The sequence below is a fragment of the Capsicum annuum genome, chromosome 12, assembly GCF_002878395.1.
Source record: "Capsicum annuum cultivar UCD-10X-F1 chromosome 12, UCD10Xv1.1, whole genome shotgun sequence".
Taxonomy (NCBI): Eukaryota; Viridiplantae; Streptophyta; class Magnoliopsida; order Solanales; family Solanaceae; genus Capsicum; species Capsicum annuum.
This window is the reverse complement of record NC_061122.1, coordinates 26862069-26934157: the sequence shown is the minus strand read 5'-3', so window position 1 is coordinate 26934157 and position 72089 is coordinate 26862069. Positions and strand designations below refer to the sequence as shown.

General features: G+C 33.7%; 2 protein-coding genes across 2 annotated transcripts; both read right to left on the bottom strand.

The window, feature by feature from the left end:
- Positions 1–26152: 26152 nt before the first annotated feature.
- LOC107850775 (GDSL esterase/lipase At5g33370) lies at positions 26153–29598 on the bottom strand. The gene is made up of 5 exons (XM_016695523.2): positions 29033–29598; positions 27807–27937; positions 27475–27717; positions 26765–27017; positions 26153–26627 (listed from the first exon to the last, which is right to left on the bottom strand). The coding sequence occupies exons 1-5, from the start codon at positions 29271–29273 to the stop codon at positions 26395–26397; spliced, it is 1101 nt and encodes a 366-aa protein (XP_016551009.1). The 5' UTR covers positions 29274–29598; the 3' UTR covers positions 26153–26394.
- Positions 29599–39385: 9787 nt separating this feature from the next.
- On the bottom strand, positions 39386–48421 carry LOC124889575. Its single transcript, XM_047401531.1, has 3 exons — positions 48230–48421; positions 45864–46220; positions 39386–39511 (listed from the first exon to the last, which is right to left on the bottom strand). Exons 1-3 carry the CDS (start codon positions 48419–48421, stop codon positions 39386–39388), a joined length of 675 nt encoding a protein of 224 aa, XP_047257487.1.
- Between the last annotated feature and the right edge of the window lie 23668 nt (positions 48422–72089).

Below are 72089 nucleotides of genomic sequence, written 5' to 3'. Positions count from 1 at the left end.
GGGGATCTAATTTCAAATTCAAGATTCAAGAACGCACCATCAATCTTCACGAATTCAAGAACCAAGGTATGTTAGGTGTTCATCCAGGGGTTTTCTTCCACCCTTGGAATTCAAGAACCTCTTTTAAAACTTCAAGTTTATTTATTTCATGAATTCAATGTTGAGTTTGAACGTATTCATGATTATGATTTTAATTGGGTTTCTAATCCATGATTTATTATGAGATTCATGTAAATTTATTCGACATGTGTGTAGTAATATGTGAATTCATGTTTAAGCCCTTCAATTTGTAGGTTGGGATTTGAAATCATGATGCCTACATGTTGTTTGGTATCATGTGTATAGATTATGTTCCCCAAGTGTTTGATAAATTGCTCACGTGAATTAAATGGGAAAATCATGACACGCTAGTGTATGTACAAGCTTATATCTTACAAGAGTTTGATAAAATATCTCTATGAATGAGTTACAAACATAGTAATGCTTTTCAAGATCATGCTATGCTTTACTTTCCATGTTATCGAGTCCTGGGGGCATCTAATACCTGACAATCTAACTGCTTACCTAGAATTACAATAATTTCAGAACACTCCCAGTGATGCCATGTATTACGTGTTCAGTCTTTGACATAGAGTATAGCTACATATGTTTGAACCTATAATTTCAAAAATGTAATGGCTATAAGATCCAAAAGGTTAAACTAGTCAAATTTATATCTTAGATCCACCTCTTCGTAATAATGCACCATATTGTCGAATTTTGGATCCGTCTCTATAACTAAGAGTCCCCACAAACTAAACAAAATTACTATAATGGTGAGAATGAGTCAAAACTAATATCTCTATTTTCTGTTCTTTGCTGAGCGTTGAAGCTCATAACTATGGATTATGTATTCTAATTTTGATTTGTGAATAATATAATAAAAATAATAATAGTTCCATCTAAAAAGATAATTAGTAGTGGAACTTCAACTGTATAAACATGTTGATTCTTACCAAGGTACTGACCTTGGTAAGAATACAAATAAGGAAATGTAAATTATAACAACCAAGAACTTAAACAGCAATTGCCTTCTCCAAGTATAATGATATGACAATAATATAAAAATAAATTATTGATTGCTCATGTGAAAATATTAACTTCAAATCCAAATGACATTTCAATAACTCAAATTGAAAAGCCACTTCCTCAACACTATAATGACCTCATTAACAAAGTTCAATCCCCGGAAAAGCGAAAACTACAACAACCTACCCAGTCTAATCCTAGAATTGTGGTTTGGGGATAATATCCCGTAATGGGAATAACTACCAACATGCAATGATAATGTCAGAGAAGTACAAGTGTGTGCATGATATGTATGGAATATATCCAAGCATAAACAACAATGCCCCTAATTATTTGATTGAGAGGTCAAGTGGTCATCTTATGCTGAAATACTCTTATCCTATAATTCAGCCATTGGAAATATATTCCATATAGAGAAATAAATAGATAGACTACATATATTCAGTCTGTTCATTATGTTGAATCTATTTCTAGAAAAGGTCAAGTCATTTTTTGCAACCATTAATCCTTCTAATCCTTCAATGGATACTTCTTCTAATGAAGAGAGAGTATTTGGGATGACAGTAGCAGACAGAACTAATATCGTATAGATATGATGAAATGGAAAGCATATTTTTCTAGTTAACATGCATCTTTGAACTTCACAATTGTGAGCGAGGAAACAGATTGGAACTATTAAGTTGATCACCCAGATTCTTTCATAACTTTGCGGAGGTTTGTAGCTCAAAAAAATAATGTGAGCATAAGAATAAGCTAAAGTATATACACACTACTTATTACAAGTATACCTATTACCCGGTTATTTTGGTGCCAAGTTTAAAGGGAGTAAATTTTAGTGAAAAGAAACTATTCTTTCAAAAGGTTGAGAAAGATCATACTAGATTGTATTGCAAAATCAATACAATATGGAGACATGCTCTAGTTTGCAAAGATTAACATTAGAAAATTACTGAAGGTCTGTAACTAGAAGAAGCAACTAACCTAAGCTAATAGAAGTCCTAAAGATGGAGTTAAATATCAAGGAACAATGCTCACACACTGTTCATACAAGGCAAACGTAGGTAATGGAAGGTTACTTTAGTGAATACAAGTGCATCCCGTATTGCGAATCAAACTAATTGGAAAAAATATGAAGCTTACATCACATAAAAACAAAACTACACTTAAAGACCCAATTGGAAAGATCTATACTAATAGGAAACAATAACTGCAACTGCAGGATACAGAACCCCTTCAGCAAGCTCAAGAGGATCCCATTGACAGATTTAGGCAAACAGACAGACCAACAAATAGAACAAGGGGAAAAAGAAGATGCCCTTAAACCAACGCTTAGATAAATAACAACAATTCAACTGAAATCTTTCAACATACTTTATTTATCATCCACATCTCATCATTCATAAAGAAATGGACAAAGCCTATGAAGGAATATAAGTTTTAAATTTCCTGCTTTAGATTCTAAAAATCGAACCAAGAGAAAAATATGACATGCTAATTAACAAACAAGAAATACAAATGAGTCATAAATAAATGCAAGAGAAAAATGTTTCATTAAATATACAACTCTAACATATAAGATCCAAAGAGAGTAATAGACAAGACATTTGACCACAGAAATATTTGTTGATGAATGGTACTAGGAAAAATTTCTAGGAAGAGCCCTTCTCAAAGAGGTGCACTTTTATTGGGATCACGGTGTACCCCCATTTTACAGTAAACTTTAATTCCTCGCTAAAGTAAACCCCTACGAACATACCAGTCATTAAGATCAGACTAGACATTTTTGAATTCAGAAGCAAGTCAGAATTCCAGCTTTCTCTATTTAGTTAGGAAAGCAAGAAGTCATGATATATAGCAATATACATTGACAACTGAGTATGGCATCCAATGCAATGAAACCATCAGTTAATGATGTGTTCACTGCCAAGGTAGATATTTTTCTTTACCTTATAAGACATTGCATATAAAGAGAAAGATAATCAATCCTCTTGGGCAGTCGAGAGTATTATGTAAAAAGGACAAAGGAGCATCATATCCTAAAGGAGAAGGAGGAAAGTAATTAATAATCTAGTGGGAATCCTGATATTGAGTGAACCTCAAAGCTATGCCAGCCTGGAGTTAGTTCTTCCTATGGACAACCATTTTTAAAGACCTAATCTAGGCATTAAAAATATAAAAACATCACACGAAAGAAAGATATATGAACAAGGTAATCAATTCTTTGACTTTCTATTAACAAATTAAAAAGGGAAAAAGGAAATTCTTTTAGTATGACATTTGCTTTTATTCATAAAGGTCAGAAGAAAATAAGAATATATAGATATCATGCTGTAAGACCCTACAAAATTCTAAGCTTTACTCAGTCTCTTAAAGCATGAAAAGAGGTCCCAGACTTAGAAATTTCGGCTAAGTGTCCTTACTTAGAATTATTTTAGCATTCATAATTTGGAAATTTTATTTCATAGTCCTTATGACCTTAAAATGTCAATCTTTAGATTAAATCATGATCAGGGGTGTCAATAGATCACTTTGGGTGAGTTTTGGATTTTTTGGACCTTATTTGAACTATGCTCAGGTGACCAAAATAGTGGGTCAATGTGATCTCGATGCATCGCATCGCTGATCACGTCGACAGATAATTTTCTCCCAGCTTTTAGTGCCATTCCAATGAACCAATGCGAACTCAACACAGAGCGTTTGTCATCGCATTGATGCCATCGACACAGCGCTTTGATCTTCACGTTTCTGGGCAAGCTCTCAGTCATTAAAAGCCTGCGTCTATAGGGGTATTTGATTCATTTTCCCACCCTTATATCAGCCCCAAAACACGTATTTAAGTTATCCAAAAGGCAAAATTCATTCATTCTCTCAAAAAGTTTCTCAAGAACAAACCCTAAGGGATTTAATTTCAAATTCAAGTTTTAAGAACACATCATCAATCTTTACAAATTCAAACACCAAGGTATGTTAGGCGTTTATCCAATGGTTTTCTTCCACCCTTGGAGTTCAAGAACCTCTTTTAAAATATCAAGTTTATTGATTTCATGAATTCCATATTGGGTTTTAATATATTTATGATTATTATGTTAATTGGGTTTCTAATCCATGATTTATTATGAGATTCATGTAAATTTATTTGACATGTGTGTAGTCTTACGTGAATTCATGTTTAAGCTCTTGCATTTGTAGGTTGGTATTTGAAATCATGATTCCTACATGTTGTTTAGTCTCATGTGTATAGATTATGTTCCCCAAGTGTTTGATAAATTGCTCATGTGAATTAAATGGAGAAATCATGACATGCTAGAATATGTACAAGCTTATATCTTACAAGTGTTTGATAAAATGTTGAATGAGAAAATGTTGAATGAGTTATGAACATTGTAATGCTTTTCAAGATCAGGCTATGCATTACTTTCCATATTATCGAGTCCTAGGGGTATCTAATACCTGACAATCTAGCTATTTACCTACAATTATATTAGTTTCAGAATAGTCCCAGTGATGTCACATATAGTAGTGTTCAGCCAGTTATAGAACTCAGTGTATTCAGTCAGTTAATAGAACTCAGCGTACTCAGTTAGACAATAGAACTCAGTGAAGTTAGTTCACTTAGACAATATGATCACTAACAGTTTAGTCTAGCCTAGAGTAGTTGAGAAATCAGTTCAGTGTTTATTCAGTTGGGAGTAGAATTTAGCACCAAGTGAACCCAAGGATGGGGACGCATCTGCCAGTAGAAGGTGTGATCCTTAGAAGTAGTCCTTGCATTCTAGAACTATGTAGCCAGCGTAGAATGAGACATCAACCTGCTAGTTAAGAGTTAATGAAGTATTCTACCTGCCAGTTGAGGGTACGATCGTTCTCGTTGAGAGTACCTGCCAGATAAGGGTGAATCAACACTTGTCTTTACTCGTGGCATGGTACTGATACAATCCAACAAGGGTTACAGGTTAGACCCTAAATCAGTTCAGAGAAGGGGCATATCATTTGGATAATTACCTTCCAGAGTTTCAGTTTTAGTCTCAGTATAGAACTCAGTTCAGTTCTACAGAATTAGGACTATTGGACATAGTCACTCAGCTCAGTATAGAACTCAGTTCATTTCTACAGAATTAGGGCTGTCAGAATCAGTCACCCAGCTATCAGTAATACAATTATTAGTAAACTCAGATATCAGTCATTCTGTTATCAGAATTCAGTATCTAGCGTTACTATGATCTCAGACACAGTATATATAGATAGGTGCACAGTATTGCATAATCAGTGTTTCATCAGTTTCAGTTATACATGTACTCTCATTTAGTTGTGTTCATGTTATTCAGCCAGTTATTGTTCATGCATATGAACCTTTGCATATCAGCCTACCTCACTTAGCATACCAGTACATTCAAAGTACTGATGCATACCTTTATTTTGTGCTATGATGTCTTATATCAATGGTTCAGACGCACGGGATCTTGACTGTACTTACCAGCCCAGACTATCAGTAGCATACCTAGTGGTGAGTCCTCATAATTTGAGAACAAAGTTATCATATCATTTCATTATTTCAGTACTTAGTTCATTTCAGTAGTCGGGGTTAGTTTGGGACTTGTCCCATCAACTTCATATTCAGACAGTCAGAGGCTTTCGGTCTAGACTTTCAGATAATATTCAGTTGTACAAATTATTATTATAGTTGGTATTCTTTATCAGTAATTCAGGTTTGAACCTTATGGCATTTCAACCTATTTTTCTGCATTTATTTTAGCATTATTACTCAGTGCTCACAGCAGATATCGGTCATGGGTTAGCCTGTGCTCCTTCAGGGTTGTAAGCACCATGTAACATCCAAGGTGTAGACTCAGGGTGTTACACATGCTATATTCTTCCTTCATTTTCTTTTTGGTATTCATTTAAGGCCTAAAGAATGCAGATACCATTCAAGTCTAAAATAAACAACGAAGAAACTACTTTCACCCATCTATAGTTCTCAAAATTGGATGAAACCTGAACAGAGCACTCTAAATTGAGAAAGATGCTCCAACATGCTCTAACTCTATCAGCAGGGTGTAATTCCAATCATTGCAGAAAACAAAACCTACACATGTCACCTGTTTTTTCCTACTATGCAATAAAACTAAGAGCACAACAACAAAACATACCAAGTTTAATTCGATAAGTGGAGTCTGGGGAAGGTGGTGTTTACGCAGCCTTACACCCACCTTATGAAGGTATAGAGGCTTTTTTTATAGACCCTCGACAATAAAACTAAGAGCACATTGAATGCAAATTCTAAATTAAATAGGGGTTGTGTAGAATACATACTTCAGCTTGATATATTGAACCTCCTTAACACGGAATTCAGCATTTTCATTTTTCTCCTCCTCCTCTAATATATCCTGGACTTGATAAGCCCATGTATCTTTCAAAGTTTAGTTATTACAGAAGGAAATTAAATCAATGACCCCATCAGAAAGATAAGTCCTCAAGGATACTGAACCAATAATAAAAACCTGGAAAGAGTAAGGGGATAAAAAAGATTAGCAATAAAATGTCCCACATTACCAAGCCATACCATAATGCCTGCATATTATGTTTTCTTTTAGTAATAAAAGTAAGAGGATGAAGTTTTTATATCAACTCTAAGCAATCCTTTTTTACCAAAGAAAGTTTAAATCAATGAAATACAGCCATTTGCATCACAAACATTAATTTAAATTCACTTTATCACCATCAAAACATCTATATCCAGGTCAACCTTAATATAATTATTGACAAAGAAACTGTAAAACAGAAACAATTGTACAGTACCAAATGATACCTTGGTAGCCAGATAAAGGGAGCCAAATTTATTTAATGTAGCCCTCATTAAAGATATAATAGATGTCAATATTGTAATGCCCTGAGTTTGTACCCCGAACGTCACATAATGTTTACGACCCTGAAGGACCACAAGCTAACCCATGACTAGTACCTGCTATAAGCACTAAATAATAATACTAAAATAATGTAGAAGTTAGGCTAAAGTACCATAAGGTTCATAATTTGAGTATTAATAAATTTAGCAACTGATAATAACATCTAAAAATTGAATACTGTCTGAACTAGTTTAGTTTAAAAAGCCTCTACTTAACTGTCTGGATGTGGAGTTGATGGGACAATCCCCCAACTAACTTCGACTAATAGAATACTGAATTTTTTGTAATACTGAAATGAATAATATCCTCGATGGATGAGGACTCACTACTGAATCTACTGCTACTAACTGAATTTGGCTAAGTGTGGTCAGGAACCTAAGCATTCGAACCTATGATATGAGACATCATAGAGCAAGAAAAGAGTATGCGATCAGTATATAGAATATACTGTATGCTAGATGAGGTAAGGCTAAAATGCATGGGTTCATACGCATGCACTATAACTGACTAGTGATATGAATATAATTGAATAAGAGTACATGGATAACTAAATCTACTGTAAACACTGATTATGCCATACTATGCATATACACATATACCAAGTCTGAGATTTATACTAACACTGAGTTCTGAGTTTTGATAACTTAGTAACTGATATCTGAGATTACTGATAACTGGGTAACTGTTACGAATAGTCTTGATTTTGTAAAGCTGAACTTAGTTCTATACTGAAGACTAAAATTGAAATTGTAGGAGGTAATCATCTAACCGACATGCTCTTTTCTAAAATTATTGGGGTCCAACCGGTAACCCCAGTTAGAAGGGTGTCAGTGTCGTGCCATGGGTATAGACATTGGCTATGAGGATCCACTGAAATGTCATCCCGAAGGACTAAGGGCCACCCTCTAATAGAAGGTTCCCTAATGAGAACGATATTGCCCTTAACTGGAAGGTAAACACCTTATCAACCCTCAACTAGCAGGTTGATATCTCAACCTACACTGGCTACTTAGTTCTAGAACACAAGGACTGCTACTAAGAATCACACCCTCTACTAACAGGTGATCCCCCATCCTCGGGTTCGCTTAGTGCTGAATCCTACTCCCAACTGAATAGCAGTGCTGAATCCTACTCCCAACTGAATAGCACTGATTATTGAACTGGACTTAGTTTCACTGAGTTCTGTAACTGACTGAGTACTACTGTTCATGACATTACTGAGACTATATTGTAACTACTATGATCTAAGTAAACAACTAGATTTTTCAAGTATTGAATACCCCAGTACTCGATAGCATCTATGTAGAAACATGGCACAATCTTGAAATCATACTAACTAGTCACTTAGTCATGATTCATTCATTGAGACATTTTGTCAAACACTTTCAAGGCATGAGCTTTTACATGAATGGGAACACATGCTAACATGTCATGATTGCACTATTCAATTCACATAGGCATTCTAATTGACACTTGGGGAGCATGATTATTTCACATAATAATAAACATATATAAATATCATGGCTTCAACATTCAACTTGTAAATTAAAGGATTTAACATCAGAATCATATAATTCATCACACATGCTATCTCAATTTCATGAAACATGTAATTAATCATTGATTGAAACCCAAACAACATCATGAACATACATACAATCTAATTCAAGCATGGAAATCATAAATCTAAAAACTTATATTTTAAAAAAGGTTCTTGGAGTCCATGGGGGGAAAGGGAACATGGATGAACACCTAACATACCTGGGAAGATGAATTCTTAAAGTTTCTTGGTGGAATTCTTAAGGATTACTCTTGATTCTTAGAGGCAAATTGAGAGAATGCTCTGGATTTTCGGGGAAATTGAATAGAATAATAACTTAACTAAGTTATTAGGAGTTAAATCACGTGTTTAGACTGATTAGGGCCATGGAAAAAGACCAAATTACCCCATAAAATAATTAAATTTCCATCACTAAAAATCCCTATTTTGGATTTCACCGGGACGCGGTGGTATCGCGGTGAAACATTGGATTTTTGTCGGCAAGTGTAGTCCAAGGACGAGTGTAAAAATGCACTTTGGCGCAACATGGAGGTATTGCGAAGCCTCACTGAAAAGTGATAATTGCAAAATGGCACTCTAGCGCAACTCGCCGTTATCGCATTGACACACTGGAAATGCCATTTGGGAGCTGAAATTTCACCGCAATACGATGGAATCATGGTGTCTCACTGGAAACTGACAAATGCTATTTGGCCTATCTCCGTGATGCGGTGCTGCTCAATTTGACATACTATTTCACTAAAAGTGCCATAAATTTTCATCGGGATATCGAATTTGGGCGAAATTTATATCGTTGGAAAGCTGACTGAATTTCCTATACTTTAGTAAGTCTTAAAATGGAAAATTCTAAGTATTTTGAAAGTTTTATACAGAAATTCTTGTGTACTGAGAGCTAAACTAAGCTAGGAAAATACAGAGTATTACAATATCTCCCCTTTGGAAACATTCGTCCTCTAATGAGACTGATTAACCAAAGAAATACTAATAGACTAAGTTTACATACTCAACATGCATAACTAAAGCATGAGTACATGACTTAACTGATTCATGAATGCTTGACTATCATGAAGATGATATGCAATGGTAACTGATACCAAGTAGCTCTAATTCTGAGTTTGCGAAAAAGAAGTGAGAATAATTGGTCCGCATATCTGCTTCTACTTCCCAAATAGCTCCCTCAATGGGCTGGTTCCTCCAAAGAACTTTGACCAAGGGAACTTCTTTGTTCCTTAGTATATGAATCTGATGATCAAGGATTTATACTGGGACCTCTTCAAAAGAGAGATCATTTTGAATGTCTACGCCTTCGAAGGGGACTACAACTGTTGGGTCACCAATGGATTTCTTTACTAAAGAGACGTGGAATACTAGGTGTACTGAAGCTAAGTCTGAAGGCAACACTAGCTCATAAACTAACTTTTCGAAACGACTGAGAATTCTATAAGGACCGATATATTGGGGACTGAGCTTTCCCTTCTTGCAGAACCTCTTCACTCCCATTATGGGAGAGATTTTTAAGTACACAAAATTGCCGATCTCAAACTCAAGATCTTTTCTCCTCACATTTGCATACGATTTCTGTTGGCTCTGGGTTGCCCTAAGCCTTTCTCTGATCAACTAAAACTTCTCTAAGGCATCAAACACTAAATCAGGCCCTACTATAATGGCCTCACCTACCATAAACCAATCAATTAGAGATCTACATCTCCTACCATAAAGAGCCTCAAACGAAGCCAACTGAATACTAGAATGATAGCTATTATTATATACGAATTTGGTCAAAGAAAAGTGGTCATCCTAACTACCTTTAAAATCAATAATGGATGCTCTTAACATATCTTCTAGAGTCTGAATGGTCCTTTCTGCTTGACCATATGTTTGAGGGTAAAAAGTTGTACTGAGGTAAACTTGGGTACAAAGACCCTTTTGGAATGCATTCCAAAAATGAGTTAAACTGGGTACCTCTATATGAAATAATGGATATTGGGATTCCGTTTAACCTAACCTCTCTTATATAGAGTTTGGCATAGTCCTCGGCCGAATAGAAAGCATAGACTGACAAGAAATGAGTAGATTTGGTCATCCTATCTATGAAAACCCAAATCAAATTATTCTGATGATGAGTACGAGGCAAACCCATCACAAAGTCCATGTTCACTTCTTCTATTTCCATGTGGAAATATTGAACTCCTGGATGGACCCCCTAGGCTTCTTGTACTCAATCTTAACCTGCTGACACGTAGAGCACTTAGCTACAAAATCTGAGATATCCCTCTTTATCCCACTCCACTAATAGATCTCCCACAAATCGCGGTACATCTTAGTGTCCCTTGGATGAATAGAGTAGCTCACACCATGCACTTATGCAAGAATGTACTGCCTTAACTCATCAAAACATGGCACACACAGTCTACCCTGGCAACGTAATATACCATCTCTTTCTTGGGAGAAAAACTCTACTTTCTGATCTTTGATTGACTCTTTCACTTCAGAAACTAGAGATAATTCTAAACTATTTTGCACCCACACACTAAACTAACTTTTTTTTACCATTCTCAGCACTACCCATAGACAACCTACTGAGAGTATCTGCCATTATATTGGCCTTTTCATATCATAATCTTTCAACAACTCTAACCACCTTCTCTGATGTAGATTTAAATCTTTCTAAGAGAACACATACTATAACCTTTTGTGATATGTGAACATATCAACATTCACCCTATACAAATAATGCCTCCAAATCCTTAAGGAAAGCACAACAGCAAGATCATGGGTAGGGTAATTTCTTTCACGGGGCTTAAGTTGTCTAGAGGCATAGGTTATGACTTTACCTCTCTACATTAGGACACAACCCAACCTAACTCTGAATGCGTCACAGTACACAACAAACCCATCTAAACCATCTGGTAATATCAAAACTAGGGTTGTAGTGAGTCGATTCTTCAACTCCTGAAAACTCTTCTCACAAGAATCTGACTACTAAAACTTGACTTTTTTCTGAGTTAATCTAGACACAAGGGATACAATAGATGAAAACCCTTTAAAAACCATTGGTAATAGCCAGCTAAATCCTAGAAATTCCTGATATTTGACGAATAAGTGGGTCTAAGACAGTTTCTCACTGCCTCGATCTTTTGAGGATCAACTCTAATGCCATCACCATAAATAATATAACCAAGGAATGCTACTGGCCTTTGCCAAAATTCCCACTAACTAAATTTGGCAGACAACTGATGGGCTATGAGAGTTTGAAGTACGATTCTGAGGTGATATACATGATCATTCTCGCTACGAGAATAGACAAGAATGTCATTGATGCAGACTATAATGAACATGTCCAAGTACTACTTAAACACGTGATTCATTAAGTCCATGAAGGCTGTTAGAGCATTTGTGAGACCAAAGGACATGACTAGAAACTCAAAGTGACCATATCGGGTTCAGAAAGCTATTTTTGGAATGTCACATCATCTGACTTTAAGTTGATGATACCCTGATCTAAGGTCTTTCTTAGAAAAGTAAATGGTGCCCAGAAGTTGGTCAAATAAGTCATCGATTCAAGGAAGTGGGTATTTGTTCTTGACTATAACTTTGTTCAACTGACGATCGTCTATACACATTCTGAGTGAACCATCTTTCTTATGCATGAATAAGACTAGTGAGCCCCATGAGAAAATGCTGGGTCTAATAAACCCTTTATCTAAAAGGTCTTTTAACCATTCTTTTGACTCTTATAGTTCAGCGGGAGCCATTCTGTATAGAGAAATATATATAGGCTGAGTGTCAGGAAGAAGGTCTGTTCTGAAGTTGATTTTTCTTTCAGGAAGAACTCTAGGAAGATCCTCAGGAAACACATCTGAGAATTTATTTACTACTGGAACTGACTCAAGACTGGGAATCTCTGAACTAGAGTCTTTGACCACAAGATGATAGACATATACCTTGGATATCATTTTTCTCACTCTAAGGTATGAAATCAACTGACCCTTAAGCACTGTAGTACTACCCCTCTATTTAAGGACTGGTTCATTTAGAAACTGAAAATGAACAACTTTGATTCAAAAGTCAATTGAGGCATAGCATGAATGAAGCCATTTTATGCCAAGAATAACGTCGAAATCCATCATCTCTAACTCTACTAAGTCTGCTAAAGTGATTTTCTAAAATATCATAACTGGATAGTTCCTGTATATCCACCGGGCTATAATAGACTGACCCACTGGGGTAGATATTGAGAAAAGTTCTATCAAGATTTCTGGTCTGACCTTAAAGTTGACTGCTATGTAAGGAGTTACAAAAGATAGAGAAGATGTTGGATCTAATAAGGAATAAATATGTAAATGAAAGATCTGTAATGTACCAGTGAACAAATTAGGAGAACTTTCCTGATCTTGTCTGGACTGAAGTGAATAGAGCCTGTTTGGACGTTGCCCACTGGTGGCACTAGAAGTGGCACCCTACTGATTCGGGCGACCGGACTGAGCTGAGGGATAATTGTACTAACCCTATGAACCTAACTGAGGACAATTTCTAATTCTATGGCCTGGCTTATGTAATACCCCGTAAAAGTCCTAGTCTAATTTATTCCTATATAGCATAAAAAGAGGTCCCAGACTTAGAAAAATTCAACCAAGTATTGACACTTAGTTTCTTTTATGGGCTTAGTATTTCAATGACTTTATTTTTTATCTTTTTCGACCTTGGATTGTTGATTTTCCAATTTATTCATGATTAGGGTTGTTAATAGGTCATATCGGGTGAGTTTTGGAATCTTTGGACTAGCGTAAGGGTGACTTTAGATGTCCAAAACAGTAAGGTCTTATGATAAGCTCGCGATGCGAGATCTAGTCCCCATTTTTTAGAGTCGCGTTGCAAGGTCTATTCCCTATTTATGGGAGTCACAATGCGAGGTCTATTCCCCATTTCTGGAAGTTGTGCCTCAAGGGTCATTTAGACAGGAAACTACTTTCACCCATCTATAGTTCTCAAAATTGGATGAAACCTGAACAGAGCTCTCTAAATGGAGAAAGATGCACCAACATGCTTTAACTCTATTAGCAGGGTGTAATTCTAATCATTGCAGTAGAGAAAACCTACATATATCACCTGTGTTTTCCTACTATGCAACAAAACTAAGAGCACAACAACAAAACATACCAAGTTTAATTCGATAAGTGGGGTCTGGGGAGGGTGGTGTTTACGCAGCCTTACACCCACCTTATGAAGGTATGGAGGCTTTTTTTGGTAGACCCTCGACAATAAAACTAAGAGCACATTGAATGAAAATTCTAAATTAAATAAGGGTTGTGTTGAAGACATACTTCAGCTTGATATACTGAACATCCTTAACACGAAATTCAGCATTTTCATTTTTCTCCCCCTCCTCTAATATATCCTGGACTTGATAAGCCCATGTATCTTTCAAAGTTTAGTTATTACAGAAGGCAATTAAATCAATAACCCTATCAGAAAGATAAGTCTTCAAGGGTACTGAACCAATAATAAAAACCTAGAAAGAGTAAGGGGATCAAAACGGTTAGCAGTAAAAAGCCCCACATTACCAAGCCACACCATAATGCCTGTACATTATGTTTTCTTTTAGTAATAAAAGTAAGAGGATGAAGTTTGTATGTCAACTCTAAGTAATCCATTTTTATCAAAGAAAGTTTACATCAATGAAAGATAGTCAGTTGCATCACAAACAATAATTTTAAATTCACTTTATCACAATCAAAACATCTATATCCAGGTCAACCTTAATATAATTGTTGACAAAGAAACTGTAAAACAGAAACAATTGTACAATACCAAATGATACCTTGGCATCTAGATAAAGGGAGCCAAATTTAATTAATGTATCCCTCATTAAATATCAATATTGTAACGCCCTGAGTTTGCACCCCGAACGTCACACAGTGTTTATGACCCCGAAGGACAACAAGCTAACCCATGACTGGTACCTACTGTGAGCACTAAATAATAATACAATGACCTTCAATAGTTGATGCCTGAGTGATTAAATGACTAGAATCTAGTAAATGGTTAACTAACGTCTATATACTAAGTAGCTGATTTATGAAAATTGACTAACTGATATCTAAATACTATATAACCGATAACTTAATATTAAGTAACTAACACCTGGATACTGGTTTACTGATATCTAAATACTGATTTGTTGGTATTTGTGTACTGATTATCTGATAACTGTATGCTTGTTAACCAATGTCTGAATACTGATCATGTAAAACTAAATAGTACTTAGTCTAAATAACTATACTGAAATTGTGTGAGGTATCATATAAATGATATGCCCAATCTGAGCTAATCAGGGTCCAACGTGTAACCCCAGTTGGAAGGGAGTCAATACTGTACCACAGGTACTAACACAAGCTATGTGGATCCACTAATTTGTTGTCTCAAAGGACCAGGGTGTCAAGCCTAAACTGATGGGTGACCACTAAGAAAAAGTCAACCCTAAACTGATGGGTGATCCCTCATATCCTACGTTGGCTATATAGTTCTGGAATGTATGGACTGCTACTAACGACTCTGCTTAAATTGATGAGGGGAGCCGCCAACCATGCATTCATACAATGCTAAATTCTACTCCCAATTGAAGTGACAGTGGTACTGAACTGAACTACGTTTAACTGAACATAACAACTAACATTGCTCATCATGATCATAATAATTGAGTAACTGATAACATTCGTGGTTTAAATAAATCATTACTTGAGAATCTGAAATCATGTAAAATATATAGGTATCAGGTGTTCATAACCTACCACCACTGAATAATCATAAAATACAATATCAAACTTGAAATACTGTAATATATGATCATGGTTAAAAGACCCAAAACATTGGCATTTCATCAAACATGTGAAATCATAAACTCAAACATGGGAATGAATTAAACATGAGGAAACAACATGGTTTCATGGCTAAATTCATAATTTGGGGATTAATCCTGAAATCAATTGATCATGACATGGGAATTACAACACTTAAAAAATAATATGACTCATTCTACTTGAAAACACTTGTAAACGTAACTTGTAATTGAATTAACAAGAGATTCATGGAGTTATTTTATCTTAAACATATATAAGCTCAAAGTTTAAACCAAAAGAGGGTTTTTTGGCTACATGGGTTAAAGAAATCCATGGATGAACATCCGACATACCTTAACTGATGAATTCTTGAAGAAATCTTACAGTTGAAGCTTAAATCCTTGTATTCTTGAGAGAAAAAGCTTGAATTATTGTTCTTAGGAAAGGGGAGGAACTTTACAAGAGAAATTTTGAGGAAAATGGGCAAATAATGCCCTTTTTAGTTTTATAAATCGTGCCTTGGATGTTTAGGGTTGAGGAAAAAGGACCAAAGTGCCCCTTGACCCTTAGAAGCTAAAACTATAGGGGAATATGATCTGCATCGCGTCTCTTATTCTTGGGGAGAGAGCTCTGCATTTCTCCCCTTATTCCAGGGGAGAGACCATCGCATCGCAGTATATCATATACCCTTACTATTTCTTAGAAAAATGGGCATACCTTTTTACTCGGGTATCGAATTAAGGAAAAACTGGTATCGTTGGAAAGAAAACTCAAGTATCTATCATTTAGTGGGTATTCATCTGAAAAATACCATATATCTATGGAGTTATACATTTTCAATGTTGACCCTTGTAGAATCGAATGCCAAAATTTGGCCGAATCAAAGACACTTATCTCAACTTTGCTCTAAGTGATTTCTATGAACATTTTTCACCTCTTAAGCACTTCACACACTAGGATATATATCATGACACATTTATTCAAATACCAATCATGAGATTAGAGTTTACACATGTAGGAACGACGGTTCAAAGTCTAGCCCAAAAATGTAGGGTGTTAGATTATCTCTTTCTTGAAATCCTTCGTCCTCAAATGATGAATAGGAGCTACAAGTATGGAATAATGTACACATAAAATTTATGGTAATGAAGGATGTAGCTAAGTTGAAACATTAAAACTTAACTAATTTATGAGCTGACTTGACTCCATTGATTGTAAGGAGCTGATTCATGCTGAGACTTTAAAACTCGAGCTGATTCATGCTGAGAGTTTAAAACTCACTTGAAATGTTCATGATACAATCATACATATCAAACTGCAAAGTGATAAATGATGCAGTGTAAGCACAAATCATAAGATAACGAGACCAAGGTCATACAAGGGATATTACACTGTCTTAGCTGGAACACTTGAAAAACTGAGATCATGCACTAAAAATTTATGAACTGAATCATGACTAAATATTTGAATTGTAGACATGATGCATAGACTGAACTAAATTTACAACTTGCATGGACGTGAATGAATTACCTCATGAATAGGAAAGATAGAAAATTGTAGGAGCTTATGTCTAACTGCTAAACTGAATTGTTGGCTATACAGACTAAATCATACTGAAAGCTCATACTCAACTGGAGTATTTCTTCAAATCTCTTTGCAAGAAGTTCTAGTAACATTATTGAGCAAAGGATCTCGGGCATGATCTAAATGAGATATCTAATTATGGAAATGCAACATGGCTACAACTATATAATCATGGACTATAGGCCTATAAAACATAAGCTGGGATAGAATTACTAGGCCCTAGGCAGCGCAACTGGACAATTCAAACATATCCTTTCTCCTTAAATTTTACTACTTGCATGGGTGCACATAACTATTCCAGCCAAGGCTTGAGTTGAGCTACATCTCATCATTTTCAATCCTAACCCAAAATTACAAGTACTACATATAGCACCGTAACACTAGTCTGAACCATGAATTCAATACCCCGTGTATTTTCACCACTTCTCATCTGAAGAATAATTCTTCTTACCACTTCTACAACTAAATTCATCCTCTTACTAGAAATTCACTAGCACACAATGCATTCATCCACGTATACACCAACATGATATTCAAGCCCATCCTCATAACCACATATGAACTTCTAGGCAAATAACCATAAAAGCATCTTTCTCATATTCTCTAAACCTCTATTATTAACAACTTTCATGCACTACCCCAAGAAAATATACATAGAATTCTCAACTAACCATGACATAAAAAAAAGCTTAACCTCAATTTTCCTTCAACCTTATAGACTTATATTAAACAAGCATACTACAATCTTTTCTATACAAGGAACAGTTACTTTCTCCTATCTAAACAATTACTCATCACCACTATCATTTAATAAGGAGAGGTCACTGAAAGGTGATAACATGAGATCCTGAAACATTAAAGGATATTGTAAGTAACTTGACACTTAACTGAGGCCTGAAGAATAGAGTATCAATGACATGAATTCATCAAAGAGAATTAAACTGAGGACATACATGAAATAATCTGAATTTCACTAGTCATTAAGAGTGCACCATAAGTTATAGGAACTGAGCATACTGCAAAGCATGAGTACATGAGTCATAAGCTGCATGACCTGAGTATGGAGTTCATGATTTTATGGAACATGATTCATACTGCTGAATGAACTGGAACTCCTTATACTAGGAACTAGAAGTGTACATAATTCTCTATGATGTACATAAACATGGACAATGATCATGGAGATGACATGTAGGGCATGAGTAGATGTCGTGATGACTGAAGTACAAAACTTTGTACTGAGATAAGAATGGGTCGGACACCTTCCTCTCTTACTAATGTTCTAGATACACTGACATCACTACTAGAATCTGAAAGCCTGACTTGGTTACTTGATCTATCATCTCCCCCTTAGCTTTAAGCCATCATTCAAAGTCCTGGGATCCTTTTAAATAACTCTAAACTAAACTGCAACCACTTTACTCTAGAGTCTGGGTATAATCATACACACAAAGAATAATCCACCCTGAATGACTATACCCAAAAGTGTAAAACCCACTGCTAATACTTTCTTCTGAGATACAACTCATAACTTTCTATAGCCCCTATAGTCATCATATAATAAGTTAAACCCTTACTAACTTAAATCCTTCATGAGTATCACCATACCATGAGTTCACACCATCTAGAATTCAATTCTTCTTACTATTAGATCAATCGTCCAAGATTTAAACTTAGATTCTAACACGTAACATAGATATTCCTAAGCCTTTAATGAAATATACTACTTCCATCATAGCCTACCAATATCATATCTCTCAACTTATATCTTTCCCTAAACCATGAGAATTTTCACTACACTAACATACCTAACGTCATCATACTAAATTTTGAATCAACAAACTCAAATTCTTGCATACATTTTTTCAAGCCTACTAATTTACCTTTCATAAAACTAGCCCCATGAATACATAATCTACTAATATAGATAACTTTATCCCCACTTTACTATGACTAAACTTTTGGGTTCATGCTTCAAATTCTAGATCATATGCTATCAAATGATTCTGAGATGGGATCTGAAAGCACATATGACTTTGGCTTAGTGCACGATTTTTATGAACATGAATGAAGTCCTTTATAATTTGGAACATAAAGTCACTGATGGGATACTTTCAAGCCTACATACAATCCCACAACTGTCTGTGGGACGTGTTTGTTAAAACTCTGATGGGATTTAAGCTTGGTTATTTCTGTTGCCTCAAGAGTAAGTCAGAGTTGGCATGAATGGATTAATATAAGAATCTGCATAAGTTCTTTAGAGAATATTTTTACTACACGATCTGAGACATAAAATAAGGAAAACCTTTCTTACATATCCTGTAGTCTCTCGAAGAAAACTATAAATGTCTCCATACCGTTCTGCAAGAATCTACTAGACACGACTTTATATACAACCTAGGATATTTGAACTCTGTGCTATGATACCAAATTTTTCACGATCTGAGATTACCCCTAGTCGTAACACGGTGCTTGGAACTACAAGTGATCCCAAGTTAACCTATAAACTGACATACTATTGAGCAGCTGATTTAATATGTATATAACAAAACATAATTTGCTGAGTGGACGCATAATCATGAGAAAATATGTTTGAATGTAATATTGACTAAGTTTACAAAATGATACATCTGAAGAAAGAACTTGATTTACAATATCATGACTCAGATTGACTATCTATGAAGCCTCTACTATACTGATTATAGATAGCTGTAACATGCCTCCAATTACCACAAATCAATACATATAAATAATCAAAGAAAATTACATTAACTACTACTGAATAAGAGTCCCTAAAACAAGAAAACTCATCACTTGCTGGCTGATTATGTCGTGTAGGCTACAACTGGTACCTACATTATGAGATAATATAGCACATAGACATATATATGGATCAGTACTTTTGAAATGTACTAAGTAAGTGGGGGTGCATTCAATAAGTAAAACTAAATAGATATAAAATCTTAAAACATGCATGCTAAGTGCAAATAGACTCACCAGAGATAGAAATCAACTAAAATCTAAAGTAGCTTAAAAATGAGTAACAAATATGATCTGATAACTGGTGAATTACTATACTTAGTTTTTTAAAGCTTTACTTTTGTAGAATAAGTAGAATTGAAGCTGGGAAGCGGTAAAATATGAATATTGTGTGTAAATTTCATGTAAAACTAAAAATGTTGTAAAATTGTATTGAGGATGATGTTCGAATACTGGGTTTGAAACTATGTGGTGGAAACTAACATAACTCAAGGATCTAAATATACAAATCTACTGAGCATAAATGAATACGCATACAAACCAAACATAACATGTACTAAGAGGATCTAATTAACAGAATGATTGATGCCTGAGTGACTGAACGACTGGAATTTAGTAAATGGATAACTAATGTCTGTATACTAAGTAGCTAATATATGAAAATCAACTAACTAATAGCTGAATACTGAATAACTGATAACTGAATACTGTGTAACTGACATCTGGATACTGGTTTACTGATATCTAAATACTAATTAGTTGGTATCTCTATACTGATTATCTGATAACTGTATACTGGTTAACTGATATCTAAATACTGATCATGTAAAACTGAATTGTACTTAGGATGAATAACTGGACTGAAACTGTGGGAGGTATCATGTAACCGACATGCCCTAATCTGAGTTAATCGAGGTCTAACCTGTAACCCCAGTTGGAACGGTGTCAGTACCCTACCACGGGTACTAACATTGGTTGTATGGATCCACTAATTTGTTGTCTCGGAGGACCAGGGTATCAAACCTAAACTGACGGGTAACCTCTGAGAAGAAGTCAAGCCTGAACTGATGGGTGACCTCTCGTATCCTATGCTGGCCACGTAGTTCTGGAATATAGGGACTGCTACTAATGACTGCCTAAACTGATGGGGGATCCTCCATCCCTGCATTCACACAGTGCTAAATCTTACTCTCAACTGAACTGACACTGGTATTGAACTGAACTAAGTTTAACTGAATATAACAACTAATATTGCTCATCATGATCGTAACAACTGAGTAAATGATAACATTCATGGTTTAACTGAATCATTACTTGAGAATCTAAAATCATGTAAAATATATAGGAATCGGGTGTTCATAACCCACAAGCATTGAATGATCATAAAATATGATAACAAACTTGAATTACTATAATATGTGATCATGGTTCAAAGACCCAAAATATGGGCATTTTATCAAACATGTGAAATCATAAACTCAAACGTGGGAATGCCTTAAACATGAGGAAACGACATGGTTTCATGGCTAAATTCATAATTTGGGGATTAATCCTAAAATCAATTGATCATGACATCGGAATTGCAACACTTAAAAAATAATATGACTCATTCCACTTGAAAACACTTGTAAAAATAACTTGTAATTGAATTAACAAGAGATTCAAGGAGTTATTTTATATTAAACATATATAAACTCATATTTTAAATCAAAAGAGAGTTTTTAGGCTCCTTGGGTGAAAGGAATCCATGGATAAACATCCCGCATACCTTGATTGATGAATTCTTGAAGAAATCTTGCAATTGAAGCTTGAATCCTTGTGTTCTTGAGAGAAAAAGCTTGAATTATTATTCTTGAGAAAGGGGAGGGTTTTTATGTGTGAAATTTTAAGGAATATGGGCAAATAATGCCCTTTTTAGTGTTATAAATCGTGCCTTGGATGTTTGGGCTTGTGGGGAAAGAACCAAAGTACCCTTTGACCCTTAAGAAGCTGAAACTGTTAGGGAATAAGCTCCGTGCCACATCCCTTATTCTGGGGGAGAGAGCTTTGCGTTGCGCCCCTTATTCCGGGGGAGAGACCGGCGTGCCACGGCCATATCGTGGACCCTTACTACTTCTTACGAAAATGGACATAACTTTTTGCTTGGGTATCGAATTAAGGCGAAATTGGTATAGTTGGAAAGCTAACTCAATAATCTATTATTTGATGGGTCTTTAGCTAAAAAATTTCACATATATAAAAATTTATACATGTTCAAAGTCAACCCTTGTAGAATCGAATGTCAAAATTTGACTGAATCAAAGACTCTTTGCTCAACTTTTCTCTAAGTGATTTCTATGAATATTTTTCACTTCATAAGCACTTGACACAGTAAGATAAAGATCATTACACAAGTATTCAAATATCAGTCATGGGATTAGAGTTTACAGGCGTAGGAACGATGGTTCAAAGTCTAGCTCGAAAATGCGGGGTGTTACATGATGTATGAGAGAAGAGATGAAGGGCTTATTTGGTCCCATTGGGTGTGCCAGTTTATTTTCAATAAATTTTATGGTGACAGAAAAAATTGCAATCACAAATAAAATCATGAAGAAACAAGATTTTTTATTGATAATGATGTGGCTACAAATCTGTTCTTTCCTTGATTCTTTTCTCTTAATTTTCTCCATAATTCAAGGGTCGTTAGTAGTGTATTTCTTGAAAATAGGATGATCTCTTTATGAATATTCCATGATTTTATGTTATATTGGAGATGCCTCTTTAAGGGAATATTTTTCCTCTAAGTAGGCGTATTTGGGGTTTAGAGTAGAGTAGAGTAGCCACCAAGCTAGGTTTAGGGTAAAGTAGCAAATTCTAACAGAAATTGAACTCTTGTAGAGTCCATAAACCCCTTACTTCAAGGCTTATCAGAGTGTACTTGATGAAACTCAAAGACGAGTCTTGAAGTACCCATAGAGCTTCCATCTTTACGTTTTGCGGCTGCAAATTTGCATATATGATTTATGAGAAAAGAGATGAAGGAGAGATTTGGTCCCACTTGGCGTGCCAATTTATTTTCAACAAATTTTATGGTGACAAAAATAAATTGCAATCACAAATAAAATCATAAAGAAACAAGAATTTTTATTGATAAACAATATAGGTACTCTCTTTATTTTCTCCGTAATTCGAGGACTGTCAGTAGCGTATTTCTCGAACGTAGAATTATTTGAATTTGCTAGTAATTTTCTCTATAACTCGAGAGCTGTTAGTGGCATATTTCTCGAATGTAGAAATATTTGAGTTTGATTTCCATGAAAGGAAGATTTGTGAATCTTCTTAATGTATTTGATTATCAACAAGAGAGTATTTTGATCCCTTTGTGATATTCTATAAATTTATGAAACTGTCTAGAGATATTCGAGATTTATGAATATCTCCTGAATTTGTGGAATATTCGGGATGCCTTTTTAAGGGAATATTTGTCCCTTAAATAGGCATGATTTAGGGTTTGGATAGAGAAGCCTCCAAACTAAATTTAGGATAAAGTAGTCTCCAAAAACTCTAATAGAATCTGAATTCGTTTTGTGATGTCTCACAAAATTTTGATGTCTACATTAGCATATAAGTTCTGCAATGTAATTTTTATTAACATTTGTTCCGAGAAGTGGTATCTTTGAAAATACTCTCTAACTCATGACTATGGTACAATGGTAGTACATTTTATTTTCTCGCAACATCTACTATGACAAAAAGATAAGAACAAATATTTTGAATTGCGCTAACCAATTTTTTTTGATTTTTTGGACTGAATATTTGCCAAGTTAAATGTATGTCTATTCACAATTTTTAAATTTAAAAAACTCAATCCTAAAATTTTAAATTTCATTCCAAAATCTATAATCAAACGGGAGCTTAATAGTATGCGGGTTTAGGTGTGAATCTGTAGAGATACTTTAGTGATATTGACGCCTATTTACCACTTTTAGAAATTAGAAAAGCAATAAACCCGACAAGATCAAATTCCACCTCTAAAGATCATATTACACTTACAAGTACTATATCAACTGTATTTGAAGTTTTGAACAGGTAGATAATTCAAATAATTTTTTCTGTGGTCAAAAACATCTTAAAACCGTGAATAAGTTGAAGATGGGGTGATGAGTTGGAATTCTTTAAGGCGGGTAAGTGGTTCAACAAACAATTGAACTTGAATAATTAATGTCATACGCATTGATCCTTCAGTCCTCAAAGTCGAGCTAAAGTCTAAAAGAGTGAAAGGTGTTACTATTAATAGTTGGCTATACTTGCTCTTTCAATAATTGTACTCCCTTCCTGTGTCTTTCCTAGTATGTTGATTTGACATGTCTCTAAAAAAAATTATAAAGAGAGAAGTATCAATTACTATCTAAAATTGTCACGTTTTATTTATGGTATATCTGAACTTTAAGTCATCTTAAGTACCCTTCTGAATTTGTTGTTTTAGTACGTCGCATGACCTTTTTAGCCTACATGGCAAAATATGTGATTTCAAACTCCATCACGCACATGGAGTTAATTTTCTACCAAATCAGCAATAAAAAACAAAAAAATCCCATTTTTCTTTAATTTTTTCAAGAACTTCCTCCTCTCTCTTCTCTTTCTATTTATTATCCCTCTTCCTCCATCACTTTCAAAATGTGTAAAAAAAAAATTATTTCAATTACTTCTATTTTACCTACTTAAATTTGGGGTGTACATCAATCGGTTCGGTTCGATTTTTATATTATTGGTTCAGCTTATCGATTTTTTATTTTTAAATACGCTAAATCAATAACCAGACCAATAAGATATTTTTTTATCGATTTTTGATTTATCGATTTTTTGTACTTAACTATTTGATTTTCGATTTAACTGATAACAAAATACTTAGAAAATAAAAAAAAACAGTAACGAACATGAAAAGAAACTGAATCTTAGTTGCAACTAAAATCCTAATTATATATTTATATATATGGGGTGTAAAATAATAATTTAGTATAATCTTATTGGATTATTGGTTTACACAATAACCCAATTAAAAAAATTAAAATAACCCAATAATTTTTTTTAAAAAAATCATTAACCCAATAACGATAAATCAATAACATTTTTATCAGTTCGATTTTTGTACATCCCTAACTTAACTTGCGATTTCTTACTTCATTAATTATAATAGGAATCGTATTTGTGCATGTGAGTCTCCTCAAAATCCTAATCGAAACATCAATCGAAAATTATTATGAAATACTAATCGAAAAAAAATTCCATATTTTTAACACAAAAAAAACATAATTTTCTTAGATAATAACTTACTTGATCAACAAAAATTCAACCTTTCACTATTTTGGAGCAAAGGAAACTCAAAAATACAATTTTTTTAGAGTGAAATCAAATAATTAAGGGTAGAAGTAGGTTATTTTTTGATATAGGATAAATATGAGGGAAGTGAATGGTATTTATCCACATGGACAGACACATAAGTAGCTTTTTCCACGTGTACGCGTGTGTTTTGCTCGTTGTGGTCCCTGGGCCAAAAAGGATCACGCGACGTGTTGGTGCATTTTAATATTAAAATTAAATTGCATGATAATTGATAGACATAAAGTGAAGAAAATGGAGTCACTATTTTGACAACTTGTGTAGACGTACTAAAACAACAAGTTCGGGAAGGTACTTAAGACGACTCAAAGTTCAGGTGTACCATGAATAAAACGAGACAACTTCAGGAGATAACTGATACTTCTCTCAATTATAAATACTCCTTCCATCCCAAATTTCCTAATTTGATTTTTTATTTTATTTGTCTTTTTTCATTAATCAAGACAAGACAAAAAATTTTTTCTATGTTTTACCTTTTGCATTAATTACTTTTTCTTCAAATTAAAATGTAAACATCATTTGATAGGGGTACTATGGTAAACTAGGTATGTTATTAATTATTTTTCTTAATAAATGTGTCATCTCAATTTGAGACGGGTAATTTAAGACGGAGGGAGTAAAAGGGTAGTTCACAACTCTTATTAATTACTCCCTCTGTTCACTTTTACCTCTTTATTATTTTCAAAAATAGATTTTCACTTTTACTAATTGCATTTAATATATCAAAAAAAGATAATTTTTTTTTTCAAGATTTAAAGCTAACATTAATTAGTTACTCAAGTCATTTTCCAATACCTAATATTAAATATCAGTTAATAAGGATAGTGTTGTAAAATAATTGTGACAAGTGAAAATGAATGGAGGAAGTAAAAGTCATTTAAATGTTGGAAATTGAATAGTATTTAATAGCAATGATAAAATGGATATAATATTGTAAATTATCTCTTATTTTTTCGGACTAAATAATCAAAGTTGGACAACTATTTTTAGTATATTGAAAAAGTAAAAATGAATGGATGAAGTAATATATAACATTCACCAGAATTATATTCCATGAGTGATGAAACTGTTTCACTTGAGATAAAAAAGAGAACACTTGGTTTACATTTCAATAAAATCACACTTCACCTACAAATTAGATTACTGAATTTTGTGAATTACATAGCACACAGCCAAACTTTTGAAAATTTTAAAAGAGCACATTATGAAGTGCTGCAGACAACTTATTTATAGCCAAAAATATTAGTAACAAACAAAAAGAGGGTACAATGAACATATTATTCTGATCCAGATATGTATGTTATGTCTGTGAATCCATAGCCAGAATTGTACTGAGATTCATTGGTGTCATGTACTGTGACGAGCCGGTCAAGATTTGTTGCGCAATTATCTTATTTGCCTTCTCAGATGGGTGGAACGGATCCCAAAATGCGTAAACATCTCTATTCGGGCACAAGTTAGACAGTGGTGTACATAGGCCAAGACCATTGTATGGCCCTTGCCCACAACATGCAACCTTTGATGTTATAAATCCTGCCAAGAACATAATAAAGGTCTATTATAACAACAAGAGTAGGTTGCTTGGAGAGTAAGAAAAGGTCATTTTATGACAGGACATGTCACATTTAAACTCAAAGCATAGATTGATTTTACGAAATTAAACTGCTTACCATATCTTTGTGGATCAGTGATGAAACTTATGGCCATTTGTCTTGTATTTGCAGCAATGAAAACATTGCCGCCCAGTTCACTGTTAAGCCCCTGCAACATTTGTGTAAGTTGTGGGTTGAACAAGGCTGCAGCTTGTTGCAAGTCGGCTGCACATTCCCCGTTCCTGCTACGTTGGGCAAGTTCTGCTGGGACGCAACCTAAAGGTCCAGTACCAGTCACAATGACTCGACGAGCTCCCAGATTATACAGATTCTGCAATAACATCAGAAAGACAACGGATTAGTTTCTCTAACACTAGAAGTTCTCTAGCTATATTTTCTACGAACCAACAAAACAAATGAAAAGGGGATATTGTGGGTGGGGTAGGGGGTAGGTATTTATTTACCTGTATAAGACTACCTAACATCAATGACATGTGCATTCAATATTATGCTCCCAAAATAGACACTCAGTTACTCCAACTACATAAATGATATCTCAATCTTTGTACTGTCATGTCATTTTAATAACAGCTAGCAAATTCAGTTGACAACCAATTATGTTGGTGAAAAATTATGTTGGTATAAATGTTATATTGAATGGAGGCCGTGATAGGTACAACAGGTTAATGTTATGAAGTTAAACCAAAAGGGAAACCTCTGAAATTATCCCAAACTTTACCCAAACTAGTACTAAGAAACATGTTACATGTATGTTTGGGGACACTTACAATCAAAATTTTACGGTATTCTGATATCAGATAAGGGACATAATCTTGGATAGAATATTGGCGCGATCGTGCAGAATTGGGCACGAGATAGTAGTTGTTGACAAAGTCATTGCCTCCAAGAGTCATAAGAACAAGAGCTTGATTTACAAGTCTCTGAGTACTTGCTTCTCCAATTAGCCCACTCACTCTTCTCTGATATTGTCTGAAGTAATCCAACTGCTGCCCGATTCGAATTATGTTCACCTTCACATTAAACAAACAAATTTAAAAAGTGAATTTAACATGTTATATGTAGAAATAATTTGAGTCTAGACTAGTGGTTTTGTATGTACAAATTGGATGCCAGTGTCATTTAGAATTCCAATTCCAGCTGATGCAAAGTTAGCACCAACAAGAAGCCTTTGTCCAGTAAGCTCTGGACTCAAGTAAGGCAGTGGTGATTCTGAAGAGCCAATTTGCTGACCTGAAAATATAAAATAATCAAAGTTGATTAAACTGTATGTCTACCGTGTAAAAGAAAAAACACTCATGTCAAGCTAATTTTGTAAATGTTATAAATGCAAGCCTTTTGTACAATAGGGTAAAATTGAAAAAAATAAAATAAAATTACAATTAGTGTATATAAAGTAAATCTTTTCACGGCTTAAATTACGTACGTTGACAGCGTAAAAGGGAACTTTTACGCTACCAGGTCACTTGAAAGAAGGATTTACCTTATATACATTTCTAGTGAAAAGAATTAAATGCTATAAATAAGTACTTAAAACATATAATAAGAAGCAATTTGTCTTATTTTCAGGTTAACTTAGTCCTACTTTTATGTGGACAGTTACTGCTAGTATTTTTAGATTAATCTTATAGTGAGAAAATCTTTTACATTATCAGTAAATAGAAGCTAAGCTCCAAAAGAAAATTATACGTAAGCCAACTTAAAAAGTAGGATAAGTAATCCAAAAAATAAGACAGGTCATCTTTTATAATAACTTAAAATTATAACGTTAGTGTTTATAAATTAGATCCTTTATTAATGAGGCAAAACACATGCAATTAGGTGCTAGTTGGATAAAACAGTTTTATGCACCAAACATTCCAAACTCATGTAGTGTCTCAAAAGGCCGCATCATATAAGATAGTGTGATGTAGGTCGTCTATAGCCTGGAGCAAGCATTAGTGACTGATTGCACGACTCAAACTTGTGACTTATAGGTTATATAGTGACAATTTTATAGTTGCTCCATAGCACCTTAATACCAAACTCTAGCACTAACATATATTATTTTTTTAAAGTTACGGGTTCATATCTACTATTTGTTATATATTTAGTGAAGTATTACAGATAAATATATACACCACGTCAAAAGTACTACGCTCAAATGAACCAGATATCATGATTGTAGATCCGCCCTGCATAATACTGAGTACATAGCATCTTATGTTCACACAGGGTCCAGGAAAGAACCGCTACTCTATGAGAGGGTGTAATGTAGGCAACCTACCTTGATGGAAGCATCAATGTTATTTAAAAAATATTAATAAAAAATAAATTTAAAAACTCAGCTGATCAGGTCAGGAATATTGTAGCCATTGGAGAAACGACCAGTAGCTCTTCTAGTTGGATAATCAATGCCATAAGGAGGAGAATCTGCCCTTGCAGTAGTAGCCAAATAATTATTATTTCCACTATCAACAAGTGAATCACCAAACACAAAAAATGCCCTAGCTTCACTTTGGGAAACAGCCACTCCCAAAATCAAGAAAAGACCGAAAATAATGGAAAGACTAGAGCTAGTTGTAGCCATTTTTTCACACAAAACACCTACAAATTCTAAGTGTTTTTATGGAGATGGATATAATTAGTTTGTGTGACTTGCTAGTAAGCAATTAGACAAGCATATATAACATGCAAAGAGTGTGAATATGAGGCTGAATTAAATGGACCAAGTTGGCACACAGTTGGAAAGGAAAAAATGGACCACAAAAAGGACCAATTAAGCAAGAGCAAAAAAAATATAATTAAAAAAAACATTAAGCAAGAGCAAAGATTATAGTGGTAGTTTGAGGTATTCAATTGGACAGTTGAAGTCTCTTTAGGTAGTAATGTATTTATTTCTAATCATATTACTAAAAACTTTTGACATTTTATACTCCATGCTATATATCCATGTAAGTATGATTGATCTTATACACTCAAGAAAACTATACATAAGGTATAGTTAATATTCTCAATGGTGTTAGGTTTCTTGAGAAAAAATCGTGCAAGTTTGGTTCAAGGCAAACAACATCACACTACATTAAAAGTATCTTTAGATCGTTGCAAACCAACAATTGGTTATAGAGTAAATAATTTTTGGTGGAACGAGTATGAAGATGACAGAGTGATAATATGAAGTTAATTTATTTATCACCTTTACCTATCTATGGACCTTTACATAGCTTTGAAGATGCATACACAAAAGAAGTCGCCACCATTGGTGGTCATAGTAGGTGGCATACATTTAATCTGCATATAAGCTCACGAGGTGGAGTTGTCTGGGACGTAATTCAAAGAGGAGATTGTTAATTAGGTACGCGAACAAAATCTCATATTAGTAATTGAAAAGAAAAAAAAAAGATACATATAGGGCGTGTTTGGTACAACGAAAATATTTTTATCTTCTTGAAAAATAAGTGATTTTTTAATTTATTTTCTGATGTTTAATAATAAAGCAAAAGCTCTTATCTCGAAAATATTTATTTAAAATCTAGACAAATACGATAAAGGTGGGGTAGAGGGTAGGAGTGTGGGGTTGATGAAGGTGGGACTAAGGGGAGTTGAGGTCAGCATGAGTGTATTGAAAGATAGGGAGAATAAAAGGTCTTCCTTTACTAAAAAAAAATTTATTTTTCTCAGTTTTTCAAGGAACTTGTTTTGTTTGAGAAAATTATTTAAAAAATTTTGCCCGATCAAATAAGAGAAAATTTAAAACATTTTCCTTCTTATCAAACACACTCATAAGGTATCGTTGATACTCTTAGTAACGTGAATCTTTTTGAAAAAACCGCCTGAATATGATTTAAAGTAGATAATTTCACAATATAATATATTAAAGAATATCTTTGAGTTGTTTAACCCAACATATCTTTAAGCAACGGTAAACTAATTAATGAAATCTTATTTTTGTAAAAGAAAAATCTTAAATATTTTAAAATAAATTTAATTTGTCATAACGATTAATATTTAAGACCGAAGATAGATGTACATGCATTCCCCCCACCCCCACCCCCTTCCATTCCCACCTCCCCCAACCCAACCCACACACACTCTCTTCAATGTTGCACAAAAAATCCTTTTTTTAAAGTTTTAGTTGTTCAATATTTTCTTTCATTTCATGGTTGATAGAGGATGAAAAATTGCTTATTTCTTGCTTTGTGGTGGTTGGTCATACATGTTTGTTTGAACACATTTAGCAACAACAAAAAATAGCTGAAATATGTAGGCTTTTTATTATTTCCAAAAAACAAAGAAAATGTATGTTTTTTTATTAATGTTGGGGGGAGGAAGGGTAGTTCGGATGTACTTAAGGCCTAGTGGCGAAGACAGCTTCCATGTGATCAAATTAAATAAGGCCAACGAATATATCAACTACTTATTTAAATGTACAATATGGAAATAGTAAGCTAATCAAATAATGTAATTTTATGTTGGTACAAATGATTAAACAAATTTGACTTTAAATCTATAGGCAAATAGAGAGTTGCAGCTACTTTGACTACTACATTAATACAGACTATCCTGGCCACCCCCCACCATGACCCAAGAAAAAAAGGGAGTAAAAACCAGGTTCAGTTAGTGAATCAAAGTGCGGAAACCAGAATAGAACAGTAGAGAACAATATCGTGGAAAAACTTTTTTACTCAAGGGAATAAAAAATCACAATTTTTACTTACTTCAAATAACGGTTTCTGATTACAATTCTGTAATCTGAGGGCGAATCCAAGTATACCTCAATTCAACTGTTAACTTTAATTATTCTAACAACAAATCTGCAAGAAGATAAAATTCCTTCTTTTACAAGCCTCTCAAACTCATAATCAAACTGCAGTTTATAGTAGCAACTCAATAATACCCATACTTGCGGTGTACAAATCGAACCGTTAAGTCAAATCGAACCGATGAATTAAACCAAACCGAGGAAAAAAATCGACTTATGGTTTGGTTTGATTGGTTTGGTGTTGACAAAAAAAAACCGATCATTCTTGGTTTGATTTGGTATTAGCAAAAATAAAATCAAACCGAATTCAAACCGAACCAAACTAATATATATAATTTTAATTTTTTATACATAAAAAAATACTACTTATAATCTACTTTCTAATTACTTTTATTATTATTTTATATTCAAAAAATAAATATATATTCTTGGGCATTTAATTATAGTATTTTTCCATTAATAACAAATTAATACAAAGCCCAATATAAATATAAAAATCTAAAACAATTTAATTGTTACACTTTTTACATTTTACTTTCCAAGTTTTCAGAGAGTTCTCATTATTTCCTCATCTTATTTCATCTTACTTTTCTCATTCGTCAAGTTGTGATTTAGGTTTGTTTCTCTTCTTTCTTTTTTTTTTTTTTTTTTATGAAATTATGTTATAATTAATTACTTTATAGAGTTACATTTTTAATAAGTTGTCTCTAATTCTTCGTTTTTTGTATGCTCACATTTTATGTGAAGGAAACTTTCAAACAAGCTACTGTGACCGGTGACTTAGAAATTGAACTACTTGGGTATCCACATAATATTACTTTGAGAGATAGTAGTTTAGACGTCTTAGTAATTTGTCAACTTAATTTTTATTGGAACTACTCTATGACCATTGTTTTTTTTTTTTTTTTTTTTTTTTTTTTTATTAAAAAAATTTAATTTTTTTTTTCAATCACATTATAATTGTAAAAAAATCGAGAAAATCGAAAAATCAAAAAAATCGAAAAAACTCAACTAAAACCGAAATAAAAAAATCGATTGTATATTGGTTTGATTTGGTTTATAGATTTAGAAAACCGACATTATTGGTATGGTTATATTTTAATAAAAAATCGAACCAACCCAACCTATGTACACCCCTACTCATACTACAAACTCAACAAAAACTAAAAACTCTGACCTTTAGCTATCCAAACATCATACAAAACAGCTCATCAATTTACTCGAACTGACGATGAACTCAACAAAGACTAATAACTCTAACCTTAACTACCTAGTATTATTGGTTCACAAATTATTAGTAAATTCTGATTTTAGTCCTTATAATATGTACTGATTCAATATTGCTTCACTTCGGGTAATTAGCTTAGGACGTTATATAAAAACTTCTAACTCCCATTTAGTGCACACTCGATATTGGAATTAACCAAATAAGTAAATAAAGATTACAAAATTAGGTTATCTTTTTAGCGAACAACGTCACTTTCGAGTAATTAAGAAGTTAATTGTAAAAATATAAAGTGAAAGTATGAGTAACGCAGTCTCTTTGTTACTTGAATTGCTACCTAGAATCAATTTGGAATAATAATTCTAGAAAATTACTGATCTTAATTATGAGATACTAACTACAATGGAGAAGTCATGATCATAAGAAATTAATTCATCAAAATTGCAGGAAGCAAATTATTAATTCCTCCAATAGTTGAGGAAAGCACAATCCTAGTCTTATTTTTATCATAAAAACACACCTTTATCTACGTACTAGCTAATTTTAATTGATTCATTATTTGTTAGGTATTTATTAGTACAAACAAAAATATTATTCTTATTATAAATGTATCAAAAACTGTCTGAATTTAGTTGCTTAGTAATATTAATTAAGTACAACTGAATACAAGAGCTCTATATAGTTTCAATTTTGGACTCTAGTTTCAATTTAACGTGTCAAATTACGAAAGCATATAAAACATTTATAGATAAATGATCCTTCAAATTGTAAGAAAAGGTTTACTTAAATATTCTTTTAATTTATTTATTTAAAATGTTAGGGATATATAGTCACAATACATATTTCAAAATGTAGTTAAACAAACACATTAATACATTTTAGAAACTTCTCATGATTATTTTCCCGATTTTTGAGATCCCGGGCAAAATGTTGATATAAATGTAATGACTAATAAGTTATTCTAATGTTAGAACTTGTTAAATTGATTAAAAGTTAAAAATTTAAGTAAATACTTGTTAACAATCAAACTAACAAAACAGGAAAAAGAAAAAAGACACAGAAAACTGCATGGCGGCAGATCTAAAAGTTCGATTTAAATTTACGTAAACTTATTAAATTTTATTTAGACTCTATATATGTAAACTTTAAAAAAAAAATTATTAAATATCTATAAATATTCGATAGTGTGTAAATTATTTACTGTAGAATTAACAGAAATGTGCAATCGGAACTCATAAAACTTTAAATTCCGTGCAATAGAAAAGTATAAAATGACAAATTAGTGGCGTCATCTTGAAACCAATATTTTCAGGCAATCAATTTCAACTAAATCACTTTCAATGTACTACTAGCTTTAGCAAGTTAATGAAGTAGTCGTGGTTCTTTTAAATATCTCTCCCTTTAATTAATTATAAATTAAAAAAATATCTCCCAAAAATCTCCAACTAACCCTCCAACCTATTTTTCCCTCTCATTAAAAAGGAAAAGACAATCAATTATTATATATGCCACAACCATCTGATTAGATGCTAAATATGCCCCCACAAAATAATGAATTAATTTTAATTGGACTATAGCAAAAACATTATTTAACAAGTTTATTATGTAGAAGCTGGATTAATTTCAATTTTCGTGAAATCCATAAATTACATCATGTTCATTAATTATACCACTTCCGGTCCAAAAATATTGTAATTGATTTTATAAATTCATTTGTTTCAAAATATTTGATATTTTAAAAGAAAAAATCTTCTTTTTTACAAAAGCTGATATCAATCCTCCAATTAAAACAAAAAGTATAATCTTACGAAATGGAATCGGGAGAGCACTACTACAAATATCAGTGTAGACAGATAACAAGACAATGCTAATGCCTCCTATTAACATTCCAATTACAATAAAAAGTATAATCTTATGAATGGAATCGAGAGAGCACTACTATAAATATCGGTGTAGACAGATAACAAGACAATGCTAATGCCTCCTATTAACATTCAACCTAATTAGTGTCCTCCACAGTGTCCTATCTAGAGTCATGTCTTCGATAAGTTAAAACTACATCATATTATGTCTAATATCTCTTCCCTATACTTCTTCAATCTATTCCTATAACTCTCCTAAAACCATCCGTAATCCTCCAACTAGTTGAATAAGACGTGCCATGGATGATAAAACTAGTTTTTAAGTAAATAATGATAGTTAAGACTTTAAAATATCTTTATTAACTAGCCATAAGTAGATCTTACAATAACATACTCACTATATTTTTTAAAAATGAGATTTGGGAGGGTAGATATACATTGTTCGTACTACCACCTCACAAATAAGGTAAAGAGGTTGTTTATGATAGACCCTCGACTCAAGATAAAAATAATATAGAACAAAGATATAATATACAAACTAGGAACATTAGGTAGTAATAAAATAGCACATTAACAGAAACAAGACTATTCAAAATAATACTAGTGTCAATTTATCAGAAACAACAAATATCACCAACATTCCTAGAACATGACACTATAATCATAACACTACGACTATTAGCACGAATATCAAAATAAACACTTCAACCTACTAGCATATACGCACCTCTTCCAACTAACCATCTACCGTAATCTGCGTCCTCCATCATAAGTAGATCTTCATAGCTTTTAATACATACAAACCTACTTATAGAAATTATGGCAAATCAACAAGGACCAAACATAGATACCCTATTATTAGAGAGTACAACCTACACCAAAAATTGTCACGGGCTCCAACTCCTAACCAGGCTAGTAATCCTACTTTGAATATTCTTTGAGCTTATATTTTTAAGGAAAAATATCTAATATAATTGAGTATGCTTCATATGTAATTATAATTTATAATGCTACTAAAACTTAGCTATGTTTTACCTCTTATAGAATATATGCATTGATACATTGTACACGTATTCTGAAATTGTAAACACAATTTTCGTATGCGTACACATACTATGTGTATAGCACGTGGGCACGAGTCTCACATATAAAAGAAATCTTGGGTTAGAGTGAAATTTGGATATCTACGAAGGCTAGCTATTTATTTAATTAGGTGTGGGCGTTCAGTTCTTTAAATTGGTTTTGTCAAAGTTTGGTTCAATTCTTGGATTTCTGATTTTAAAAAAAATGAGCACTGAACAGCACCAAACTAATTCGATTTGATTCGACTTTTTGAGCTTCGATTCAATTTTATTCAATGTTTTTAAAATCAATCTTTCGGTGCAAGTGAAACAAAAATATCAAAACATGTACGCAATTTCTTATAAGATAGACACAATTACATTTACACAAATTAGATACACTTTTTTTAACAAAGAAATGGTATAATTTTTTTTAAAAAGAAATGGTACAGTGAAATGGTACCCGCTCCTGTGGCGTCTTCAACCCGGGGAAAACCAAAAACATAGTAGCAGGCAGCAGCAGCCATACTAATAAATTCAACACCATAACAACCAGTCATACTAAATTAAAAATTGTAGCTGCATACTAAGGATTGGCAGCAACACAGCAAATCAGCAACACCATTGACCACTTAAAACAATACAAATATCTTAAAATTCAGCTTCAAATAAAACACACAGCAGTCACACATGGTCTTAAATCCATGAATACAATCGTCATAAATGGTCTTAAATCCATCAATACAGTCAGTTACTAAATTCAAAACATAAGCTTAAATATGAATCTTCCTCTCTTGATCGAGACGACGCTCAAGACATCTCTTAACATACTTGTTAGATTTATAGAGAAACACACCACATAAACCAAGAACACCTATAAAGTGACAAATATGCGAGAGGAAAGGTGCGTACCTTTGTTCACCATTGCAACACGTAACCGAAGACGAACTAGGCTGAGTCTTCCTCTCCTTTAATTATGACGGCTGACAGCTTATGGAAATATGTCTTATGTTAAAGTCAGGAGAGGGGGACCTAGCCTTATATTTATAGGCTCAAAAGTCTTAACCTAGTGCACCCCCATTATGGGCTCACAGATCTACTACAGGCCTACACTATTGTCAGCCCACACCAATAACATGAAATGGATACAGGCCCATATGGAATCCGTATGAATACACGGCATATGTCTTGTCCACCAACTAATAACATCAATCCGTTTTACTTTAACGTAATAAAAAGTTAATGTTAAGTCCATAAAATGAATAATTCTAACCTTCTCCCACTTGGACAATGTTAACTTTTAAAGAAAAGTTTTGAAAAACTTATTTTTATGAAAATGACTCTCGGGCTAAATACATAGTGACCATAAACATTTAGTGGTGGAACGCCATCTCCAACATAGTTCAGTCAAGCAAAATATCATTGTTGAACTGCAGTAGTACTTGCATCAACCAACGATACAAGACCGGTCCACAATTACAAACATTGAAGTTTTGTAGACATACACCAAATGATGTGGTAGTGTAGCAACAAATAACCAACATGGACTCCTAATCGAGGCTATTTCATTGTTAGTCCTTCAAATAATTTTTCATATCAATATGTACGCTTAAAATCAATATGCGTACCATAGAAAAATCGTCACTGCGATTTTCTGTTACAACATGTGTGAGAACTAAAATAGCATGTGCTACACCAGAAAATCTTGATTTTCAAAGTTCAATATGTGCAACATATTACATGGTGCAACAACCAGAAAAATCCACAAAGTAGAATGATATACCATATATGTCTCCAAAAGAAAGATCTAATAAAATAACAATATGATCTTATCAATATGAGACATAGCTAACACGTAAGGCAAAAAGCCTTAATATAATAAAATAATATTAAAGTGTGAATGATGAACTTACTCCCACTGATCTTGAGATAGATGCAATGATCAATCTTGTTCTCCACAAACCCCATAGGTGTGATAATTTCCTTGAACTTCAAGTACCACTTTCGAGGAACTTGCTTCAAGCCATAGATAGATTTCTTCAACTTACACACAAGACGGTCACTATCTTTACCAACAAAACTTTGGGGTTGTTGCATGTAAACCTCTTCATTAAGATCACCATTCAAAAAGATTGTCTTTACATCTATCTGATGTAGCTTAAGATCAAAATGGGCTACTAATGCCATAATGATCCTAAAAGAATTCTTAGATGCCACAATCTTGTAGATATTTGGCAAAGAGTCCCATCCGTTGCCCAATCTCAATGTATCTACCATAGTACTCAACCCTATGATTAGACCTCACTATCTTAATGATTTTTTTCAGTTGTTTATCTACTTCAGTTTTAAATACTTTAAACATTTCAAGGGACTTTGATTTTTCTTTAATAAGAAAAACATAACCATATCGAGGAAACTCATCAATGGAGATGATAAAATAATTTAGTAGAATACAAACCACTTATGTCTATGTGAATGATTTCCAACAAATCAGAAATACGAGAAACATTTTTTTAAGTCAATTTTCCTCTAATGCAATCAATACATGTTCCTATGACTCCAAAATCAAAGAGAAGGAAAAATATTAGACTCAACTGATCTATCAACTCTATCTTTAGAGACATGGTCTTAACGTCTATGCCACAACATGCCCAGTTTTTCATTTAAAAATGATCATTTAAACCCAATAATTTCAGAATTAAAAGAGTTGTATTCAAAATCAGAAGTCAAGAAAATTTTAAATAACCCATCAAATAAAATTTCATGACCAATAACTCGGGAGTTCAAAAGAAAATTATTTTTTTTCATTAAGATAAAACCATAACCAAATTTGTCTAAAACTGGAATAGAAATCAAATTCTTCCTAAGAGATGGTACATAAAGAGTGTTTTCAAGAAGAAGCTTATAACCCGTTTTTAAGTCTAAAACTATAGTTCCTATGAACTCTACTTTAACTTGGACATCTATGGCGACTCTAACTCTTGACTCCATTTTTTTGGCTTCCTTTTGTTTTGAACCCCTACAAAGAAATGGAAACTTGAGTAGTAGCTCCACTATTAAACCACCAAGAATTAATGGGGACATCTACAAAGTGTATCTCAAAACAAACAAGAGCTAGATGATTTCCTTCTTTTGACTCCTTTTTTATTCAATAATAAAATTTGGTGCAATTTCTCTGCATGTGACCAGGTTTCTTACAAAAGAAGCAATTATTATTTTTCTTAAAAATCATGTTATTGGTCCCAGGATAATCAGTCTGGTCTTTATCACGCCTTTTGTTGTCCCGATCCTTCTTTAAAGTATGATTATTAGATTTTTTAAACTTCATATATCCCTTGTTAGATCTTACATTGAAATCACAAGAAGCTAACATGGCAACCCCACTCTTCGCCCTTTTAATTTTTCTTCTTCAATAACACATTTGAAGATGAGATCATTGATTGACCAAGATTCATCCTGATTATTATAGGCAATTTTCATTTAGCTAAACTCAACAAGCAAAAAGTTAAGAGAAAGTGAATAATGTAAGTATTAGGAAGAGTTATTTCAAGAGTTTTCAGTTTCGACTGAATATGGACCGTCTTAAGTATGTAATCTATAACACCCCCATTAAAGTCATACCTCATCCCTATAAGTTTATTCATTATATCTCCAGTGTCAGCCTTATTGAATACAATATACTTTCACTTGGGTAAGAAACCTTTTGGAATTGGTAGTTTCAAGCAAGCCATTTTTGAGGTGCTCAGCAATCAACCTCCTAAAGGTAAGGATGCATAGCCTATTAGATACTTTTCACTTAGCATAAAATTCTTTTTCAGCAGCTGTACTAGAATCAATGAGAGCTGGAGGATCATCCTCACTCAAGGCTTGATCTATGTCAGTCATGCCCAAAGCAAATTCAAAATCTTCTTTCCATTGCTTAAAGTTATAGAGCCCGACAGAACCAAAACTTCATCATTGTTATTGTTCAAATAAATAACAGCTTTTCACAACATAACATGAATGAATTTATCAAAATAGCAAGACATAAGAATAATAATTTTATCACAATGATGAGTCCCGCAGCATCAGCAAGTAGCCCCCTTTAGGCAGGGCAAGAAAATATTTTTAATATTAGAAACCTATCCCTTTGGGTAGATAAATTTACTAAAATCAAAATATTTTAACATAATGGAGCTCATCACAGTACTAATTTAAAACACACAATAAATCTCCTTTGGGCAGATCATTGTATGTTCTAACTTAGTGATATCCCCTCAAAATTGATTAATCAAGTCTCATAAAGCAAAGCAAATAGGTCACTTTGGTGTACACTATTTACTTATAAAATAAATTTAATCTCAAGGATTCAATATGTCATTGCTTAATTTTCTCATGTGACACAGTAAGTAACCATATAATTAAAAATATTATAAATCTGATTAAATTACAATACAACTGAAACCAAAGTCAATTAGAATCAATCAATCAATAAATAACAATTCGACATTTTTTATAAACAATAGCTTAAATTTTTTAAATTTCATAAAATAAAAAATATTTTATATTATTTAATCTAAGCATATGGAACTAACTAAATGAATGAATCTTTAATAACATAGCCACCAGAACACATTCTTAAGAAGGCTTTAGTTTAGCCAACTTTACTTAAACCAATATAAAAAATAAAAAAATTAACACTCTATAAACAAGAAATACAGTGAAAAAAATACTTGGATAAGACACATCGTTCATAAAATCTTTCTCAAGATCATTTTTGGGACACAAGTCTAAGGTTAACTTATCACCTTTCACCACAGGGCCTACAATTTTCTATCTTAAATCTTTTTAAAATACAATCAATATAGGCCTTTTGTTAAAGCCCCAATAAATTACGAGATCTATCTCATTGAATTTCAATGCCCAGAACAGATGATGCCTCTCATAGATCTTTCATATTAAATATTCTGTTTAATGAATGCTTAGTTTCATGCAATAGTCCCAAATTTAAGTCATTCATTTCATACCACATCATAGCCATAACCCTTGTTAGTCAAAAACATGTTGATGACCACCCAAAATATTTAAACATCGCATGAGGGAGTTCTTGTTTCAAAACATATGAAAACATATGCAAACTACTCCCTTTTTCAATACTTTATCATATGGTGGTCATCTCTTTCCTCAATCACATGCAAATTCTTTATTAGGAAATATGAATCTTTATTAGGAAATATGAGCATTTTTAAATCAAGAAAAAAACCCTCTCATTCATTCATAAAACAATAATAATCCATAACATTGTTAGGACAATGGATTTCATAACAAAAGAGGAAATCATGCAAATCATGCTCTCATATAACTTTTCAAACTAATAACATATATACACATGAAAACAATTCAAGTTTAGGGAAAACAACCTCATAGTTTATATAAGATTTCATCACAAAATGGGTCTTTCCATGCATGCTCTTAACAATTTCAAAACTCATCTCATGTATGAAATTAAATATCTTAAATACTTGTTTAATCGATAAATTTATACCCACAGAGTTTAGGATAGTCCCACATATAAGAAATTTTGTATTTTAAGATCCAACTATTCTGGTTCCCTTTGTAGGACAGTAAAACCTGTATCCTTTAGAATGAGTTGATAACCAATGAAAACACAAGCGAGGTTCTACATTCAGTTTTATATATCTTTACCTTCACAGGACATCCCAAACTCAAAAATAATTTAAACTGAATTTTCTATTGACCCACAACTCAAAAGAGTTTTAGGGACAGACTTGGAAGGGACATGATTAAGAATGTACATGAATGTTTTAATACCTTCACCCTGACAAACTCACGTAAGTTAGATCTACTCATCATGTCTTTTAAAGCACGATATCACCTTTCAAGATAGTGAAAAACTTCTGAAATAATTTTTAATTTACAAATACTACCAATACACTTTAAAACATATTTAGACACTTTTGACAAGGTATAAAGCAACGAAAAATTTTGTCAAAGAAAGACAATCAATTTTTTCTTTTTTGTTTTGCAATTACAGCTTCAAACAATTTTATTTAAACTAACAATACATTAATTTTCACATCAAATGGAAATAACTATTCCATTACCTACACAATAACCCCTAGAACCCAAAAACCAAGCCACAATTTTAAAAAAAATAAATTCAATTGATTTGGTTTCATCCACTTTCTCAAATCCAATTGATTTGTCCATCGGCCGACTCTTAATTATCTATACACCTCTTTTTTAATATGGAATAAAGTAGTGTGCAGCAATCAAAATGTCAGCAGCCAAAAGGAAAAGGGGAATAGTTTTAGATTTAAGTTTAAGACGGAGTACGTCATGATCATTATTTCTAATTATTTTTCTCATGAACTAAGTAATAAGATTTAAGATCTATGTGAAAAGCTCGGATACCAAGTGTTAGATTTATAGAGAAACACACTACAGGTTCACATAAACCAAGAACACCTATAAAGTAACAAATATGCAAGAGGAAAGGTGCGTACCTTTGTCCGCCATTGCAACACGTAATCGTAGATGAACTAGGCTGAGTCTTCCTCTTCTTTGTTTATGACGGCTGACAGCTTATGAGAAAACATCTTATGTTAAAGTTAGGAGAGGGGATCTAGCCTTATATTTATAGTTTTAAAATCCTTAACCTAGTGCACCCCCCATTATGTGCTCACAGGTCTACTACAGGCCTACACTATTGCCAGTCCACACCAATAACATGAAATGGATACAGGCCCATATGACATCCACATGAATACATGGCCTATGTCTTATCCACCAACTAATAACATTTAATGTAATAAAAAGTTAATGTTAAATTCACATAAAATAAATAATTCTAACAATACTTCCATAAGCCACCCGTTTCAACCCATTTTGATTGACAATTGAGTATCATACGACTTGTCAAGTCCTTTGCTTTGTGGACTTCATCATTGTCTTCAACCACCTCAAAATATTCCTAAATTAATGAATGAGCTTTAGGAGGCATGTTTGAACTTGAACCTAATAAAAAATAAGATTAAACCAAAAGTTAGAAATTTATAAAATAGCTTTCTAGATAAAACATAAATGAAGAAACTTATAAAAGAATATCTTATATCACCAAACAAACAAAATATTGAAACTCACCACTAGACCACTAGTAACAAATAGCAAATTGCAATCAAACATCAATAATGCAAGGATCTCTTTCTTTATTTGTCATTTTTAAAAATAATTTAAGCAAATTTGTCATACAACATAAACCAGTAGTAAAGTAGATTAATTGTACACTATAACATACAAAAACTTGTCAATTTAAAGTTGCTCAAAATATTCCAAACTTTCTTCCATGCAAATAGATTTAGTCTCTTTTCTAAGCCAATCTTAAGAACAAACAAAAGATTAAACACATCTAGAATTCAAAGAACTTATAAATCGATCAAGTATACAACCATCAATTCTATAAGTACATTTTAATGCCACACTTGAAATTAGAATAGCCAAGACATCACGAGCTAATTCTAAAAGAATAGAAAATATGAGAGCATTAAATAACCACCATTCTAAGAGATTAAATTTAGGATGATCAGTCTCCTGATCTTCAGCAATGTATCTATCTATCTTTGACTTACTCGTAGCACCCCCACTTCCATAATCTTTCCTTTGTTTGTACAAGTAAAGTTCATTTCACAAAGTATTTTTCTTACACTTTGAGAATCAAAACTATAAGAATCAAATGTGTCTTGAGATGAAGCAGGTTTAGAGGAAGATGATTGACATTCTCTTGAATATTTTTGTAGATACTCCTTAAACAAAGCCTTCAAAATATTTATGATTTTATTTGATTTGGTATCGAAGGAAAACCTCCAATCATAATTGATTTGATTTCATTTGATTTTACCTTTAAAAAGTTCAAATTTAAACCAAACCAAATCAAAGGAAATTAGCTAAGAGATTGTTCTATGCTAGAGGGTTCAACAGGTACAATCAGAACTATTTGGTATTCAAAAATATTGGGCTCAATTGTTTATGATACATGATAAGGTAATGAAGATACTGAAAACATATTGCAGAAGTTATACTTATATATGGTTTGAGTCTATTAGTACAATAAGGAAATCACTTGTTGCTTGGGAGAAATTATGCATTCCAAAATGCATTAGTGGGCTATTATATTGTTTGAATTCTTCAAAAATCTCAATGGTTGCAATTAGTTTTTCAATTAAAGGAGCATTTTTATTCATCTTTCAACAAAAAGAGTACATCAAGAGCCTGGTAAAATCTATAGACCTTTCTTAACATAATGCACTTTGTGCTGGCTCACCTCCTCCTTATCTTCTCCTTCTTGCCATATGTATATGTCTGCGGAAGATATAAGACTAAATTAGACATGGATACATCATCTAACAAGGATACCTACTTATCAAATCATAGCCATATTTGGAGGATTAAGAGTGGCATCATGCATTTAACTTGGTCTAATTAACTTCAGCTTTGTCCCGTTCTTTCAAACTATTCCCTACCAAGTACCTTAGTAAATATGTCAACAATCTGATTTTCAGTACCACAAAACACCATCTTGATCAACCTCTTTTCCATATTATCTCTGAGAAAATGATGTCTGATGTCAATTTGCTTGGTCTTTTTATGTTAAACTGGATTTTTGGCCATGTTGACAGCACTTGTGTTGTCATAGATTAAAGGCACACACTCTAAGAGAATGCCAAAATTTTCAAATTGCTGCTTGATCCATATAATTGAGCACAACATGAAGTAGCTGCAACATATTCAACTTTAACTATTAAAAGAGACACTAAGTTTTGTTTCTTAATACCCCAAGAGATTAAGGATGATCCAAGAAAATGAGTCATTCCTAAAGTACTCTTCCTATCAACCAGGCATCCAGCATCAACATATCCAACCAAGTCAAAAGTTACTAGCAGGATAGAATAGGACCAGGTTGGGAGTTCCCTTAAGATATCTCAAAATTCTTTTATCTAATTTTAAATGAGATTTCTTTGGATTTGCTTGGAATCTAGTATGCATCCCAACAATAAACACAATTTCAGGTCTGTTGGCTGTCAAATAAAGTAATGAACCAATGATTCCTCAATAAATAGTTTCATTAACTAAGGGACTAGGTTCATCTAAGTCTATTTTTTGAGAAAATTAATGGGAGTATCTATGGTCTTTGTATCCTCCATGTAGAACCTCTTGAGCAGCTCATGAATATATTTTTGTTGACATATAGTGTTTCCAAATGCACTTTGCTTGATTTGAAGTCCAAGAAAGAAATTGAGTTCTCCATCATAATCATTTCAAATTTACTACTTATCAACTTAGAAAACTCATCACATAGGGAACTTTTTATAGCCCCAAATATGATGTCATCAATATAGACTTGAACAATGAACATATGTCCTCCCCTTGTCTTTAGGAATAAAGTGTTGTCAATCTTACCTCTTTTGAATTCTTTATTCAGTAGAAACTTTGAAAGTCTCTTATACCAAACTCTAGAAGCTTTGTTCAAACCATATAGAGCTTTATCTAGCTTGAACACATGATTTAGAAACTCCATATCTTCAAAACCTAGAGGATACTTCATATATACTTCTTCCTAGATGAGCCCATTCATAAATGCACTCTTTACATCCATCTAGAATAACATCTTGAACTCTACGTAAGAGGCAAATACTATGAGAATTTGAATGACCTTTATTCTAGCTATAGGAGCAATGTTTCATCATACTATATGTCTTTTTCCTGGCTGTATCCCTGCACCACCAGCCTAGTATTATTCCTAATGGTATTGTTATACTTATCGGCCTTATTTTTATAGACCCACCTAGTCCCTATAACTATTCTATCTGGGGGACGTATAACCAAGTGTTACATCTTGTTTCTCCTAAATTGATCTAGCTTTTTTTGCATTACATTGATTCAATATGCATCCTTCAATGCTTCTTTTACATTCTTGGGCTCAATTTGGGACAAGAATATAGAAAAATTTCATAGATTCCTTGCTCTACTCCTAGTGTGCATACCTGAATATAGAGGAGAAAGTAGGTTATAAAGAAGAAGTAAGGACTGGTGCTTCCAAGTGGACCTTTGAGAAGTGAGTTGACTTGAATTGGGACCAGTTCCCATTAAGGTGTTACCCTAGGAAACTAATAATTTTCTTCACTGGACTGAGGATTCGATTCTTTATAAGGAGCTTGTGATAGACCAAAACTGGGTCTGTTAAGTTTTCATCTTTTGGTCCTGAACCTAGTACCTGTGAATCTCCATCATCATCACCTTCGTCGAACTTTTTTGGGACATTTAGAGGATTTCCAGAATTATCATCATCTGGAGTGCTACCTCCAGTAGTACCACTAGCATCATCAAACATAACATGAATACTTTTCTCCACACATTGTGTTCTTTTATTGTAGATCTTATAAGCCTTGATGGTAGAAGAATACCCAACAAAAACACCATCATCACTCCTTGGATCAAACTTTTCAAGACCATTCTTCTCATTATTCAGCACATAGAATTTGCAACCAAAAAGCTTGAAATAGCTCAATTTGAATTTTCTTTTGGTAATAAGCTCATAAGGATTCTTGTTCAAAATGAACCTGACAGATACCTGTTGATCTGATAAGATGTTGTATTAACTGCTTCAGCCCAAAATCTATAAGCTATCCTAGCATCTATCTGTACAGTCCTGCCAATGTCTACTAGTATCCTATTTTTTCACTCTATAACACCATTTTGTTATGGTGTTTTGGGGGCTAAGAAGTTGTGATTAATGCCCAACTCATTGCATAAATGACTGAGCCTTCTATTTTTAAACTCTATTCTATGGTCTAATTTGATTCCGTCTACCTTCACATTATACTTCACCTGTACTTGTCTAGCAAAGGCTTCAAACACAAGAAATATTTCTTCTTTGTATCTTAGAAAGAAGGTCCAAGTGAACCTAGAATAGTCATAAAAATAACCAATATGCACTTCTTCCCTCCTTTTCTAACAATCTTTATAGGTCTACATAGATTAATATGGATAAGTCGTAAAGGAACGAATATGCTCACTTCTTTCTTTATCTGGAATGAGGATTTAGTTTTCTTTCCCTTCACACATGCATCATACACTTTAGGACTGAAAAACTTCAACTTTGGTAAGCCTAGAGCCAGGTCCCTCTATATTAGCTTGTTTATTGTGGTTGAGATGGTTTAGCCATGTGATGAGGAGGCGCGTGGATACTCTGGTTTATAGGTGTGAGAGGTTTGCCTTAGATGGTTTCAAGTGAGGTAGGGGTAGACCTAATAAATACTGGAGGAAAGTAATAAGACGTGGCATAGAGTAGTTATAGTTGACTGAGGACATAACCCTGGATAGGAAGGTATAGAGGAAAAATATCAGGATAGAGGGTTAAGGTGGGTGGATGAGTCGTAGTTAGTAGGTAAAAGGTCTTGGGTATCTTTTGTTTGGCAGTGTTGCATATTTTTGTGGATGGCGTATCTATGTTTTTTATCGTGTTCCAAGCTTTTGATGTTTTTATATACTGTCCTTTGTCTTGAGCTGGGGGTCTATCAGGAATAGCCTCTCTACTTCGTTAGAGGCAGTGGTATAATCTGCGTACACTCTAACCTCCCTAGATCCCACGATGTAGAAATCTACTGGGTTTGTTGTTATTGTTGTTGTCTTTTTGTACACTCAAGCATGTTATGTTTTTAGACTTGCATGATCCTATGTTAGTAACATATATATTTTTGTTTCTCCAAGCAGTCAACATTACTTCACCATCCTTAAGGTTTGTCATAGTGCACTTATCTGACCTGAATCTAACTTCATTACCTTTATCACAAATCTAAGCAACACTCAATAAGCTGAATTTAAGACCATCGCCAAAGTAAACATCATCAATAGTTTAACCCAAACTATTCCCAACTTTTCTAATACCAATAATGTACTATTTGTTTCTGTCACCAAAGGAGACACTACCTTCTTCATGGGCCTTAAGTAAGAGAAAGTCTTCAACTCTTTTAGTTCTGTGCTTTGAAACACCACTATTCATGATCCAATGATGGCTCCTTCCTCTTTCTTTGCCCTGCATCAACAATCATTTGTTAGTTTTAGGAATCCATTTCAACTTGAGTATCCATAATGGTGATAAGGGAAAAACCATATTTTTCCTAGTCCAGCCAGGTACCACTTCCTTTTGATGTAGAGAATTTTTTTCATCCTTTTTACGGCTGCAATTCTAGAGGATCACAAATCTCTTGTATGATTATTTTTGCCACAATGAGTACATAAGAGATTGTCTTTGATAGAGACAAATTTTCCACAAGGATTGTAGGCTAGATAAACACTGTGGAATTCCAAGCCTCTTCTACTATTTATCCCTGGTTGGTTAGGCTTGTTAGTGCTTGAGATGAGGCAGACCATTTGAGAGCCTTTTTAAATTAGCCTTGACCTAAACCAGGTCCTCAAGGTAGTCAGATCTGCATTTTCCTTAGCCAATTTCTTTTCTAACTCAAATTGAATTTTACTTTTTTCACTCTTCTCTTTTGAGTTAAATTTAGACATTTCGCTAAGCTTTTCATTTAAAAATCATTTTTAAAGAAGAGTGATTATCGATTGAAGTTCAGTCACTTGCACAGTTAATTCAACCATTTCTTTCTCACATTTTTCAAGATCTTTCTTCCAACACTCTTTATCTTTAGTGAGTTCATTAATCGTATCTATAAGCATAGTAGTAAGAAACTTTAATTCTTTAAGAGAATAATTTTTAAGGTTCTCTTTTGTATCCAAAAGAGTTACCTCATCATCATCTGAGTTTGCCATCAAGGTAAAAGTGAGTCATAGACTTAAATATCATCCTTACTACCATCATGGAGACATATTCTTTATATTATGATTTATCTAAATCACTGGAGGAATCACCTATCATGACCTGAACAAGGGCCTAGTTGTGAAGAGTTTCTTAAGACCACCATGGACCGGAGACCATCCCTTAGCCTAATCTCAAGAGAACAATAATCATAAAATAAAGCAAAATCCAATCAAATCAATGATAATAGTAATAGAAATAGATGAATGAAATGATGGTTCAAAGAATTAAAATAATAGACCAACCACACTTGTCTTTGAAAGACTCTAAAACCAGAATAACATTCAAGTCGATACATGCCCCCAACTATGAAAAAATAGAATCCAAAAGTACTATGACCATAAAGAAAGAATAATGAAATGACAAGGCCTTCCTAAGGATGGAGGCTCACCACTTCACAACAACTTAACGAACGTGCTCAACTACCTAACACTGCACAAGAGCAATAGGAAACCCTTCATACCCTACATCATGAAATAATGTAGCATCCAAGGATGGTTAGTGGGATAAGCACTGGCATATCATAAAATAATATAATCACCAAAATCCAGTCATAAAACATATGCACCACATTTATATACATATATATAGGATTCCGGGATGGGGACAAGGGTCATGAACATAAGAATTTAAATATTTAACCTAAATTGTGTGGCTCAATCCATATTAAAGTCACTTATTGGCTATATGAATTCAGCTCCTCCTACTGAGAGGGCCTTAGTGCATATTAGCTGGACGAACTGAGAAAAAGCTAAAGCCACCAATGTAATATATATATATATATATCAAGTGTGCATAAATCATATGGTCATATAGATCCCCAATGCTGGAAAATGTGGTTTCCAGTATTCGTCCCTTCGAAGCTTAATTCAATACCCCATACGCTTCTAAGCTAAAAATTGGACCTCTGTTCCTACGAGTGTAAACTCTAGTCCCATATATATATATATATATATATATATATATCAAGTGTGCATAAATCATATGGTCATATAGATCCCCAATGCTGGAAAATGTGGTTACCAGTATTCGTCCCTTCGAAACTTAATTCAATACCCCATACACTTCTAAGCTAAAAATCGGACCTCTGTTCCTACGAGTGTAAACTCTAGTCCCATGATTCATACTTTAATATATGTTTCATGATCATTAAACTAGTATAAATAAGGATTATGAAGTGGGAAATATGTTCATAAGTGTCACTTAGAACCCAGTGACCTGAGAGCCTTTGATTCGGCCAATTTTTGGTGTTTGATTTCACAAGGGTTATATTTGAACAAGTATAACTTTATGTATATGTGGAATTTGAAATATTAAGACCAACCAAATTATAGATAGTCAAAATATCTTTCCAACTATACCAATTTCACCTTAATTTGATACCTGAGAAAAAGTTATGACCATTTTCGTGAGAGGTAGTAAGGGTGTCCGATTGGTTAGGTGTTGCCCAACCAAACTTAGGCGATTGACAAGGAGTCACCCACCTTGACTTGGGAGATTGACTGGGCACCTCCTAAGTCATTTCCAAGTGCCAAAAACACTCTATTTTGACCTAGATGAAGGGTGTTGAAGTTATTTCACACCCCTAAACCATCCCTAATCTCTTCAAAAATTTTTATGAGATATTAAACACATAAACTCCTCTCTTAACCCCACAAAATCAGTAAACAAATCAAAAACCCTCCTCCATTCCCTTGAAAAAAAATCTAAGTCTCATCTCTCAAAAATCAAGAAGTTAAGTTCCAAATTCAAAGTTTTCTCTAAGGATTCATTCAATCAAGGTATATGGGGTTATGAACAAGGATACTCTTTTCATCCTTGTTTCCAAAAATAGTTTGTAAAGTTTAGTTTACATGATTTATTATTTAGGGTTCATACCCAAATATCATTTTTTGATCCTTATGAAGTTACAAGTGATTTAAGTGTTGAATTGCATGACTATTTTCAGATACTTATGCGTGTGACTTGATTTTTGTATATTGAGCATTGAATTTCATTATCTTGACTATAATTGTTAAAAGTATTTCAAGATTTTCATTATTGAAGTTTGTTGTAATTTGACATAATTTTCAAGCGTGGGTTATAAGCCCTAAGTTTAAGCCTTGATATTTCAAGAAAGATGATGTTTAAGCATTCTTTGATAAGCATGCATTTAGATTTTAAGCAAAATTTGATTTTTTGATCCTCAGCTAAGACATGGAATCCACACATTTAGTTTTGATTACAGTTTAATACAAATAGATATATAACGGGTTTTCATTATAAATCCTTATGCTATTTTTAAGGTGGATTTCCTATATAATAAGCATATACATAAGGGAGTAGTATTTAGCACTGACTTAGGTATGTGTCTCAATTCACATGCCTTAGAACTACGAGCCAACATTGGTACAGATTCAGATTATTTTCATTTAAATAGATGTAGAAACAGATTGTGATTACTTAGCTCTTGTTATACTCCTTGGAAAGAGTATGACATCTCTCCCCAATGTGAGGATTTCCCTTTAGGGGAACTAGACATTGGAAACTATGATAGCTCACATAGTGTATGTCGGTTAGAAGAACCACCTTAATAGAAAAAAATAACAGAATAGTTTTTAGAAACTAAGTGTAAAGGCTCATAAATTTACTAAGATATTGTCTTACATAAGACTTCAGTTATCATATTTCAGCTTTTAGTTTTCATATGAAAAAAGTGAGTCCTTTTTTTTCACTTAGCCAACATGATTTGTAAACAAAATAAGACTACAACTTTTTAGAACTAAGTATGGTGGCTTACAGAATTACCTTTATGCTTTACTTCTCATGATTTATGATTTTAAAATTTTGATTACTCATGCCAAGGTGAGTCACTTACACTTAGCATGCAGTTTTTGATAGTTTGTATAAATATTACATTATTGTTTTACTTATGCATTCACATGTTCAGTATATTCCACAAGTACTGATTCACATATACGTCTATGTGCTACATATTTTTTAATAATATAGGTACCAGTTCAGTTGTAGTCCATATATCATGATTAGACAGTTGCAGATTCCAGCTAGCAAGTGATAGGTCCTCCTTCTCCGAGGACTTTAGTTAGATGTTATTCATGTACTTTACCTTCTTACTCATGTGTATTGATTAGTGGTAGTTAGAATCGCATCCCATCTATCTATAGTCAGTTAGTAGAGGCTTCATAGATGTCAGTTTAAGTCAGTTATGTAATTTCAATTCTTATTTCAATTCTTCTCTTTGGTTTTATCGGAATGTAAAATTGTATCAGTATTGTATTTTTCCCAGATTTTATCATGATTATATTTCTGCACAGTAAACTTGGTTATCTTATAATATTTAAATCAGTTGTTTAACAGTATACCAGTTTATGGGTTAGCTTGGGATCACTTGTGGTCCTAAGCACTGTGTGACATCCAGGGGTTGCCTCGAGGCATTACAAACTTGGTATAAGATCTAGGTTATTCAAGTGTCCTAGGGTGTCTGTGAAGCTGTCTAGTAGAGTCTTGCAGAATGGAACGGAGACGTCTGTACTTTTCTTCAAGAGGTTACAGGGCATTTAAGAAAAGTTTCATTTTATTTATACTCTAGGTCACGCTGTAAAGCTGTTCTCTCATATTCTCCTCTTGGTTCATGCGTAACTCCATAATTCTCTATCTGTGACTTATTCTTGAGATAACATTATAGGTAAGTTCTAATTCCTTCCAAGATAATGCTCTTAGATTTTCTATCAAAAACTTCAAAAGTCACCAGGGGCTTAAGAGGAGCTCATTAGTGTGTTATAAGTTCCTCAAGTTGAAATTCATTTCCTCATCCCCATGAGTTATTCAGTTAAGATAGAATAAGATATGTATTCATATTCTTCATTAACCCATCAATACAGATAATGCTTATAAGAGGAGATAGTAAGAACCTAGCTTATTAAATAGAGTTTGCATTTGAGGGGTATTACAACCTAGAGTGTCATAATTTAAAAGTAGTAGAACCTTCTTATAGTTGAAAGTGTGATTATAGAAGTGTAGTAACAAGAAAGGTGGTGGTGAAGATTTATTAAATGTATATAGACGAACTTTTACATATGATGGAGTTAGTAGTGAGGTGATATATCCTTATGTGCTAGTTTAGTGGAAGCTAGAGAAGGATTTATTAGTTAAGGTGAATTGTTGTTTGGTTGAAGTTAGAAAAGAGTTATTGATGGTATTTATTGTGTTAGAAAGGTAGAGAATATTAATAAAGTATTTGCTGTTTAGTATTGTTAATTTAGGCTTCCCTTGAGGTTGTAAAAATGAGCTTTGTTGGAACTTATAGAGCTATGATAGCAATTTAGGTGTATTGATGGGTTAATAGTAATAATGTGTAGAAGGAGAATGTGTTAATGGATTATAATAAGATAGGCCATATGATTATGATCAATTATTTTATTATGAAGTTCTAGTAGACTAGTGTTTCTTGATGTTTTATTTTATAGCTTCCAAGTGAGAATAGTATGTGAGGTTGGGTTGTTAATCATGCCTAGCACTAGACACTAAGCTGGAATAGTGAATGACTATCAAGGTGGAAATAATGATTGCTTGGTTGATGATGCTAGTTATATGGAGGTGATCTAGTAGGCTTGAACAGTACATGTAAGAGTTTAAGTTTGTAAATTTAAAATTTAGCATAATGTTGTAGGTATGATATAGAGGTGTGCCCAAGGTGTTATGGGGCTACATTATTTTTGAAGTTTATTAGGTATTGTGCATGGTTAATAGTACCCTTGAGTTGTTAAGTGGAAGAAGGCTAGTTATATAGTACATAGTGTTCTTAACAGCTAAGTTAAGGAGTTATGGATAGATGGTGTTGATTCTTTTAAGTATGATTTTGGTTCTCGTGAATTAAGTTTAGAGGTGTGATATTAGTAGGCTATGAAGGGAAAATAAGTGAATTATGTGTTTATTGAGACTAGTGCATTGTCGAAAAGGGTATAAATATGTGATGATTGTTGAAGCTAAAGAAAAGTTAAGAATAGTATGTATCAAGGGGTGTTTAGGAATGAAGTTCGTATAGTTTGTTAAAAGGTTGGGAATATCTATGTTAAGAGTTAGAATCTAAGTTTGAATCTTTAAAGATTGGCTAATAGAAAGTAGGGTTGAAGAACTAGATGGTGTGAACTCATGGTATGGTGATAATCTTGAAGATTCTAAGTTAGTAAGTATTTAAGTTATTATATGATGACCATTGGGGTCATAGAAAGTTAAGAATTAGATCTCCAGAGGAAGTACTAGCAATGGATTTTTACACTTTCAGGTGTAGTCTTTCAGGTTGAGTTTATTATTTATATGTATTGTTATATTTTAGACTCTAGAGTAAAGTGGTTATAGTTCAGTTAAAGTTTATTATGTGGTCTCACAGACTTAGAGTGATAGCTTAAATCTAAGGGGGAGATGATAGAGCAAGTAACCAAGTCGGGCTCTCAGATCCTAGTAGTGATCCCAGTATGTGTAGAAGATCAGTAAGGGAGGATGATGCCCAACCCATTCTTATCTTAGTTTAAGTTTTTTCAGTCATATCGATATCTACTCATGCCTTACATGTTAGATCCATGATCATAACTCACATTCATTCATTTTCTATAAGATCTTGTGCACTTTCGGCTCTAAGTATGAGGATTTCCAATTTACTCAGCAGTATAAACCATGTTCCATGAATTTATGCACTCCGAATTTAGGTTATGCAGCTCATGACTCATGTACTCATGCTTTACATTATGTTTAGTTCCAGTACTCATGCTATACTCCTAACGATCAGTGAAATTCAGATTTATGGTATGGTTATCCTTAGATTAGATCTCTTTAATTAGTCCATCCCTTTGACATTCTATTCCTTAGGCCTCAGTTAAGTGCCAAAGTTATGTATAGTATTCTTTCGTGCTTCAGATTCTTATGTATTGGCCCTGCAGTGACCTCTTTCTATGTTAAGATAGTAGTGATGATAATGGATAAGTAATGGTTTAGATGAGAGGGAGTTGATGACCCTCGTTAAGAAAGATTATTTATGTTTTTCTATCTAAGGCTAGAGGATGAAGGAATATTAAGGTAAATCTTTGGTATATGTCGTAGTTAGTTGAGAATTTTGGGTATGTCTTCTTAAGCATGGTGCAAGAAAGTTGTTGTTGATAGAGGTTTAAAGAATATGAGAAGTATTCCTTATGGGTATTTTCCTTAGAGTTCATATGTGGATATAATGATAGGCTTGCATGTTATGTTTGGATGTAAGTGGAGGCATGTAATATGCTCTAGTGAATTCATAGTGAGAGTTCAGAGTTAGTCACTGAAGTGGTAGGCATGTTATGCTTAGGATATGAGTTCTGGAAGAGACATAGAAGGTTGACTCATGTGGTTTAGACTAGTATTATGGTGTATTGTGTTGTATCTTGTGATTCGAGTTAGGATTGAACATGGCGAGAGAATCTAATTCAATTTAGACTTTGGCAGATGGATTTATCAATGCCCATGTGAGAATTATAAGTTGAATCAAATGAGTATGGTATTTAAGGAGAATATTATAGTTGAGGGAGTATTTGAGAAGTCTTGCTAAGCTTGAAAGTAAGAAGTTGCATTGCCTAAGGCCTAGTAATTTTATCCCAGCTTATGATTTATATGTCTATGTCCCATGTTACAGAGTTGTAGCCATGTTACGATTCCTTATTTATATATCTTATGTAGATCATGCCCAAGAATTCTTTTCTCCCTAATGTTAATAGAACTTATTAAAAAGAGTGTTGAAGAAATACTCCATTTGAGTAGGGGCAGTCAGTATGATCCAATCCATAAAGCCTGCGATCCAGTTTAGCAATCAAGAAGATAAGCTCTTATAGATTTCCAACATTCCATTTGGTCTTACTACCTAAAGTTTCACGAGTAAAGCCATTCCATGAGGTAAAATTTTTGCATTTGTGCAAATTATGAATTCATCTCAGTTCATGCATTAGGCGTCAGTTTCAGATTCAGATATTTAGTCATGATTCAGTTCATAAGTGTTTAGTGAATGATCTTAGTTTTTCAAGTATTCCAGCTCATACAGTGTAATACCCATTGTATGATCATAGTCTCATTGTCTCATGATTCGTGCCTACATAATTTATCACTTTGTAGTTCTATATGTATGATTGTATCATAAACATTTCAAGTGAATTCTAAACTTTCAACATGAATCAACTCCATATAGTAAGTAAAGGCAAGTCAGCTCAGAAATCAATTTCATGATAGAGGCTTTTAATGTTTCAGACTTAGTCACGTAAGTATGTTCCCAGATGTGCATGTTCAATATATGAACTCAGTTAAGAAGTCTCAGTCCAATCAGTCTCACTCGAGGACGAATGTTCCCAAGGGAGAAATATTGTAATACCCCATACGTTTCTAAGCTAGAAATCGAACCTTCGTTCCTATGAGTGTAAACTCTAGTATCGTGATTCATACTTGAATATAAATTTCATGATCATTAACCTAGTGTAAAGAAAGATTATGAGGTGGGAAAGATGTTCATAAGTGTCACTTAGAGCTAAGTGAGCTAAGAGCCTTTGATTCAACCAATTTTTGGTGTTTGATTTCACAAGGGGCATCTTTGAATGAGTATAACTTTATCTATATGTGGAATTTGGAAGCTTAAGACCCAAAAAATTGTAGATAATCAAATTAGATTTCCAACTATACCAATTTCGCCTTAATCCAATACCCAAGAGAAAAGTTATGCCCATTTTCATGAGAGGCAGTAAGGGCATGCGATTGGTTAGGCACTACCCACCTTAACTTGGGCAATTGACTGGGACCCTCCTAAGCCATTGCCAAGTGCAAAAAGAACTCCGTTTTGACCTAGATCAAGGGTGTTGAAGTCAATTCACACCATTAAACCATCCCTAATCACTTTAAAATGTTTTTATGAGATATTAAACATATAAACTCCCCTCTCTTAGCCCTAAGAAATTAGTAAACAAATCAAAAGCCCTCCTCCATTCCCTAGAACAAAAATCTAAGTTTTATCTCTCAAGAATCAAAAAGCTAAGTTCCAAATTCAAAGTTCTCTCCAAGGATTCTTTCAATCAAGGTATGTAGGGTTATGAATAAGGATACTCCTTTCATCCATGTGCCCAAAACTAGTTTTTAAAGTTGAGTTTACATGATTTACAGTTTAGGGTTCATACCCAAATATCATTGTTTGATCCTTATGAAGTTACAAATGATTTAAGTGTTGAATTGCATGACTATTTTCACATACTTATGCGTGTGACTTGATTTTTGTATATTAAGCATTGAATTTCATTATCTTGACTAGAATTGTTAAAGCATTTCAAGATTTTCATTATTGAAGCTTGTTGTGATTTGACATGATTTTCAAGCATGGGTTATAAGCCCTAAGTTTAAGCCTTGATATTTCAAGAAAGGTGATGTTTAAGCATTGTTTGATAAGTATGCATTCAGATTTTAAGCAAGATTTGATTTTTTTATCCTCAGCTAAGACATGGAATCCACACATTTAGTTTTGATTACAGTGTAAAACAGACAGATACATAATGGATTTTCATTATAAACCCTTATACTATTTTTAAGGTGGATTTCCTACAGAATGAGCATATAAGTAAGGGATTAGTATTTAGCACCGAGTTAGGTATGTGTCTAGTTCACATGCCCCAAAACTACGAGCCGACGTAGGTACAGATTCAGATTATTGCCATTTATATGGATGCAGAAAAAGATTGTGATCATTTAGGTCAAGTTATACTCTTTGGCAAGAGTATGAAACTTCTCCTCAACGTGAGTTTTTTCCTTCAGGAAAACTAGACGTTGGACACCATGATAGCTCACATAGTGTAAGTCGGTTAGAAGAACTTCCCTAACAGAAAAAGAATAATAGAACATTTTTTAGAAACTAAGTGTAAAGGCTCACAAATTTACTCAGATATTGTCTTACATAAGACTTCAGTTATCATATTTCAGCTTTTAGTTTTCATATGAAAAAGGTGAGTCCTTTTTTTTACACTTAGCCAGCATGATTTGAAAACAAAATAAGACTACAACTTTTTAGAACTAAGTGTGGTGGCTCACAGAATTACTTTTATGCTTTACTTCTCGTGATTTATGATTTTATAGTTTTGATTACTTAAGCCAAAGTGAGTCACTTACACTTAGCATGCAGTTTTTGATAGTTTGTATGAATAGTGCATTATTGTTTTACTTATGCATTCACCCCATATTCTCAGTACATTCCAAATACGTGTATGTGCTACAATTTTTAATAATGTAAGTACCAATTCAGTTGTAGTCCATATATCACGATCAGACAGTTGCAGATTATAGCCAGCAGGTGATGGGTCCTCCTACTTCGAGGACTTTAGTTAAATGTTATTCATGTACCTTATTACATATGTGTATTGATTATTGGTTGTTGGAATCACGTCCCGTCTATCTATAGTCTGTATAATAGAGGCTTTATAGATGTCAGTTAGCGTCTGTCATGTAATTTCAATTCCTCTCTGATTTTATCAGAATGTAAAATTGTATCAGTGTTATATTTTTCCTAGATTTCTTCATGATTCTATTTCTGCACAGGAAACTCGATTATTTTATACATATTTAAATCAGTTGCTTAAGAGTATGTCAGTTCATGGTTAGCTTTGAATCACTTATGGTCCTAAGCATCGTGTGACGTTCAGGGGATAGTCTCGAGGCGTTACACTTACACCTTCACGATAAGCTACACAATTTCCTTTAAGCCCAAATTAAAACAATTTGCACATAAATCAACCATTAACCTAGGAGTCATTCATTAAGACATTTACCACTTAGTATCATCATACCAATATGCTTGCAATCTAAATTAATTATGTCAAACCAAATCCATATAACCAAATTGGACTCCCAAGTTTCATTTAAAATCCAAAACGAAGGCCACCAAGGCCATCCAAAATCATTTTCATTCACTTATTCTTTAATGCAATGCACTGGGTTCAAAAACAAGTTAAACCATACAATTTTTCATATTAAAAATCAAGTTTACAAAGTGAGTTAAGGTTAATGAAATTATCAAGACAAAATTTCATCAACTTGGGGAAACCCACATCCCCCATTCCAACCATTAATACCATGCACCAATTCAGTACCAAAAATAGCAATAAAGCATGAATGATCAATTTAGAACATGAGACAAATAATTCAATCAAAAACAATCAAAACCCTTCAACCCAATTTCAAAACCCACAATTATATCACATAAAAATCTATTTAATTAATGCCATAGTGTAAAATTAAAGTTAGAAAAGTGAAACATGCCTGAAATAAACAAGAAATTGAAAACAATTTCGAGTTCAAAGCTTGAATGGTGAATCCCTTGTGAAACCTTGGAGTTTCTTAGTTTAGGTGTTAAAGGGAAAGAAAATGGTCTTTGATCCTTAAAACTGATGGGAAAAGGGTGTATTTTATGTTTAAAGGTCGTACAAAGAGTAAAAATACCAAAAGTCCCTCACCCAAAGTGAAAAAATAAAACTTGAATGAATTTAAAACAATGGTGTGGCACGCCAATATTGTGGAGGTTAGGCTCCATGACACGCTAATATCGCGGAGGTTAAGCTCCTTGACACGGTCTTATCATAGAGGTTTACTGCCTCGGGGTCTCAAAATAACCCCAAACCCCTTCCAAAAAATCTAAAACTTTCCTAAAATACCTCTTTAATATCCTAAACATAATTCAAGTAAAAAATCTATATTACACATGCGAAAATGTCAAAAATAAAATAATCAAAAATTTTAAGGGGTCTTACATCACCTCAAGAAGCTAGGACCAATTTTGCAACCTTGTCAGCTTCAGCTTTCCTGTTGTACTTTCCAGAGACCTAATCCTTGCCCTTTTCCTTTTCCCCACCTTGCTTAACATACTTCTTGTATTCCACTTTGTGTAGAGGACAATCTTTGATATAGTGACCCAGATTTCCATATTTGTGACAAGTGTTATTTGCCTTTACTTATCTGATGTGCCCACTGGATTCTCCTCTTCTAGGTAGATCTTCTCAAGGCCTTGAACAATCGTTTGTTAATGTACGCTATTTTCTCATCTTGGGCACTGGTGGTCTCTTTTGTTGCCTTTAAGACAAGAATTTCTTCTTCTTTTGCTCACCCTTAGATTTGTTTTGTAGCTCATGATCTCATAAGTCTTGAGATTTCCAATCAACTCATCCATGGTCATATTTTTCAAATCCTTGGCTTCAGTAATAACATTAATTTTACTCTTCCATTGCTTGGGTAGAATACTTAGGACCTTGTGAATCTGTTTGGTGGTTCGAATATCCTCACCCGAAAAGTGGAGTTCATTGGTTATAGCAGTGAACCTTGTATGCTTTTCCTGGATGGGCTCCTATTCTCACATCGTGAAAGTCTCATATTGAGTAGTTAGCATATCAATCTTTGACTCTTTCACTTGGCTAGTCCCCTCATGTTTATTGTAGGTAGTCCCAAATTTCTCTATAAGTTGTACAAGAAAAAATCCTATTGTACTCATCAGGTCCAATACAACAAACTAGTAGCTCTTTAGCTTTAAAGTTCTTTTCAATCTTTTTCCTGTCAATAGCATCATATTTCTTTTTAGTCTTAGGAACCTTTGAAGTCATTTCACCAACTCTTACTAATTTTGTGGGAACAAAAGGACTATTTTCAATCACATCCCACAACTTAGAAAATTTTGCCATGATGAAATCATGCATTTAAGTTTTCCACCACCCATAGTATTCTCCATTGAGTTTGGGTGGTTGGGTGGTAGATTGGCCTTTTTCAAGATTTAAAGGAGCATCCATGTTAAGATCCTTCCTAGGTGTTACCCTTTTAGGAAGACCTCGCTCTGATACTAAATGATGAGATAGACGAGTTGCCCTACTACTTTGGGACTTGGTCCTAACATACGTAAATAGAAAGAAACTTAACAATTAGCATATAAAGTGATTAAATAAGAAACATAGTAATTTTACGTGGAAACTCCTTGCTCAAGAGAGAAAAATCATGAACTTCTTTCAGAATTTTCAAAGCTCTACTAACATTCAAGTAACCTTGAATACAGACTCCATGATATCAAGAATTAAAACTCCTAACCCTTCTTCTCCTAGTAATAACTTTATTACAAGGAAAAATATGTGATACCTCTATTGCACCGAAACACAGTTAACTCTAGTTGAGTCAATAAGCAACTCTAGCTTCAACATCACCTAGCTCTAGATAACAATAATTAGATTAAGAACTAAAAAGATACCTACTAATAATAAATAACAACAGTAGGCAATGTTTGTAATAACAAGACAAAGACTCAATTACAATAACATGAAATTCAACTTGTGAGCGAACAGGTTCCTTGTTGCGAGTGGGACTTTGATTCAAGAGATTCAAGAGAATATTTTGTTGCAAGAATATATGCAAGCTTAGTTTTCTTATTGTGGAAGATGAGCGATAAATGTGGATAAGAAAACCTAGGACGAGTCTCATTGGCTGAGACAAAAATGCAGTAGCTTTGTCACCAACTTTTGTACTATCATCCAGTTGTACATGATAGCGACGTGAATGTAGTCAACTAGGTACCTAAGAAGTTACACGCTTTGTCATCACATATTCTTCAGGAACCAAGTCCCAGCAGAAAATTTGTCAATTATCAAAACTATGGACTTAAAAATAGTGTTACGACAAAGAACTCCAAGAACCCCACATATAATTCTCCATAAACCACTGACCAGCTCACCCCAATAGAAAAGATGACCAACAGTCTTGCAATAGACACACTTTGAGGGAATGTTAATCCCTCTTTTTCTTAATTCTTACATCAATATGAACTTTATCCCTTAATGTGCTCCATACTATGAAGGACATTTTAAAAGGTGTATCTCTACACCAAGTCATGTTGTCAATCCATGGCTTATCGTGCTTTTCTCTTATCAAATTCGATGCAAAGTCCACCTTAAATATTCTTCAAAAGTAGTGTTGGATTCTCCTAAAGTAGTGTATTTATGGAGAATTCGACACAAGTGCGGCATCAAAAGAAAAGAATATATGCAACTTAGGTGAGATGAATATGATAAGCATTTAAGTTGTGGAATAAAGTTGCTATTGCAAAGAATCATTGGACCTTTCTCACGAGTTGGATGAGTTATGGAAATTATGGAACCATTCTTATTACATAGAAGGACAACCTTGATATTATATCTATTTGCAACAGGCCTTCTGAATGGTTAAATATAATTAAAGATAGAATTGTGATAGATTAGAGTAAGCTAAGACTAATAAAAGCATCATCAGGCAGATTTATATCTAGTTACTAGGCCCACAATTTAGGACTATTTGGAAACGTCTCATATTTAGAAATGAGATTAGTGATAGAGTAATATTCTTTCTTTTTGGATAACTGTGATATCCAGCCAGTTTGTGTGAACCTCAACTAATTTCATAGGTCACTTATCACCTCCCACTAGTAACAGGTACCAGGTAACTCTATCCATTAAGGGTAGAACAGGTTAGAGAATCACCTAGTAAACTGGGAGTTATGTCTTAGATCTTATGGTGCTTTATTAACCACTAGGCAACATCCTTCATTCACTCTTCAGTGCTAACATAATATTCTGTATACGGATGCATTTTCAGGAAAGGATGCTTACCAGTGGTAGATTAATAAGTTGGGAAATTGATGTAGATACAACTTGTGCACTTAGTCAATCAAGTGTCTAAAAAAGAGAGAAAAAAATAGTAGTCAGTACACTAAAGCTCCCGCTATGTGCGGAGATCGAGGAAGGGCCAAATCATAAGTCTGAAAGAAAAAACTACCTGCAGAATGTGTTTTCACTAATGGATTATAGAATAGACTATTGGCTTAGTTGTAGAGACAACTTCAAAGAGAAACTTTATTATTACAACACCTCCACTGGACTATAAATAACGCAACGAGGAATAGACAGGCTGCTACTATTTTAAAATGGTGTATGCTGAGATCATTCATGGGATTTGGGGTGAACCTTATTTTTTTACAAAGACAAATCAAAGAACTGAAGATATTACTAGGTACATAGCTTGAACTTACAATGTAAGAGTTAAGCTCGCTCTAATGTGCTTCTTCAAAGATGCAACTTCTGGTTACTTGAGTTATGATACTTCTTTAGTGCTGACATATGGGAGTCTTCTGGACAAGTGCAACTCTCCTTAAGAGATGTGCTATGACTATACAGAATTTTCAAAAGCAAATATTGCAAAAAAAACTCTTATATCCCTTGGGTCTTTGGGGCTTTAAGTGCAAAATGTCAATAAAGTGTGGGTTTTAATGAAAAAAGGGTGCAAAGGGAGAACTGATACAAATATGAATGTTTAGTCCAAGACTAATAATCATAAGCATGAATGACAAATATATGAACAAAGAAGTTGAAAAAATATAATTACAACAAAGTGAAATATAAGTCACCTCTTCAAAGGCTCACTGGCAAAGAAAAGTATGTCTTAGAAACTTGATGACGACAATGAACCACATATTAAGCGAGATAAAACGCTCACTGCATTTTTTTCCTCGCTTTAGGTCTTAAGCACGATTTAAGTTCACCTTTGACAACACTATGACTAGCTTGATTATTTTTTGGTTTTTTCACGAGTTTTTGATACGGGTCAAAGAGACATCTTAGCACTCGAGGATATGAATACGTGAGGAAAGACTCGAGATTGTGGGGCTGCCTAACCAAGGAACAAGCTTTGAAGTGTAGAGAACAAGTCCCAACACTCCAAAGCTATCCAAGAAGCCAAGCCCCTTTGTTTAGGCTCATTAAGGGCCTTTTGGTCATTTATGTAACAAGTGTACCCTAGCCTATAAATAGAACAATTAGGTCATTTTGTCATTTAAACTTAGATGATATTTTGAGAGCTCTTTGAGAGTGTTCATATAAGTGTGGATATCACTTGTGACAAGTGTGGAATCACTTGTGTTGGTTACTTGTTTTGAAACGTTGGTTGCTTGAGGATTCCATTCCCTTGATGTCACCATAAGAACTTGATGTTATTTGTATGAATTCTTGGGTCTTAGTGTTCAATACACACTTTGGTTCATAGTGTTTGCGCATTGTGTATCAAGTTATCTATCATTCTATCTTATTATTGTTGTTGTTTTCATTCTCGGTTTTGGGTGTCCAAACCCGTGACCTTGTTGTCTCATTTTTGTTCTTGTTAATGTGTTGTATCTTAGTTTGTGGCTCGCTGATTATAGGTGTTGAAAACCTTAGAATCTTGTTGTTATTGTGCTTGTATTATTATTGTGAAGTGAATCCGAGAGGGGTCACCAAAAGGGGTCCTCGGTTCTTCAAATCATGGACTGTTTTAGTGTGTGAGTGTCTTCCTTGTCAATCTTGTATTATTTGGTATCAGAGCCATCTTTGGTTTTGTTCCTACAACAAAAATCTTAGGCTCCCTTGGTTGAAAATTAAAAAAAAACATTGAAAACTGAAATTTCCAAAAAATTGCAAAACTGTCCATTTGGTGTTCTTGGCCGAAAATTGTGTTATTGTTTTGTATTGGCCAAGAATTTTTTTTGTTTAGTTGTTTCTAAGTGTTGGATTTCTTTTTCACTAACACTTTGAGTCTAAAATCTAAACTTGAGCTTGAACTTGTTGGTGTTGTTGTTGTGAACTTGAAGAGTGGCCGATTGTTATTGTTTATTGTGTTCTTAGCCGTGACTTGTTGGCGTTGTTGTTGTTATAGGTGGAAGTTTGGATAGTTGAGTTCTTGGTGGTTGATGAAGATGTTCTTGATGTTCTTACAACCTTCATAACTTGATAAATAAAGTGACTACTAGATCTTAAAAAGGTGAAGGGAAAAAGGTGAAAACTTGTTCGTCTTGTAAGACTTGCAATCATCCATCAACTAGTCAATCACTTCTCAACAACTTTCCTTGTTTTAAGGACCTTATTTTAGGGAACTAGAGCAAAAAGTCAAGTCTTTCATTCTTTTGAATTTGAAGAGGATTTCAAGACTTGTTTTCCTCCAAAACAATTCCCACCAATCCTAAATCACCAATTGTTCAAGACTTTCAATTTTGAAAAATAAAAAAATTGTTAGGCCGCAACCAATACATGACTGCCACATCACTGTTACTGTTCACACAACAAATTTTGGCTCAAATTTGGATTTTCTTATTTTCTTATTGTTGGTTCCTAGTTTTGTTTGTTGACTCTAATAACTAATCGACAAGCTAGTACTCCTCTACTAGATTGTAAATTAGTTTTTGAATACGCTTCTTCGTGTTAACATTGTTTGTTTTGTGCTTTTCTCATTTTTGAGTTGTAGTATCTTTTGGTTCAAGTTCGTACATTACTTATTTAAGTCGTTTCAAACAAGAATCTACTACGACCTTGAGCCAGAATTGGGATCAAGTAACCTCATTCGAGTATAAGCGAGTTATCAACTCTTGTGAGACCAATAGAGTGAAAACGTCAAAGTGTGAAAGTGAGGAATTATGGACTATTTTGAGTTGACTTGTGAACTGATTTTTGCTAACATTAATGTGTTATTGTTTTTATTATGTTTTCGTGTTCTTAATAGGTAGTATGGCATCGAAAAAGGTGATCATGAACAATTTGATGGCTTCCATAATGGGTATGAAACATGACCTTAGTAGTCGAATGAAGAGAATGGAAATAATAATGGACCGAGTGGAAGGAAAAATAGAAGGGACGGAAAGCTCTCTTTGCAAGGAGTTTGATAACTTGATAGAGCAACCAAGTCTTCCTAATCAAGTTCCCGTGAGTGGACATGCTCCACATGAGCTACAAAGTAATCAAACTAACTCTTGCACTCTAGTGAATGAGGCTAGTAGCCAACTAAGTGTGAATGATAGTTTTCCTTTAGGTGAGCCGAATGTTCCTACATTTGGTGATGATAATGTACAACTTGAGATTGTGGAAACTCTAGTTGATCCATCTAGTGTTGAAGCCATTGTGGCAAGTGATAGTACATTGTCTTATGGAAGTCATGAAGACCAACTTATGTGTGAAAATAGTGATGTTGAACATGTTGGTCGATTGACTAAGGATGAACCTCTAGTTGTTTTTGTTGTATATTATGTTAGTATAGAGGGTGTCAATGAGTGTAATGGTGGTAGTCTTTGGGAAAGAAAGTGTGTCCTCCACCCGTGTCCGTGAACACTCTACCCCTTTGATCCCGGCGACCATTTGAAATGTGATGTTGATTCATTTCAAACCATATTTGGGAATGATGTGTGTGCATTGTGTGGGCATGATTATTTTGATGCTAAGCATGTCTTGTATGTAATTTAGGTTCCCGTGATTGGTGTGTCATTTTTGAGAACCCGAGGGATGTTTGGTTATATGTGAAATTTGATCCACCTTGGCATGATGCTATGATTGATTACGAGGAACTTGTGTTTGCTTGTCCTTCCTATCATTTTGCAAGGTTCGGATTCGAGGACGAATCTTTTTTAAGGAGGGAACGATGATACGGGTCAAAGAGACATCTTAGCACTCGAGGAAATGAAGACGTGAGGAAAGACCCGATCTTGTGGGGCTGCCTAACCAAGGAACAAGCTTTAAACTGTAGAGAACAAGTCCCAAAACTCCAAAGTTGTCTAAGAAGCCAAGCCCCTTTGTTTGGGCTCATTAAGGGCCTTTTGGTCATTTATGTAACAAGTGTTGCCCTAGCCTATAAATAGAACAATTAGACCGTTTTGTCATTTAAACTTAGATGATATTTTGAGAGCTCTTTGAGAGTGTTCATACAAGTGTGGAATCACTTGTGTTGGTTGCTTGTTTAGAAATGTTGGTTGCTTGAGGATTCCATTCCCTTGAGGTCACCGTAACAACTTGATGTTATTTGTATAAATTCTTGGGTATTAGTGGTCAATATACACTTTGGTTCATATTGTTTGTGCATTGTGTGTCAAGTTATCTATCATTCTATCTTGTTATTGTTGTTGTGTTCATTCTCGGTTTTGGGTGTCCAAACCCGAGACCTTGTTGTGTCATTTTTGTTCTTGTTATTGTGTTGTATCTTAGTTTGTGGATCGATGATTATAGCTGTTGAACACCATAGAATCTTGTTGTTATCATGCTTGTATTGTTATTGTGTATTGAATCCAAGAGGGGTCACCAAAAGGTGTCCTCGGTTCTTGAAATCATGGACTGTTTTGGTGTGTGTTAGTATCTTCCTTGTCGATCTTGTATCAGTTTATCTTGTATAGCGTCTAAAAGATAGGATTTTTCTGTGGCAGCACTGAGTTTCTTTTGTTGTGGTTTTGTAAATTTGCTACTTTGATGATCAATATAATTTCTAAAGGACTTTTATTTAACTATCAAGTAAAACAATGAGAAAAAATAGGCCATTTTTAATGCTAACACCGTCAACATATCAAGTGCTAAATGAAGCAGTACAACAAACTCTTTACTATTTCATAATATAATTCCAGAGGTTATCACCAAACTTCTTCCAAGACATGCATAATGTTCAGCAGATATGATGAATGAGATTCCTCTGCTCTTTACTAAAAATCTCAAGTTCAAGCCTTGAAATTAAAAAAGTAAGCAGGACGAACTTCCCCCTTAATTGGGCATTTGGGTACTACGTGGTGCAAATCTAAATTAATCGGACTAGACAGTTAAATGAAAAATGAACCTCATTCAGATAAATGAACAAACAACTTGTAACTAACTATAATTGTTTTATTTATTGACCTACAAATAAAGACGGATCAACATGCAACTTATGAGCCAGCCCAGTAGCTTTCACCTAGACTAGTATTCTCAAATATTTAACTGTGAACAGAATTATTATTATTCTTATTATTATATGTGAACTCAATTATTATTATATATTAACTTGAATTTGTTGTAAGGATGCATAACTTTAAATTATATAACTCTGTATGCATGCAAAATAAAGTTATACCATAAAATTTTGAAAAGAGCAAACCACAAGAACATAAAATTATCCTGAAGTAACAGAGAAACTAGAAATAGAGAAAATTAAACCCAAGATCTCCACCAAGTACCGGCTATTAAAAAACTTTGCTAACTCAGCGATGCATCAAACGGAAAAGGTTTTCTATGAAATAACTAGTGAAATGAAAAATGATAGTGTTCTCAATCACATCTCTCTAACTAAACTCAGATCAACAACAACATACCCAGTGTAATCCCACAAGTAGAGTCTGTAAAGGGTGGTATGTGTATGTAGCATTACACCTACCTTGTGAAGGTAAAGATATTTTTTTGATAGACCCTCTGCTCAAGTGAAGCAAATAAAAAACAGGTATGGAAAGGAAATACAATAGTAACGAAGTCATCAAGCTAAAAATAGGTGCTCAAATCAACCTGGAGCATAAACTCTTAAAGTACTAACACCAAAAGTATTTACATGGGAATGTTTATTTTATATGGAAAGAAAATAGATCTCCATTCAACTAAAATAACTATTATAAGCTCTTTTCAACGTAAGCATTCTTTTTAGCACAATATATATGTGCTTTCCTTGCTATTCAGTGTAATACCTCGTGATTTTCCTAGCTTAAACTCGCTTCGAAAATGTCAAGGATTATCTCTTAGAATGAATGATGTTTATTTTGTATGAAATTATGTAGATTTGAACTTTCCATGGCATAGGAAATTGAATAATCTTTCCAGCAATATAAGATTCGCTTAAATCCGATAATCGGGTAGGAAGTTATGGCTATTTTAAGTTCCAGTCGCAAAACACAATCTTTTGGACCATTAGCGCGTCACGGAGCAGTGTTAATTCCTAATTATCATTTTCTAGTGGCCCTCCAAGACATTGGTGCATGCCGGAGAGGACCAGTTTCCCGTTTGTCAATTTCCAGAGATCCAGCACGATAATGGCGCGTCGCGCCATGTGCCAAAATGGCATTCCAAAGGGGCACCGCGATGACTCGCATCGCGGAGTCTACCCAGTTTCTAGTTGTCGATTTTCAGTGAGCCACCACGATAGTGGCGTGTTGCGGTGGTCATCCAAATTGGGAAAATGTACGTTTTTCAGTTCCGTTTAAGAGTTTAAAGGGGGTATTTTGGTAAATTACCCAACCCTCAGTCCGTCCAAACACAAGATTTAAGCATCTTACAAGAATTATATGCTATTATTCATTAAAATTTCTCTCATGTAAAACCCTAGGCTTCAACATTCATCTTCAAGAAATCCCAAGATTCCACCATTACTTTTTCAAATTGATTCAAGATTCAAGATTCCTAGACCAAGAACTTCAAGAGTCAACATTAAAGAATACGAATAGAGTCTCAAAAGCAAGTTGTTCATCTAATATCATCAATTTAAGATATGTGGGGTTTGAACAAGGATAATTCTTTCATCCTTGTGCCCAAAACGTTATTTTAATTACAAATTTACTGCAACTGATATGATTTCTTATGAAATTCAAGTTAGGGTTTATACCCATTATCATTATTTGTAAGATTATGAGATTTCCCATGATTGAGAATTTGAATTACATGATTATGTTTATATTTGCATGCATATTACTGAAATTTCTAGATTTTATGATGAATTATAAATGTTTACATTACCAAGCATGAATTTTAAGATGTTTTATCATGAGATTGATGCATGGGTCCTTAATCCCTAATTAAAGATTTCTATTTCAAGATTACTTGTGCTATGATCACCCTCAAATTTTGATAAAGATTTGACCTTTTGGTCCTAAGCTAAGATAAAGAATTCACTTTGTTCATATGACTTGAGTTTTAAAGAAAGAAAAGCATAATTGGTTTTCTTGTAAACCTTTGTGCTAGTTTTAAAGTGGATTTCTTAGGATTTTTAGCATAAGATTGGGAGTAGTATTTAGCATCGAGCGGAAAGTGTGGGATTAGCGTGCCCTATCTTTCACAGAACTACGTACCACCGTAGGCACAGATTCAGATTATTCCCACTTCTACGTGGATGACTCAGATTATGATAACACATATTAGATTGTTCTATTCCGATGGCAAGGGTAGAACAACCCTAACCTTATGGGGCTAGTCGTGGGACTCCATGGATTCTCACATGGTGTATGTCGGTTAGAAGAACCTCCCAAACAGATGTCCCCTACTCTCAAAACAGTTTAATTGATTTGAAGCCTTAAGATATGCAGAATAGGTTTTCAGATTTCATTTAGCCTAAATGATTTGAGAATAAGAATAGGATATAAATTTCAAAACTAAGTGTAATGGCTCACAAGATTTAGATGACATATTCATTATTCATGATTTGACTTTCAGATTTCATATTTACTCAAGCTTCTATGTGAGTCATTTACATTTATAATGCATGATATTCTCTATAAATTGTGATGATATTTTTACTTGTTACATGCACCCCCATATACTCAATATATCCTCAAAGTACCGATCCACATATACGTCTATATGCTACATTGTCTCATAATGTAGGTTCAAGTGCTCAGTCTCAGCAGCGACAATAATTTTTGAGCATCTCATCTACATCTCTACAGTTGGTAAGTCCTCAAAGTTTGGGGACTTAGCTATTCATGTTTCAGTTTATTAATAGATATTCCTTTATTTATTTTAGATAGTTTGAGTCAGCTGGGGCCTGTCTTAGTGACTCTCTAGACTCAGTTAGTAGAGACTTGTTGGACTACCAGATTTAGTCTTAGATCTCAGTTGTTGTATTCAAACTTGTCAGTATTTGTTTAATCAGACTGATAAGATTAGTACCTTCAGATATATTCAGATTATTTAGATAGTTTTTCATATTTTATCATGATTATATACTTATATTTCCCTATGTTAAGATTCAGATATGTTAGAAGGTAGCCAGGGTTAGCTCAAGACTACTTGTAATTTGGAGCATCATGTGGCATCCCGGGAACTAGATTTCGGGGCTTTACATTCAGCTTCTTCATTTATTGTGGGCATGGTCGAATATAATTGCATTTGTTCTACTTGATGTTTCTACAAATGGACATGCTTGATGTATTTATCTCTATATAATATAGAAAAGGGACAATTTGACTTCTAACCGTTATTGGATGTCACAAAGTTCTTCTGCCAGAGTGGTGCTTTGCTTGTTCTGGTTGATCTTCTTCTAAAACGCTGTGAGGTTTATTCCATATGAGTATCTTTTATGCTGCAAGGATATTCTCTTCAATTCCATCAACTCTATCATCTAACAGAGTTTCAGCTGCAGTTCTTTCTTGCAAAGTTACACCATCATCCTCTGACTCAAGGTCTGAATTCTCATGAATTAAATATTCATTACTTGATCTAAGATTATTAGCTTTATTTTGCAGCATATTTAAGTTTTTATTCTGAGCCTGAAAATTAAAATTAGTCTTAGTAAATATAACATCTCTACTAATAGAGAATGTGTGATGCTCAAGGTTATACAATTTGTAACCCTTTTGTGTAGCTCCATATCCCATCAAGACTAACTTAACTACCTTAGGCCCAAACTTTTTTGTTTTGTATGGAATTGTTGCATAACACAAACATCCTATTACCCTCATATAAGACAAGTCAGGTGATCTTCCAAACATAACCTCAAAAGGAGATACATTATTTAAGACATATAAAGGAATTTTATTAATAATATGCACAGCTACAAGTATACACACTCCCCAAAAACTGACTGGTAGATACCCTTGAAATTTAATTGCTTTAGCTATCTCTAAAATATGTCTATGTTTTCTCTCCACTAAACCATTTCATTGTGGTATATGTCGCTGGGAACTTTGACGCACTTTACTATAGTTTTTGAACAATTCATCACATTGACATCTAAAGAACTCTTCTTTGTTATCTGATCTAACAACCTTAATATGTGACCCAAACTAAGTCTTAACCATTAAGGTGCATTAGAAACACCCATGTCCACCTAGAATGATCATCAACCAATGTAAGGAAAAACTTTATGTTATTATGTGTAGCAGCCTTGTATGTTCCCCATATATCCATATGAATCAAATCAAAATAGTTGAAATTTCTAGTATTACTGAGTTTAAAAAAAAGCTTGATCTTGCTAATGGATATATATCATAATGTGATATGGCAAGGTTATGATTAGTCTTTATCATACTAATTGTTAAGTCCTTTGTTTTGATGATTGAAAAATTATATGTTGGGGACCTATTTCCTAGAGAATGTATGATAACAAAGATGCTATTACTTAGGAAATAGGTTGGGATTACATTTCACTATCACAGTCAACTTCACAGCTGGACGAAAGTACCAAAAGTTAGTGAAAAGCTGTTGCCACCTTTTGTCTCAGCCAATGAGATTCCTCCTAGGTTTTCTTGTATCATACATATATTTATCATCTTATCTAACAATAAAATCAAGTTTCAATATACTTATAACAAAAATCTCCCTCAAATCTCTTGGATCAAAGAATCACTTTGCAACAGGGAACTGATAGCTCATCAAGTTATTTTTTACTTTCTTGTTGTATTTGAGTCTTTGTATTATGATCTTAAACATTGCCTTTTATTTATTGTGTGTTAATTTAGTATAAGTTGTGGTGTAAAACTCATTTAATTATAATCATTTAGAGTTAGGTGATTTCCAAGCTAGTGTTAGCTTGTTATCCCAGTTAGGGTTAGATGGGGAGTGGTGCAGTTGA

Bases quoted from the DNA above. Each gene is read 5' to 3' on its own strand.
- LOC124889575 (XM_047401531.1), bottom strand. From the start codon at position 48,421: ATGGCAAACTCAGATGATGATGAGGTAACTCTTTTGGATACAAAAGAG. The intron at 46,221-48,229 runs GTGACTGAACTT...TCAGATCAACAG, and splicing joins TGGTTGAATTAACTGTGCAA to GTATCTGTCAGGTTCATTTT. The intron at 39,512-45,863 runs GTACTAGGTTCA...TATAACTTTAAG, and splicing joins ATGATGATGGAGATTCACAG to CAATGGAAAGAAGATTTTGA.
- LOC107850775 (XM_016695523.2), bottom strand. From the start codon at position 29,273: ATGGCTACAACTAGCTCTAGTCTTTCCATTATTTTCGGTCTTTTCTTG. The intron at 27,718-27,806 runs GTACATACAAAA...TTTAATGTGAAG, and splicing joins ATGACACTGGCATCCAATTT to GTGAACATAATTCGAATCGG. The intron at 27,018-27,474 runs GTAAGTGTCCCC...ATGTTATTGCAG, and splicing joins AATACCGTAAAATTTTGATT to AATCTGTATAATCTGGGAGC.